The sequence below is a fragment of the Colletes gigas genome, unplaced genomic scaffold (genome assembly GCF_013123115.1).
Source record: "Colletes gigas isolate AHSC1104 unplaced genomic scaffold, ASM1312311v1 Colletes_gigas_Sc00002, whole genome shotgun sequence".
NCBI lineage: Eukaryota > Metazoa > Arthropoda > Insecta > Hymenoptera > Colletidae > Colletes > Colletes gigas.
The window spans coordinates 5661753-5724026 of record NW_025106631.1 but is presented as its reverse complement, the minus strand read 5'-3'; the positions used below and the strand labels follow the sequence as shown (position 1 = coordinate 5724026).

At 33.0% G+C, this 62274-nt stretch overlaps 5 protein-coding genes across 7 annotated transcripts; 3 read left to right on the top strand and 2 right to left on the bottom strand.

Moving 5' to 3' along the window:
• The first annotated feature begins 8928 nt into the window (after positions 1–8928).
• On the top strand, positions 8929–13718 carry LOC122401954 (SCY1-like protein 2). Its single transcript, XM_043404423.1, has 4 exons — positions 8929–8946; positions 9059–11043; positions 11295–11676; positions 11983–13718. The coding sequence occupies exons 2-4, from the start codon at positions 9354–9356 to the stop codon at positions 12410–12412; spliced, it is 2502 nt and encodes an 833-aa protein (XP_043260358.1). The 5' UTR covers positions 8929–8946; positions 9059–9353; the 3' UTR covers positions 12413–13718.
• A 942-nt stretch (positions 13719–14660) lies between these two features.
• LOC122401932 (tubulin-specific chaperone D) lies at positions 14661–26514 on the top strand. The gene is made up of 9 exons (XM_043404375.1): positions 14661–15322; positions 15400–17080; positions 17280–17483; positions 17806–17970; positions 18152–18276; positions 18352–18705; positions 18777–19079; positions 19147–19455; positions 26391–26514. The coding sequence occupies exons 1-8, from the start codon at positions 14981–14983 to the stop codon at positions 19426–19428; spliced, it is 3456 nt and encodes a 1151-aa protein (XP_043260310.1). The 5' UTR covers positions 14661–14980; the 3' UTR covers positions 19429–19455; positions 26391–26514.
• On the bottom strand, positions 19762–22889 carry LOC122402024 (alpha-(1,3)-fucosyltransferase 10). Its single transcript, XM_043404528.1, has 7 exons — positions 22173–22889; positions 21735–21774; positions 21510–21631; positions 21117–21336; positions 20818–21007; positions 20558–20735; positions 19762–20363 (listed from the first exon to the last, which is right to left on the bottom strand). The coding sequence occupies exons 1-7, from the start codon at positions 22269–22271 to the stop codon at positions 19884–19886; spliced, it is 1329 nt and encodes a 442-aa protein (XP_043260463.1). The 5' UTR covers positions 22272–22889; the 3' UTR covers positions 19762–19883.
• Positions 26515–26993: 479 nt separating the features above from the next.
• Positions 26994–38321, top strand: LOC122402018 (protein singed). Its single transcript, XM_043404514.1, has 8 exons — positions 26994–27095; positions 28863–28985; positions 29266–29509; positions 32599–32732; positions 33045–33334; positions 34440–34600; positions 34897–35367; positions 36698–38321. Exons 2-8 carry the CDS (start codon positions 28923–28925, stop codon positions 36901–36903), a joined length of 1569 nt encoding a protein of 522 aa, XP_043260449.1. The 5' UTR covers positions 26994–27095; positions 28863–28922; the 3' UTR covers positions 36904–38321.
• A 325-nt stretch (positions 38322–38646) lies between these two features.
• LOC122401962 (ribonuclease Z, mitochondrial) lies at positions 38647–42702 on the bottom strand. Of its 3 annotated transcripts, none has more exons than XM_043404439.1 (7): positions 42594–42702; positions 42023–42234; positions 41188–41905; positions 40035–40348; positions 39553–39948; positions 39133–39476; positions 38647–39033 (listed from the first exon to the last, which is right to left on the bottom strand). In XM_043404439.1, exons 2-7 carry the CDS (start codon positions 42194–42196, stop codon positions 38655–38657), a joined length of 2325 nt encoding a protein of 774 aa, XP_043260374.1. In that variant the 5' UTR covers positions 42197–42234; positions 42594–42702; the 3' UTR covers positions 38647–38654. The 3 variants fall into 3 exon arrangements, with proteins under 3 accessions (XP_043260374.1, XP_043260367.1, XP_043260381.1); XM_043404432.1 differs by lacking the exon at positions 42594–42702 and adding an exon at positions 42318–42581; XM_043404446.1 differs by lacking the exon at positions 42594–42702 and adding an exon at positions 42364–42381.
• Between the last annotated feature and the right edge of the window lie 19572 nt (positions 42703–62274).

Below are 62274 nucleotides of genomic sequence, written 5' to 3'. Positions count from 1 at the left end.
AAACTAACTCGGCAAAATCGTATTTGCGACTCGAAATCAGTGTTATTAGACCGCACACCAGGACGAACAAGGTATGTGGAACTATAAGAAGAACGCAGCCATTAGCTCATATTATTTGCTATGTAATTAATAATTCTATTAATTACATAGTAAATAATAATCCCCAGGTCTCACCTCGTGGAGGTTGCTGCGACTGGAGACCCACCCTAGCCTCGCCCCAACCACCCTTCCTTTGGCGAGGAATTCGAATACCTATCTAAGGGAGAAGCTATCGAAAAGTTAGAAACGAGCTAGAAAAGGGGAGTTCTTAAAAGAACTGCCCAATCAAGAGACGAAGAACCTAACAAAATGTCAATACATGTGAGATGATACACATGTTTTCTAAAAACGAAATTGAAATGTGCAACTGCACGCACGAACTCTGACCAATGAAGAGATCAAAAACCTAACAAAATGATACATGTGAGATAAACCAGCACATGTTTTCTACAAACGAAATTGGAATGTGCAACTGCACGTATGAATCCTGATTACTAAAGTATCAATGTGTACTTTATTCCTAATTGTTCCTTCTTAAATAAATACTTGCATTATGACAGTGCCTAACAAGACACTCATACAAAACGAAGAAAGGATCCTGAAGATCCAACCAGAAATGTGCAACTGCACGTATGGACCTTGCATATTCGAATACTAATATGTATCTTAATTTTAATCATTCCCACTTAAATTTACGCACACGTTTCGGTAATATTTAATAAACGGCAGGAGAACGCTTTTTTATCTTATAATCTATATACATTTGAACTTATATTCTAACGCAATCTGTAGAAACATGAGGAAATATGAGGAAATATTTTCTTCTTGGTGTCTTCGTCATTCCCACGATGTTTTCCTGAAACAAAAGCTCATATCCAATAAAATATATAACTCGTATAAAACAAATAAATATGAAAAAATATTCCTTCTTGGTGTCTTGATTAATCCCACGATGTTTCCCTGAAACATAAATCAGACGATAAATAAAATTGTATGAAATATTTCTCTAAGAGCGATCAAGATGGAATCCGTGTACCATTTCCAATTCCATTCTTAGATGATTTTATATTCTGTAACAAGAACTTGTTCAAAGGATTAAAAGCTGAAACGAAAGTGTATTAATGAACACAGAAAAAAATAATTATATACCGTCAAGATAGACTAATGGTAATCGATCATACCAAAAGTGATATTATGAAATTAATATTTGAACTTCCACGATTAAAAATTGATAGTAAAAAGTTTAAAAACATAAATATTACGTGAAATTGAATGAAAATTCGCCTCGGTGTTAAGATAAATACGAAATAGATTGAAAATTTTATTCATTCGTTACCCGTAGATTTTATTTTTCGTTTCCTTTATGAAATAAACAATTTTTCAAGGCGTATACATTGCAATAATTATATTTTACTGTATTCAAAACTAAATTAGGTTCATACAGAAAAAGCAATAGCTAACGAAAATGTCGATTCTACGCGGCAATTAACTCTCAAATCGAATTGCAATTTGCATACCCTTTTGATGCAAGCATTCTATTTTCCATCGATTAAAACAATGATCGCGAACAAACTTTGATTTATGCAAAGAATACAGAATATTTATAAAAAATTCGCTATTTATAAATAACAATTGGATTGCAAACGTTATTATATCCCGTAAAAATTACCAACTCTAAGAATGAATAATCAGTGATATAGATATCTATATAGCAATCGTAAATTCAATCTACAATCAAATTAATCATAATATAGAATTTTTAAATGCATCACAAATCTGTGATGAAAATACATTCCCATATATTACAGATTTTAACACGTTATGAAGAATAAAACAATTGGTCTATTCGCAACAGTACTTTCAAGCAGTATTTCTTTTGAGAATAAACTCATAATTGGAATAAACGTCCACTCGTCTTAAATTCAAACAACGCGTGAGTGGACCATTCTTTCTTTCGCAACGATTTTATCTAATTTATAAAATAAAAAACTATACGCGAATGGTGCTTGTTATTCGTAAAATGAACCATACAGGGTTCCTTTATTAATTAAATCGCGTGCACCTATATTCAATCATGCGCAACACTAATTTTAATAATAACGTTGAGCCATTCGAGGCTTTGTAGAATCCCAGCTTGCTTCTCGATGATCCTGGTGCAGTGAGCAGCGTTTTGACCAGCTTTTGGGCATTGGATCGCAACTCTAATTAATAAAAAACGCGAGAAGATCGCAACGCTAGTTTATAATAGAAAAATTCCAAACGCGATTTATAAGAATAAAAGCAACCGCGAATGGTGATTATTCGCAACGCTACCCTGAAAAGTAAACGCGAAAAATAGTAATTCGCAACGCTAAGAACAAACCGATCAGTACGTTCGCAACGCTATTCTTAAATAACGATAAAAGCAATCGCGTATGGAATTCGCAACGCTACCCTGAAAAAGAAACGCGAAAAATAGGAATTCGCAACTCTACAAGCAAACGCGATTATTGTATATACGCGACTCTATCTTTAATGGAAATACATGTATGTTTCGCAACGCTAATGCAAATCGCGTTGCCCAAAAACGCTGGATCAGGTGCTGGCGTCTTCGGTTGTAGCTAGAAACATACATGCACAAAATAATCTAACTACATCAAGCTACTTCAAACTACAATAGAGTGGCACATATGGGGATGAAGTTAGACGTTTTAAATATCGCAACACTACGGGGCAACAACGCGATAAATCAACAATCGCAACGCTAATTTATAATAGATAAATTCCAAACGCGATTTATAAGAATAAAAGCAACCGCGAATGGTAATTATTCGCAACACTACCCTGAAAAGCAAACGCGAAAAATAGTGATTCGCAACTCTAATAGCAATCGCGTTTACTAAAAATTCGCAACGCTATTTTTAAAGTAAACGCCCGGTTCCTAGGTTTGCATAAAGACAATCGCGAATCGTATTTATTCGCAGCACTGATATATCAACGCGATAAATATTTGTTCGCAACTCTACGAGCAAACGCGAACATTGTATATTATTCGCAACTCTAACTTTAATCAGGGGCTATTGGTACATGTGCATAGACATGTACTGGCCATAAAATAAACTGACTACTACTAGTACTACAATCGGGGTAGAATTTGGGCATTGAAAATATCGCAACGCTAAATAAAAAATCGCACGATTAATCAAGATCGCAACGCTAATTTATAACATGAAAATTACAAACGCGGTTGACATCCATTATATGTATATATAAAAGAGTAAAAAAGCAACGCGAATCGTGATTGTTCGCGACACTACCCTGAAAAGCAAACGCGAAAAATAGTATGTATTTCGCAACTCTACGAGCAATCGCGTTTATTAATAATTCGCAACGCTATTTTTAAGCAAACATTCAGTACCTAAGTTTGCAAAAAACCAATCGCGTATCGTGTCAAGGCGCAACACTACCCTGAAAAGGAAACGCGAAAAACAGTGATTCGCAACTCTACAAGCAAACGCGATTATTGCATATTCGCAACTCTATGTATATCATAACCGCGAGTTATGGGGAGGGATGGCTGGCATGTATGGTGCAATCATGTACCATCAGGTACATGCATACGTGAGCCAGTCAGAAAAATAAACAAACTACAACTACAGACGAGTTAAGTGACAAAGTAGTAACAGGAATGACTTTCCATTCTCATCCGAGGATGAAGATGAAAAGCCATTTGTTGTAGCCCACTCTTGAGACAGTTTGTCAGGGCCTCTTCGGCTCATCGAGAGCCTTTTCTTTCTTCGGCGGTCCTGCCGATGCCTGAAACTTACGAAAGACCGGGCTCGAGATTTCGTGCAATACGTAGTCTTCCAACAATATACGAATTGTTGCAAGAGCATACGTGGTCATCTCGAGGGGGACGAGCGTTTCGAAAGGGGCCTGATCACGACCGCGAGCGCGAGAGAGCGACTTTAAGAGTCGCGCGATTCGAGGAGTCGAAAATAAAGCCGAAACAAACAGCACAAGTACACCGTTTGAATCAGCAAGATTTCTACTCTCGAAATCGTAACTACAGGAACAGAACTGCCACGCGAAAACGCGCCTACCCGATGTATAACTAATGTGGACAGTCCTGCCCTGACCCTGCCTACTTAGATTAAACACACACACACCAGAGAGAAAGTTACCTACCTACCTAACCCTATATTTAAAAAATTGAAAAACTCAATCTCTCAAACAAACACTCCACGGTTCTCATTCTGAATGTCCGGGCGCGACCTAAACTAGAGAGGACTCCCCGGGGTTCCTCCGACACCCGGACACAACCTCATTCATACTCTAAATGTACGTACCATTTCTAGAATCGACTGACAAAGCTAGTGCCCATTGCGTACTTTTATTATTTATGTAAAACGTTTTAATATATCTGATATTGTCTTTATTAAAATATACTCTATAATATACTCTATATAAGATTGAAAAGCTAATTCATTATGTATTTTGCAATATTATTGACTAATATGCAATACGAACAATTGCCAAGTAAATAATAACTATAAGTTTAATATTATTATTGTGATTGTTATGAATCTAATGTCAAAAAATTCTGTATCTGAATTGTAATAAACTTTTGAAACGATGCACTTCCACAACCTAACCACAAACACACATATGTGGACAGTACATCGTGCACGAGACACTAGCATTGTCAGTCGCACGGATAAATTATTATTATAAATGTTACAAACTAAGTCATCGTGCCCCGTTGCCTTCGCTCGTGCAAATAACACTTGGGCATGTGCATGAACTTAGGCAACGAACACGGAAAAGTATCCTGAAAATCCTGACTAGAAAAACTGATTATTAGTAATTAACTAAACGGTATCTATTCTCAATTAAAATGACTCGACTTGTTATATGTAATATATCAACAACAGAGTACGTTAATATTGAAAAATATTATTATTCAAGACAAATTTGTAACTGAAATGTAATTGTTCAAAATGGAAGACTTTAATAAAGATATCATAATAAAATAATTTACTTTGCAAATTGAAATAAGTTTGTTAAATTATTATTCAAAATATTCAATTATCCCTGGTCGATTCTGTCGTCAAAGTAAATTTTTTAAAAGATGAAACTAACATGCATGTTCCTTTGAGTTGAGAAACGACCAGTCGCGAAACGCCTTCTTGCACGTGAAATACATCATATGATGTATTAATCGATAAAACGAATATTTAATAATTATGTTAATGTTGTAAGATATTCTACTGGATCATATGATCGATATAATGCTTTTGCATTATATTAATTCGTATTCTACTCAATTATATAATTCATATGAAGTTGTGTAACATTTATTGGTAACATTAAAAAACGCGAGTGCAAGAAGACCCTAGCCTGCACTAAAAAAATATAACAATTGATGTTGCTACTCACGGGTATTTCTCATACCCGCGGTCACTTAACTCGTCAAAAATACTAAGTATACAACTGGTCACCCGTGTTGATTCGGATCTTTCATCCTACAACATGGTTGGGGACCAGAGGAACACAAATAGCATGCGACTCACGAGTGATGAACTTGTGCCTCTGGGATGACTGCATAATGATGCTGCTGCTGCCCAGTGGAAGTCATCAGAGGCCCCTGCATGGTCCTGCTATAAAGAATAAGAAAGCAATTATAATCTGTTGTTAAAATTATAGAGATTTTTAATTAACAAATTTCAAAGTATAAATTTATACTTACGTTGTTCGCTCGTGGTCCACCGCCCGATACCCCCCGGGTGCTGCTGCTGGTTCCCAGGATCATGTTCAGAAACTGTAAGAAAACTGTAAGAAAACATTTAGAATCTATTGTCAAAACTGTAGAGATTTTTAATTAAAAATTTCAAAGTATAAATTTATACTTACATTGTTTGCTCGTGGAGCATCGGCAAATAGTCCTCTTCGGTGACGCACTGACTCTAATTCCGGTAACGAGGAGTTTAAATTTCAAATTGAAAAAATAATTAATTTGATCGGAAAGTATTAAATTAGATTACCGCGGCCGAAGATTGAAATCGGCGAACAAATGATTCTATTATCGCGATTCAGAAAACAGAAAGAGCCACGACGCTCTGTAAATAATTTAATACCGCGTAAGAAACACTGCTTCTATTCTCGCGTTTGCCTAACACCGTGAACGATAACGTACTCGGGGTCACATTGCCCCGAGAAACAAACTTGTTATTACGCACGATCACTGAATCTACCGGCCGCATTGCGCGCGGCCAACAAATTTCCTGGAAAGAAAAGAGCTGAAAAGAAAGGGACAGGAGACAAGAAACACAACAAGCACATCTGTGCTTAGCCTACTGGTTTTCTTTTTTCATCTTCTTATAAGAGTTCGTCAACAGAAATACTGCTTTACTTAATACTACTGCATAATACATAATTTGCCACGTAAAAATTCAATGCCACGAAGGCGAAATATTCTCGATCAATGAGAATTTCAACGATAAAATATTATCTACGAAAATAATTACGTACAAGTAATTATTCAATTTATAAATATTATATCACTAAAATTCATAGTTAGAGTTGTAAGCATGATTATGTTTACTTCATCGAATGTGAGAATATCCGATAATTTTTATAAATATTCCGAAATTTGCAAAAATTAAAGTTCGTTAATTATTTATGCTTTAATAGCATATTCCAACTACGTGGTTTCTACGTTTTCTTAAACTTGCATCGAAATATATATGCAAATTGCAATTACAACAATTCATAAAGAAATATAAACGATCAATTAAATAAATAACACTCGGATATATTCAATCGCGATCAGAATACAGTTAAATATAAACTATTTCAATTTATCGTTAGTATCTACCGACGCCATTTTGTATATACTTCGATATAATATCGAAGTGGATAAAAAGTTTGTTAACGATTTTCATATTTTATCTTAACAATGGCCGATTAGAAAATTATGATCATGCTTGCAACGAACGTAATAAAGAGATAAGAATATATAAATATTAATATGGATGTTAATTTTCGTTGTAATTGTTTAAATGTTACCAATATTCCCTCCACAATTTGTCGACTTGTCTGCCATCTGTTATGGGGTCCTTTACGCGCCAATAAAACATTCCATGGCGTCGAATTTCAATCAGAGACTGCAACAGAAATAAAATACAAATTAAATCATAATTAAACAATGATTGATTATAATGAGGAGATAGCAAAAGGTTAGAAATACGTACTTCGTTGGTCGCGAAACGCAGACACGTCTCGACAGGTTTCAACAAGTCTTATTATTCCTTGATTTCGAATTCCAATAAGAGACTGTAATAGAAACGAAATAACGATGCATTAAAGTACACAAACGATTGTTATAGTTAAGCAATGATTGAATCGAAACCGTATTGCAAGAGATAGTAATTAAAACGCGAGTAGTAAGAGTGGAAAGATCAACAGGTTAGAAATACGCACCTCGGTCGCGGAACACCGATACGTCTCGACGTCAAAGTACGAATGATGGCCGCTCGCCGTGCTCGGCAACGCTCGGGAGTTAGGCGGCGGGGTGGGGGAAGCTCCGATGTCTCACGAAGCTTGCATTACGAATCCGAGCGCTGCCACAGGTAGAAGCCGCGGATAGACTGATTTTAGCAAATTATTTACAACTTTAACTAGTCAAGGAATCGCGAATAATTCGTACTTTTCAACTCGTATGCATTTACACGCAACTAGCTGTTGCATATCGCACTAATTCAGTGAGTTTCTCAACCATGAGAAGAGGCCGCTAAAATCAGCTCCGAATTTTCAGGTCGGTATAGCAGTCAGATTCGGCCGCGAAAGTCCATAAGGTGAAAAATCTACTCGTATATCTCGTCTGTGGTTTCAACATCATCCGATACCAGCTAGGTGACAGATAGTTTTTGACCAAAGCAAAAAATATTTTTTGTATCCTTTCGGATGACTCACCCTGTGTGTTACTCTAATATGAGAACGGTCGAAAGATTTGTCGCAAAGATTTCCTTGCAGGTGGCTTATACACACTGGATCGCGTGTCTGGTATTACCATGTCTGTCTTAAGTATCTTGTGTTATGTATTACCCGACCACTACAGAGGCCAAGGTCACCGGTGATGATTTTTTACTTATCTCAAGGGATTATACAATTCTTCCTACCGATTTAATATTACAAAAATTTTGTTCTTATTCGAAGACGTTATACAATTTTCTATGTAACAATTGTTTCCACCCAAGATTCATACTCGTTTGAATTTTTTGAAATTTTTATTAGTGCACTTTGTTCTCCTCACAGTGTTCATTAACTTTTATTTTAAACATTTTTTGTGACCGCTAAGATGGACACCCTGTATTACAATAAAATATCACGATGACATTCATAAAACCAAACAAAATAACTTTGAGTTATTTGTTATTCGTATTTGTACGAGTTTCTTTCGTCCTTTTTTCGTTCTCACATTTACTGTGCAATAAATTGTTACTAGATAAAAAACTTATTAAGTTTTTGAACTTTGACGCCCATTTACAGCCAATCAAAATCACAAATTTTAATAAACATAATATATTTAGAAAAGTTTCTTTCATTTATTCAAATTAAATAAAATTTTTTAGAATTTTCAGTGCTTTAGTAAAACTTCACTTTTGCAAACAATCGTGTATTAAAAAAAAACGTTTTTCAAAGCTGAAAATGATAAGAGCGATCCTACTTCCGGATTCGTGTTTGGAACAAGACACTATAGTGACCATCCAATGGATATTGCAAATGTGAGAAAAGATTTTAATGCAGTGGATAGTGTTATTATCGTTATTAGTTATTATTAGCTAGTGATTAAACTGTTTTTTAATATTAATACGTGTATAGTTATTCACCGTATCAATAACATCGCAGCACACCAACTTCTTTGACGTAAGTCCTTCTTATATTCTATTGCGTTTGTGGCTGAATGTTATGTGTGGAAGTTTTCATATTTCGTTCGATTTAAAAATATTGCTATTAATGATTATTATTCATTGTACAGTGAAATTACCACATGGTATCATTAAATGTGCGTAAAATTGTCTTTTTGCACGATAACGTATAGTGCATGTCGATATATAATATTTGTCTAAATGTCGAGAAAAAATCGAAAATTAATAAATCGTTAACCACAATAAAAGTTTCTGTAATTAAATTGAATTGTTGTGGCAAAATTTATAAAAATATGATATATTAAATGTGTAATTATTAAAGATAACCATATTATCAGTGAACTTGTTAACTGTATTAATAATATCGATAACTGAATGAACAGCGAAAATAAATCATAAACCATAATGGATGTGTTAACAAAATTACGAAATACTGTTAGCAATACTATTTCCAACACCGTTCAAAACACTGCTTACGGTTTATCTCAATTGTCAAACGTTCTTCCGGGTAATCCAGTTACCAGAGAATTTGAAGTAACTGCACACATAGCAAGTGCAGGACCATCGTTGCTTTGGAAAATTTACAGCGGTTACAAGAAATCTACGAAACAAGAGGCAGCAATATTTGTGTTTGAGAAACGTGTCCTTGACAAATGTTCAAAGAATGAAAAAGAAGTCATTTTAGAAACTCTGAAAAGAGGTGTTGCACAATTAACCAAATTACGTCATCCGCAAATTTTAACAGTACAACATTCTTTAGAGGAATCAAGAGATAGTTTGGCATTTGCGACCGAACCTGTGTTAGCTAGTCTAGCTAATATTTTAGGAAACCATGATAATTTACCACAACCTTTGCCATCAGATTTAAAAGAATACAAACTGCACGAGGTTGAAATTAAATATGGGCTATGGCAACTTGGAGAAGGCTTTGCATTTCTGCATGGAGATGTTAAATTAATCCATAGAAATTTATGTCCGGAATCTATCGTTGTTAATAGTCACGGAGCATGGAAAATTTTTGGATTTGATTTTTGTGCTTTGAACCAAAGTATGGAAGGCAACCAACCTGTATGGTCGTACGTAGAATACGATATGTCGAATTCATCTGCTGTACATCCAAACTTGAATTACCAAGCGCCAGAATGTATTCTACAAAATAGTATTAGCACAGCCAGTGATATTTTCTCTTTTGGAATGCTGGTATATGTTTTATATTCTCCAACAAATGAACCTCTTCACGAGTCTAACAACGACTTTTGGAAATGCAAAAATTTTCTAGAGAACTTCACCGGTTCGATAGTAGTTTCTAAACTTCTTCCAATTCCAGAAACTCTTAAAAATACTGTGAAATTAATGTTGAATCATGATCCTAAATTAAGGCCGGATGCTCATCAATTTGTTAAGATCGAATATTTCACGGATATTGGAGTGAAAACTTTAAATTATTTAGATAAGATTTTTCAATGGGACAATTTACAAAAATCGCAATTTTACAAAGGGCTACCGCAGCTTTTAAAGCAACTACCACACAGAGTTACACTGCATAGGGTCCTTCCATGTTTATACAAGGAATTGATTAATCCGCCAATGATCCCTTTCATTTTACCGAGTATACTATATGCAATGGAGACCAGTTCTGTAGAAGAATTCAGACAATACATATTACCAAATATTAAAACCGTTTTGACGTTAGACGATCCACCGCAAATTAATCTCGTATTAATGCAACACGTCGATTTACTATTAAAATTATGTACCACAGAGGTAATAAAGACAGACATAGTTCCAATGTTATTACGCGCTTTAGAATCCGAATGGGAACAGTTACAAGAGTTGTGTTTGTCTGCATTGCCTAATATCATAACAATGATCGATGGGCCGGTGATTAAAAATGCAATTTTGCCTAGAATGAAAAAGATTTGTTTACATGGAAAAGGAAGTAACAGTAAAAGTCTTGGAGTCAGGGTCAATTGTTTATTGTGTCTGGCAAGATTGTTACCTAATTTTGATCGATGGTTGGTCCTTGATCAAGTATTACCTTTTCTACAAGAAATTCCGCACTCCGGTGAACCTGCAATTCTTATAGCCATTATAGGTATTATAATATAGTAAACTATTCATACAGAGTGCGGCCGAATAATATGCACAAACGGGCGGGAGATGATTCCTTATGAAAAAATAAAAAGAGAGTCTTATTTACATTTTTTGCGGAATCTAGTAATTTATAAACATTGCATAAATGTTGTTTACTTGCACGCGTTATTCGGCCGCGTCCTGTATAACATCAAAGAATTAGAAATAAAAATAATGAATTTACAGTAGCGATGTTATCTATTTTTTTCTTAGGTATTTATCGAATATTACTAAGTCACAGTAAATTAGGAGCAAGTAAAGAAATATTAGCAACAAAGATTTTACCATTTCTATTACCGTTGTGCGTCGAACAAAATTTTAGTCTATCGCAATACGAAATTCTTTCAAATCTTGTGATCGAAATGATAACTAGTGTAACAACAGAGCACAAAGAAGCTTTGAAGCAATTAGATGCAATGCGTCGTGAAACTCAACAGCTCGACGAAGAACTTTCGCAAACTTCTAATATTTATAAAAAGATGAACTTAACTACCGATAATGCCAATGTAATTCCCACAATTCCTGCGCCAAATACAAACACAAATGTAAAGCCTGTACAGATTGAAAATGGATTGACAATGGAAGATAAGTTTCGGTTAGTAAAAATTGTTGCTGTTTAATGTTTAGTGATATATTTTAAGCATTGTAAAGCAGAGTCTGAATACTTGTGTACTTAGAGGTATCGTATTATTCTTTCATTTTATGATTCGATCTTACCGCTCAATTTAACACTGAGATTCAGGTTTAAATTTAATTCATGGTTCTTTCTTCTTTCCCATAGAATATTTACCGGTATTTTATCGATACTTGTAATATCGATTCAATCTCTGCTATAAAGTACAATTTAAACATAATCTTCGAACTGAATTTGTCAAGGGTCTTTAAATTGTATAATTTACAGATTAATTCAACAACAAGAGGTATATCAAAGACTGCAAACTCAACAACCATTAATGCCAACAGCTATTCAACAACGTGCAAAACCTCAAATAAAAGATTTAACTGATACTTTATTACAATCAAATTTAGATCAATTAAATCTTTCAATATCAAGTTCGAAATCCAATCATTCCTGGATACCTTCGAATTCAAATCCTCAACAATATTGCAATCCACAAGGAATGAATGCAAATCCAACTTGGAACACTAGTACTTGGATTCCTAATCAATCAACGTTAAATACGACTATACCTCAAAATAATATCAATTATCCTATGAATCAAGGAAACTTTTCAACTAATCAATTGGAGTTTAATTCCAATTTAAATTCTAATGCGAATCAGAAGGTTGAAAACTTACCTTCACAAGATATACTCGATTTGCTTAGTTAATGATTTTAAGAGCACAAGCTCATTTGATATTCTTTATTGTGTATTAATAACTAATATTTCTTATAGTAGAATAAAATTTCTCCTTTTAGCCTTTTCTAATTACAGTAAAACCTTCATATTCGTGGTTTCCGTAACCGCAATTTGTTTAAAAAAAAAAAAAAGCAGTGTGGGTATTAAAAAAATTTTACGAAATATTCCAAATTACACAATTTTTAAAGAATAAAAGTATCGAATACGATGTTTTTATGAAACGAAGTATTAAAACTACATAAATAATTAAAGAGACCATTCTTAGAGACATTCTTCAGTCTTTGTAGACTTTTCGAAGAGATTCACATTCAAATACTATTATACATACATGAACATCACATGTATTATTCGTGTAATTGTTATATGTTATTATTGATTATTATCATTATTAGTTGTCTTATTGTATTTTATAAGTAGAACCTCATTATAGGTATATAATATACATATATGTATATACAGTTACTTCGAACCTAACACCGGCGGATACGGAAGTTTCACTGTATGTATTTGTTACATATTTAATGAAATTTGAAATACTATGGAAAATTATGAAATGTAACAACCTTAAATTATTCATGTGATTATCTTATTTCTAAAATTGTGTAAAAAAAAAATTCACAAATTGTTTATTTATCTCGATATACAGTTCAAGACCGAACTCGTGGAACATCGTTCGATGTTAGTTTAATGATATAAAATAATTAAATAGAGCACGTATTTGTATAAACATTTTTATTATTTCATTTTTATATAAAACTTGTGTATTGAAATCGATTCAATGTTTGAAGTGCAATGTTGTAAATATCTTGTAAATATATAAAAAAAAAGTATTAAAAAATATCAAATTTTGTACATTATCTTTTCTCTGTTTCATATTATGTAATAATTGTTGAAATCAGAAATGGCACATGATTTTAGAAACAAGGTAATAATATTCAATGAATGCAAAAACCTACCAATTGATGTATGCACATATCTACTAATGAATTGATCACACATGTTATTTTTAATAATATGTATATCTTCGAAAATATTTAAAATAAGAAAAATTACTGAAATTGAATACAAAATCTTGCATTTACTACAAATTCTGAAGCACAGTGTAGGGTGTGTGTGTGTGCGTGTGTGAAAGTGCGTGCATGTATGTGTGCGTTAATTGGAAAAATTGAAAAATACATTTAAACCAAGATATACATAAATAAGGGAGGTAAACATTTGTGTTTATTAGTATTGGTAATGTTTATTAGTAAATGTGTATGAAAAATCAAAAAATTATATGTGGTCATTGTTGTACTTAATTGTAATATGTACTTTGTATTCATTAAATACGTTTTATATGATGTAGCTAGATAGTTGCAAAACATGAATTCACAATTATACTATTCAAAATAATTTCCAAAAATAATTTATGTTAAAAACTTAAATAATTATTTAATACCTTCGATATATTATTGATCAAATTATAATGTATAATATATCAACATTATAGAATGTAAATCTAAAAAAGTAGTAGTGTAAAATTATGTAATTATACAGGGTATTACCGAAAATATGAGACCTTTTTTTCAGGATCACTACCTAATGTTAATATAAATCAACGAGTCCTTTGCTATTTTGCAATCTGCTAACGGAAATCGTAGTATTGTCTCCCTAATTTTTTGAGATGTTTGGGAGATAATATTTAATAAAATTACTAAGATGTTTAGTGCACCTCCTTACGACGACGAATGTAAAAGAAATATGGTTCATTCTAAACTATTTAAATTTGCCCTACGACATTTTTCTTTATTACGAGCGTTTCAAAGATATACAGTGAGCCATTTTTAAGAAAATGAATTTTGTTTGTACTAGAATATGTAAATTCCGAACCTATATAAGAGCTGATGCAAAAACTTTAATTCAAATCGATATTGATCAAAATTTAAGTTCTTTATAACAGTTGTTCGGAATAAAAATTCTTCATAAGTGTTTGAAAAACCTAAACCTATATTATAACAGTTCTCAAGCTTTACTTCTACGGCAGTAAATTTCTTTTGCATTGAGCGCATAATTACATGGGTTTGAATATTATTGATTTTGTAATAAAACAATATTGCAACTACGTGAAATGTTCTCCGATTTCGTTTTTCCTCTAGAATCAAGTATGAATCTGGTTGCGCCTTTTAATCTGGCTATGTTTATACAGAGTCAAGGTCGGGGATATGTAGATACCTAGTCGTAATATTTACTATAATAAAGACGAGAATCATAACAAGAGATTAGTGGGATAAAGGCGTTATAATTTCCCCAGTTTCGTTATTTTCACAAATTCTAGTGCTACGTGAAAACAAGTCTTTAATGAAATGTACGGACTATAATCGAAAAATTTGTTGCGTCGATACGCACGCGCTATTATTTGTCATCGTTTTATCGCGAACTATCAAAAAATTTGTTCTTAATGTTTTCGTGTTTTTGTAGGTAAACTTAGTTACTTATAAATGTATTTTAATTAAAGACATCAGTTTTTGTGAATAACGGTGAAAGGTTAAGAGGAAGAAAATGGTGTTGAATGATTGTCCGGATCCAGAAGTAATTGGTTGTGGATTCAGTGCTTTTAAGGAAATTGATGAAGTGACTTCTCTGATTGCGGAACTGAAAAAAGTTGATCTTTCGTCGAGCCTTATTGAAAAAAATCGGGATCGATTTAATTTCATTCTGTCACAATATCAAGATCAAAGACAATTGTTGGATCCTTATTTGGATGATATTCTGCAGCCATTGATTTGTATCATTAAAGATGAAAATTCTACAGAAAGTATGCAACATAATGCTTTCAAATACATTTTCATCGTTATGTCTGTCAAAACGTACAAGAACATCGTTACGTATTTACCACACGAGGTATATGAGTGCATTAAATATTTTCATACTCTATCGAACGTTTCAATTTTCAAGTACATATTTATAATTTGATGTAGGTAGCAGATCTCCTTCCTGTTTTGCGAATGTTGGAAAAACAAGATCCGAATGACGTGGAGACATGGGAGACTAGATACGTACTTTTAATTTGGCTTTCTATAATATCGAAAATACCATTTCCACTGTCGCGTTTAGAAATTACAGATGTTAATTCAGAACAGTCAATAGTAGTCAGAATTTTAAAAATATGCAAATTATTTTGTTTATCAAAAGATGCTTGCGCTGTAGCTGCGGTATTTTTAATTGCCAATTTCTTAACAAGATCGGATGTTAAAAAATTATATTTGAAAGAAATGATAATGTGGTGTTTGCAATGTGTGGAGAACGATCCTTTGAGGCACGGTCCTCTAGCGGTTATAGCTGCAATATTAAAACATACTGCGAGGGAAGATGTTAAACCACACACTCAAGTGATTTTGGATAAAGTTTTACAGTTCCATTTAAATAATAATCCTGCTGATCTTATCAGGAAATTTGGGATAAAAATTGTACAAAGAATCGGATTAGTGTTATTAGGAACGAAACTGGCATCGTGGAGATATCAAAGAATGAATAGATCTATATGTTTATTGCTTAACGATAAGCAGATTAATGCTGTAAAAAATTTGGAAAAGTCTAAAGAGGTTTCGACTAATAACGATGATCAGGATATTCCATTAGCGATAGAGGATATTATCGAGCAACTTATACAAGGTCTTAGGGATAAAGCAATTACGATACGGTGGTCTGCCGCGAAAGGGTTGGGAAGAATAACAGCAAGGCTACCAATGGAACTAGCAGATGATGTAGTAGGATTTGTGCTGAATCTTTTTTCTGGTCGGGAATCAGATTCTGCTTGGCACGGTGGTTGTTTGGCGTTAGCAGAATTAGGTAGACGCGGGCTCTTGTTGCCTCATCGTTTACCCGACGTAATACCAGTAGTTCTTCAGGCTTTAGTATTCGATGAACCAAGAGCGTACGGGTCGATTGGTTATTTAATCAGAGATGCTGCGTGTTATATTTGTTGGTCATTTCCAAGAGCGTACGATCCCGATATCTTTCAACCGTATGTAAAAGAAATTGCAGCTATGTTGTTGGTTGTTGCTTGCTTCGATAGAGAGATTAATTGTAGAAGAGCTGCTTCGGCGGCGTTCCAAGAGAACGTCGGTAGGCAAGGAAACTTTCCACACGGAATAGAGATATTAACTATTGCCGATTATTTTGAAGTTGGCGTTAGAAATCATTCGTACTTAAAAATCAGCGCACAAATTGCTCAGTATGACGAGTACAGGAAACCTCTTATCGACCATGTGGTTGCACGAAAAGTTACGCATTGGGATACAGCGATCAGAGAACTATCGGCCAAAACGCTCTTTAATCTAACATCGGCTGCTCCAAATTATATTAAGGATACAGTTTTACCACAGTTATTAGATATGTTGAATTCTATGGATTTGAACATTAGACACGGCGCGGTAGTAGCAATCGCAGAAATTCTAGAAGCATTACACAACAGTTATAACGAAAAAATTGAAAATATACTCCAACCAACAGCCATGGAAAGTATAAGAAATATAGTGAATACTTTTCGGAAAAGGGGGCAGTTCAAAGGTCTAGGAGGAGAATTAATGAAGCAAGCTTGCGCAGTATTAATAAAAAAATGCTCCATTGTTCATTTTCCAGTCTCCATAGAAATTATATGTAAGTTAATATTCGTTAGTTTGTGGTATGACCTTTAACCATTTTACTTATTTTTCTTGGAAAGAATTTTGTAACGAATGAGATACATAAAAATCAGAGGGAAGTATGCTGGATAGAGCAAAACGTCCCTGTAAAATTACAATAATTTTCGCCGTGTAAGTAAAGTTAAAACAAAAGCAAGTAAATGTAACTTTTCCAGATGACTGGCAAAATCTCTTAGAAGAATGTTTGGCACACGAAGTGTCTGTAGTAAGAACAAAAGCAGCAGAGGCACACACAGAATTTTTTTTAAAATACTATGCCAACATAGATAGCGATTATCATAGGATTGTTATTAATCGTTATCTCGATAATTTGCAATCGAGTAATCAACTCGTTCGAATAGGTTTTGCACAAGCCATAGGTAAAATAAAAATGTTTTTATGTGTTGTAAACCCCCCTATTTTAGCTTTTGAAAGTTACATAGCATTTTGTTGCATTAATTGCATTGGGTCGTTTGTTAACTTCTGCAGATATTTTTATTTTGTTAGATCACATTTACAAATATTAATATAATTTTTTCGGTGCTTTAAAATGACGATAGTTATTCAATAAAAAATATTTTAAATTTCCAAGTTGTGGATCATTCCTTGCTGCTGCTTCGAGCCGCGAAACTTTTAGAATATTAGATTCTTGTTCAAATTTAATAATTGTAATTATATACTAATTATCAATTATTTCTGTAGGATACTTTCCTTTATTTATAATTTGTGAAAGAGAAACAGATGTGATAAAGGCTCTCATTAAATGTACTGAAATATCAGAAAATACTCTGAAATGGGCAGAGAGTAGGAAAGAAGCTATCCATGCATTAATAATGGTATGTGAAACTTTGGGAGTGAAAGAAGCAGGTGTGTTTTTATTTAAAACATTCAAACTTATATTCTAACACAACATTGTAATCCTTCTAACTTGACAGTAATATTTATACATAATCGTTTAAAGTTAGTAATTATGTGGAGTACAATACGCTTTAATAGTGGATATATGGCATAAAAGTAATGAAAAAAAAACTTTCTTTTTAATTTTTAGATAAATGGCAAGTATTTGTGCACGATTTGTATAATTGTTATTTACTGTCGTTGAAAGAATATACAGTAGATAGTCGTGGAGATATAGGAGCATGGGTGCGAGAAGCAGCAATGACTGGTTTACATGTAAACATGATTTCTTTATGATACAATCGTGTTCAGTAGTACACCATTTAAACGTGATCCTTAAAATAATTTTAGATGTTAACAAATTTAGTGTTTCAAGCGAAATTGACGTCCGTATTGAACGAAGAGTTAATGACAAATATAATAGGAGGAATTGCACAACAAGCTGTAGAAAGAATCGACGGGATCCGAGCGCAAGCAGGAACCGTCTTCAGCACTCTCATTCACAATGATCCCCCGCTACCAAACATTCCATATCTTGCTGAATTAAAAAGTATCTTCCCTTATGACGAGTGTAAAGAAAACATAGAATGGCGAATGGAATCCATTACTTTCCCACGGTTTATTAAAATGTTATCTTATCCTCCTTATACAATGAACCTTCTGCGGGGAATTGTATTCAGCGTCGGTGGTTTAAGCGAATCTCTGGTAAATATTACTAACAGGTGTAAGGATAATTAAATTTCTCGTTTGAATTTTTCGTTCGATCTTTGTTGTAGGTTAAACACTCTAGCGTCTCTTTATTTTCTTATTTACAAGAAATAGACGAACAAGGTCTTACAAATTTGTGTTACAAAATTTTGAATATTTTCGAGGAAAGTCACAAAAACGAAAGAATGATTACATCGATGTTAGCATTTTTGGATCGCTTGCTTAGCTCCGGATGTATTCAAATTGTTCTCGATGATTCGAAGAACGGGGTTTCGGAAAAAATTTTAATGTTACTTAAACACGAAATAAAAAATACAAGTAACACGAAGTTGTTAATCATCAGTATAAACGTCTTCTGTCAGCTCTTGCAGGTATTTTTATATTGTTACGTTTAGGATAAAATGGTGATAACGATTTTACGATAACGATTATTTTTAGGTACGGGGTCCAGTCGCAAAGCGAGCGTTTTGTCAATTGAGTATTTTTCTTTGCCATAAGTATAAGTGTATACGTAAAGTAGCAGCAACGAAAACGTACGAAGCTTTAACTCTTTACGGGGAAGAGATCGATCTTCCCGAACAAGACTTAGTTAAAATTTTAACGGAATTAAATGTCACTGATTGGGAACGATCGGTATCTGAACTTCGACCAATAAGAAATCGCCTTTGTGACTTGATGGGGGTATCTACTCCGATTTTACAAAACACGACCGTGAACTGAATTTCATCTTCTTTTCTGATAAATTGAGTAAGTGAAATTCTAAAATAAGACGCTTACATGGCTATAACTATTATTCCAATTTTATTAAGTAATTATATACAACACTTTTGTCCTATAACGTATAAAAATAAAGCGGTAAAACTGTCGAAGTAAAATATACAATTTTGTACAAATGCAGTAGAAGGTATATAATACGTATAAAATAAATTATTTTGTTGTACTCGTTTTTTTGTATAGTTTTTTTTTTATAACACAATAAATGTTTAATGAACGTTTAATTACGAAATATAAATTTAAGTAAAACTAAAAGTTTTAGAACCTTTCGAATGCTATCCAAAAGACTGATTAATATTATAAAAATATGTAATATATTAAGAAATTTGCTATCCTTTAATTCACACGTGGGACCAGAATAGTTTTATTTTTTACTAATTGCTTGAAAACGTTTTAGCAGTTTAATCCAAGTTTTGATTGTATAGTTTCGTTTTATCTATATCAACATTTTTTACATTCATTGTAAGATTATTTTTCGAGTAATAACTCAATATATTTGCATCAGATTTGTGTAGAGTCCATTGTTTTGTCCACCAATTATGATAATCGATCTTGGTTGTTATAGGGTTTCTGGGTAGTGGACAGTCGTAATGTGACGTATCGATTGTTTTTTTTCGGCTGTTAGCTTTCTGTATATCTTTACAAACGAAACATTCAAATTCCTCTAGATAGTTTCCAAATTCATTTTGAAACCATTTTCGATTTTCTAATGCTTTCCTTAATCTTTGGTTTTCTATTTCGTAATTGTCAAACAACTTGTGTGATAAATATTTATCATACTCAGTATCGTTTTTCGAAAGATCGTGTAAAAAAGTAGCTAGATTTTGCGGGTCTTTAAAATCAAGTACTGAAATGGCAGAAATATTATTTGGTAGCCAATCCTGAAAAAAATTCAAATTACTTAAATTCTACTAAAACGTATTTTATAAATACAAAAAAATGTAGAAATATATTTTGATTTAGAAGTCGGAAATTACTTATGATCGAATTTATTATAAACAGAACCGAGGCTATGAAAATATAATAATAAATTAGGTATTTATTAAAATAATATTTGTGATTAAATTTGTAATACTTTGAACGATGGTGATCCATAATACACAGGTACAGATCCAACAATAAGGGGTCTCCATAATTTTTCTGTAATATAATCCTGACAGACTGCGTTCTCAAACGCGATAGTAAACTTATAATTGGCAATGAAAGAGAGAAAATCGTCGCTGTTTAATATTTCGAGATAATTTTCCTTTAGTCTACATCATAATTATATTATTTACAAAGTTAATATATTGAATGCAATTGGACTGTTTTTCTTTTTAAATCTGTACAGTTTACCTTTTGTCAAACTGAGCATTATTTAAACATGTACCATATGAATCTACTCTTATGTACTTCATTAATTCTGCTACATAGATATCTCTGTTACTTGCAGTATCACAGTCAGATTGTATATAAAGCAGAGGTGCAAGATTTCGTGTATGCATTAGTTTAGTTTTTTCACTAGTTGGTACAAAATACTTTCTGCCTGAAAGATTGATAGAAAATATCAGTTTCCAAGCAATGAAATTATGATTTGAAAGAAAATGAAACATTGCAGAAGCATTATTGTTTTCGTAGGTAGTTAATTGTACTACCTAATAACTCTGTAACTCCAGGTAAATCGATCAAAGTAAGAGGTACATCACTAAATCTGCTAAATGTTGAGGAGTATGAAAAAAGATTGAGAGTTTCTTGTTGAACAAGAATAGGATTATTTCTAGGTGATTCTTCATGAATCAAGCCCCATGGAACTCTGTCCAATTTCCACTTTGGTAAATCATTAATTTGAAAATTAGTACCATAGAAAAGAAAACTCTAAAAAAAAGGAAAAAAAATACAATTATATTTTTCGTAATAATTCAACTGTTTTATTTCAGAAAGACACATAAACAATTTCTGGATAATAAAATTTACTAAAATAATTTACTTATTTAATGTTTTTCGCGAGTTTTTAAATTTAAATAATATGAAGAGATTTATAATATTACGCTTATCTTATGATGATATTGGAAAGTTCGATTGCTTGTAAAATAACATGAATAATTTTCACAATTTCTATGTAATCCATCACTTCCAAATGGCGTCCACCATAAAATTATAGGTATTTCACCTAAAAAGAATATCAACAAACAATTGTTAGTATTCTTTTTAGTTTTATGCATTTACATGATACAAACATTTACAAATTTGAAAGTTCAATATATATTACATACCCGAATAATGTTGTCCATTATTGAATTCAATTAAACTTATCTGTAAATTACTTTAGTCTTAAAAACTATCAGTAATAGTTCAAGTTTTTTAAATTTAATTTTGAGTATTGTAATCATATGAACAATATTTATATATTAAATGTTCATTATAATAGATATTTTTACAAAATTTAAAGATTATTCAGTAATAATTTCATTTTTTAAACAAAATAAAATTACCCAGACTAATGGTAATAATAATACTTGTTTAGTAATTTCTATATGTTTTAGCAGAATGAAATTAAATATTCCATTTTATATTCTACATTTAATCCATTCAATTAGCTAATTTATTAGCCATTATTTACAAATTATTCTTAAGTAATATTTTTTACTACAGTACAACTATTTATGTATATTATTATACAACTGTGATATATTTTATGTTATAACATATACCTGGTAAATTATTACACTTGCTGTGAAAACAATAATTGTCACAAATGCAAGATACACTTTCTGATGGAAGTATAACATTCTATAGCTTTTAATTATCATTTAATAAATTATTATACGAAAAAGCAATAAAAGTTTGTCTTTATGGTGGAAAATTCTTATTAAGCAAATTTCTTGATTAGTTTTTTATGAGTTTTATATAAAAATTATTGATAATAATGTAGAACCTCATCCTAAGTACTTCACTGAAGCAATAATAAAAAAATTCTTCGATGTTAACTACCTACATTATAGTCAGATTAAAGTTACCGACAAAACAGTTGCAAACAACGGTTTAAGAAACGAATTCACCGTAAATATCAATGATTATGATGACTAAGTAAGTGCCGTGTATAAAAAAAGTTATAATAATTCCTCAAAATAGAACTTTGTTCCATCATTTTAATGGTTAACGTTTTCACAAATTTAAAGCAAAGAAATAATGGAATGATCCATCAATGAAATTACCAATCCGAAATAAATTATTTCGATTAATTATTTATGATATGGTATATATCTACACACGTACAAACTATACTACATAGTGGAACCGGAAATTTATGTACTGCGTAAAGCAACGTGCAGTTACACTAGTTACCTCAAGTTTAGTAGGTAGCGCTAGTAGACATTGTATTTCTAGGGATTTGTTGAGCGTTGCGTGAATGCGCATGCATGAATATGTTCGCGCGAGAATTTGGTTAGAAGAATAAATGGAATTAAGTTTATACGAATCGTTGCATTTTATAACATTTTTTGTGAATGGTAGAATTGCAAATATTTATTAATTGTTATGGTTTTATTGGATTTTTATAATACACAATTTTATGTTTAACGTATCAGTGAACATCGATGGACTTTTGAAAGCTTATAATAACAGACTAATTAACAGAACACAAAGAGCAATGATATCTTGAATGTCTTCAACGATAAGTGAATGACCCGACAATAGGACATATAAAACTTTATGTTATTAATTACAATACAATGACTACAATGGAGATCCTCTTATGACGTACTAGCCTTTATTGTTTATAGATTTTGCAATCTGGATGAAATTTGAATCTCCTTTATATTATTTGCGGCCTTTGCACAAGCTGCTTGAAATCCTTTCGCGTTCCATTCTCGGCATATACAGGGTGTTCCCTGTAACGTGAACATTCAGAACATCTCCATTTTTTTTTTTGAAGATACGAAAATAAGTCAAAGAAAAAGATTGTTTCGAAGAGGGAAATAACTGTTAATAATGTCTCTATACGCAGCATTTAAGATAATTAGCAAATTTATTGCAAAATTATACTCGTAACTACTGTTATCTTAACTAAAAAACACCTTTCGTTTATAATAATAATAATAAAATATCTTTCAATTATATTATCGAGTAAAGCATTAGTTAAACGGTACTAAATGCCCAGATTGCTGAACGTAGGTACCTTCCTGCTCAATTACCGTTCAACTCGCAGTGTACCCATCCACAATAGTGGCTACATCTTATTTACTTCAATCTATGAATAAACTTTTCTGACCAATATTATTAAGACTACATAGTTAAAAAATTAGCAAACAATATAATTCTTTTTAATTTAACTATGTTTATATTTTATTTAAAGAATATCATAGAACGAATGTTAAATTATAGATCTACGACTATATTATTTTGCATTATTCTACATTTATAACTATTGCAGTTAGTGTTCACTATTTTTTTGCTATGTGTCTACAATTTTTCCTAAAAATCAGATTTAACGTAACAAGGATAGATATTATTTTGAAATAGATTAATTTAACTTTTTGCTGAAATAATATGTAGATTTTACGCTTTACACATACTATATAGCGGAATATATATTAATTACATATAATCCCAATATTATACGTGCGTAACACAATTTTCTAGGATGTTATGTAAACGCAAGTTAGTCATGGTTATGAGTTACGATCACGGTTACGATCCAGATCACGATCACAGGCACGGTACAGTCATGCTTCTGACTTTCCTTTGACGGCCAACGAACTCTCTCATTCCTTCTCTTTTTCTCGGGTTCGTTCTTCTTTACTCTCTATCAGTTACAATTTGCCTAACGACGGTGCTAAATGCATTTAGGTTACGGTGAAATAATTTTTTGTTCCCGATAAAGTCAAATAAATACATATAATATAGCGGTCGTTCCAAAATAATTGTTACCAATGTAGTAAATTATACATATTGCACATTGTTTATTAAACATTTGAAGTCATTTTGGTAACATGCTTGCAGTACTATTTTATAAATAACAGTAAATTTGTGTATTACATAAAATTTACATAGTGCATAGACATATTGTTGTAACTTTCGTTTGGAAGTATCAGCTAACATAAATCATTTTTTTTTCTACAGTCGACAGAAATGCCTATTATTTGTATAATCATAAAAATAAAATTATTAATAACATAAATATAGCATCTAATATTGTAGAATGATGCTTCCGCATGAATTAAATTACGTGACGAAATGTAAGTTTGAAATCATAATTGTGAGCGCAAAGAAACGAAAACGTTTCGTTACCATTGTAATTAGCTTTATTAGGGGGTCAGATGACACAGTGATACAGTATCATCAGCAAGAATCCGGGCCGCGAAGGCTTAAATAATTTCACAAAGATAGAAATTTGTAATTAAATGTTCTGCGTCCGCGATTTGCGAGAAAAAAGACAAATCAGTGCAAGCCTCTCGTTAGACACGCTCGGAAGTTCCAGACTTCCTGAATGAAATTGGATAAAATTCTGACCATCCCATTAAAACGAATAAATTTTTAATAGTTACGCGTCCTTGATTTGTTATTGTACATGTTACATCTTTTTTTCAATATGTTTTAATTAGATTGTGATATCAATATCGCGTACCAATCAAAGCTGTGTAATTAATTTTTCAATACAAATATACTGATCATCGACTGGTCAACGTTTGTTCTTTCAGAAATATAGAAATAAAGAAATAACGTATAACAATTTGTAAAGCTTGGACAAATTCTTATTACAAAATAAGATTTATTAAAATTTAGTTAAGAACTGAAATCTTTTTTTAAATCTTTCGTTTAAAAGCCAGTTTTTTTTTGGAAAATTGCGTTTTCTAGATATTTTTCATATTTGAAAAATATCAACGTTAAATAGGGGGTACGATATTATACAGAAAGTATCGAACAGAAATGTATCTTGTTCCGTAATGTAATATTTAACGATTAAAATATACTGAAATGACAATTCGATTCGGGTTAGAGGATGTACCGTTTACTATTTGAAATTAGAAAATTTTCCTATTTCCTCTGAAAAAAAAGTTAATTATCATCCCAGAAACTCTATTGTAACATAAGTAGGACAAAATAACTGTACACCGTTTAACTGTAAACTGTGTCTATGACAACAAGATTAAATTGCTAACTATGTAGATATACACGAGTTTTATTAAAGAATATAATAAAACTTTTTGTTTTACAGTTAACTGACCGATAAAAATTTCATAAAAGAAAATAGACAATTATTCATAAGTTTATTTAAGAAGTATTCTCAGTTACGGACTTAAATTTTCAAAGAAATACATAACAGTATTATTAATAAATGTATAACAGGAAACAATAAATATAAACGGTAAATATTTTTATTTTTTCGCTGGTAAAACATAAAGGAAATGTGGAATTTGTAACACTTATAAAAATAGCAACTTCCGTCTTTCTTTCTTGAAATTCGGTATAAAAACTATTATTAATTCATAAATCTTATCCATATTTATTTTTTCTGACATCTTACATTAAAAATTAATTTTTTAGCTTCTTAGTGGACAGTTCTGTCCCCCATATGTAGATGATGTGGCAATCGTATTAATAAACTTAGGTACTGCATACCTGTGCTTAAACCTTAGATAATGATTTATAGTATTATACATTTATTTAAAGCAATGCTTACAAATTTATACGAAAATATCACAATATTGATTTTATCGAATAATTACTATTTATTAGGAGTTCTGTTGCATTCAGTATTTTACATTTAACGGATATCTAAATATGCATATCACGCGTGTAATAAATATGCCAGTGATTATGAAAGTGGCTCGAGTTAATTATTTTTAATATGTTTCTTATTTTACATTAGTACAATGTAAATCGGTGTGGAACAAAATAACTAACAAATACAATTTTATTTGGCTCAGACTACTTTCAGAATTGTCAGCACAAATATGCCAGACATTTAAAAATCCCCACGAAATGTGTATAGTGAATATTTAAAAACAAAAAGCAAATAAGAGCAAAAATGACGAGAATTGAAAAAGATGCAACACAGTGCTATTGGGAAAACAGCAATTACAAAGTGGGGTCGTCGATCCACAGTTCACGGCCCTCCAGAAAGTCGACAGTTCGATGTATGCTTGTTCCCCACCGTTCTCTTTTTCTGTTTCCCCTATCTTTCACGTTTCCCTTATTACAACGGCGCACGCGCGATATCCTGATAGAATTGCACAGGGCCGTACACCTTCAAGGAATAGTGCTAGATTTGTTTCGTTCGTAGCAGTAAATAACATTGTCTACCAAACGATATTCGATGGTATTACGTCGCGTTTGGAGTAATTAAAATTATCATACATTAAAACGGTTCAACAGTGGCGCAATTAACGGAATTAACAATTCTAATAAACGTACTCCTATAACATTCTGTTCTATGCACAGTCCTGATTCTATGGTGAGTTCAGATGTTGCGCATGCGTTGGAAGTCCTGTGAGATCCTTACACAATCGCGAGAAAACCAACGAGTCAAGTCAGTTGCCGGGTATCTTTGTTGTGACGAACGTATTTTAGTGACCGTGATTCGTACTTTTCTTGCTTCCTTCTCTCCTTTTTTCAGTGTTCTTCCACAACAAGTACGTAATTCTAACTTCTTTTCTATCTCTCTATCAGGTAAGTTTATAGATCTGCTTGGCAACAGTAGCTTAACTTTCCTCGACGATTTCCGTCATTTCGTTTCGAATAGACGTATTTATTCGTCAAATTTATGCACCGAAGTACAATTACGCGAATACATGTTACTATTATTGATTTATCGATTACTTTTACCTGCTTGATGAAAATCTTTGTAACTTTGTACAAAAAGTATTATTTTTTATTTTAGTCATTGTTAAATTGCATCTTTATTTTAAATTATCGTGTGTAACTTTGATATCCTTGTAATTGTTAAATACATTAATTTCTTGTAATTATTTCGTATAATCACCTATTTCAGATTCATCATTTGTGTTATAATATTATAATCATTTTGCATTTCATGTTTATAATTTGAATCTTCGATGGCATCGATCGGGTTACACTCGTTCGTTTAAAACGACTCGAAGTTAGTTGTTTTCGAATTGGACAAATAAAGTTTCAGTCATTCCCCTGGCTTTCCTATTGTATTATTGATTTTACATTGCGCTTTAGGAAATTGAATTTTGATATTGAATAATTTTTCAAATTCACATTCAATAGTTTCGTAGTTAAAATTTTCATTTTCATGTTAAATAACTTGTTTCGGTATAAATAAAATAACGAAGGGAAAAATATTTTTCCGCAAATACGTTTTTCTGTTCGTTTCATGTTTGATGAGTCTTGACGATTAGACATTATATGGCGTGAAGTTTAATTAGATTGGTACGGTTTAAACGATGCTAGGTTTAAAGAGATCTTACCTGAACTTAGATTTAAGTTTAGACCATTCTGACAAAAGTATTTCGTGAAAAAAATACAAAATATTCTTTTCAAAATAATAAAAAAGGTAAATTTATCATAGAAATAAAGTTAATCCATTTTTATACGAGCAGTCGAAATTTCGCACAGGACAAAACATTTTTTATTGTCTTTCCATTAGACGAGTTGGCCCCACCCAGACGGAAGTCACGTAGAAATGAGTCACTGAATTCAGAGTTTAAAATAAATTATCTCTTCGGAAAAAAAATTTTGGGACAAAAATACCAATATACAAAATATCGGAACGTGTTGATTAAATTATTTTTCAAGGTTGGGCAGGCTCGTATCTTCATAGGAATATAAACTTTATCCCGGGATGTTATAATATTTTATTATTATATTATATAATCATTTAGTGTACGACAGTCGTAAATATTTAATGAACGTAAAAATTTCGATGTTAATTACTGCAAAAATAATTCAGATTAGTCGTGAATGAATATTCAAGATGCATCTTTTCTCCGCACGAATATTTCCCGAACTGTATACGAAAATAATTATTTTAAATTTGCATTCATTCACTATTACATATAAAATAATCCAATATTACTTTTAATTATTTTACATGAAAATGAAAATGTTAATACAATTAATAATGAATATTTTTGTTCTTCGTAAGAGCATATTATATTGAAATATTTTATTGAAATCGTTTACATCTTATTTTTAATTCAAGATAGTTACTAAAATTTTATTAATTTCTATTGTTTTTTAATTTAAAGATTCAAAGTAATTTATTTTTGTTACGCATTTATAAGCTTAACTGAATTACGAGTCTTTATATTTTCTATATTTGATCGACTATTTTGATCGAGTAAAAGATTAAAATATAAAGACTATAGTTGTAAAATATTTTATAGGTTTTATATTAAATTTAATACCTGATTTGCTCTTGATTGCAATTGCAGAAGCAATTTATAGGATTTTTACCACACGCGCGCCTAAACGTCAATTGATTAAACTAAACGATGCAGACCAACGGTTCTGAAAATGTCGGTTCCGAAAATGCAAACGAGAAAACGGGATGGACGGTAATCTTTAACTTTTTAAAAACCATATTTCTTATCAGTTTTCGTGTGTAGATTATATCTATCAGAATTATGTAGTTTAAGACAGTTAATTAAAATTAATAACTAAAGTGGTTCATTTGATAAAAATTAATGTTTGAATCAAATCAGTTCAATCGATGATTACAAATAAGTTACATTTCTTTAGGATCGAATCATTACTTTCATTTAATTAAATTCAATATTGAATCTATTTTTCTAAACATTTATTGTATTAATGAACGTAATATATTTATATTTTTAGGTCGGATTAATAAATGGAAAATTTAAGTACCTTACAGCAGAAACTTTTGGATATAAAATTAATGCAAACGGCTCTAGTTTAAAGAAGAAGCAACTATGGACTTTAGAAGGCAGCGAACAACAAGTTTACCTTCGGTCTCATTTAGATCGTTATTTGGCAGTGGACCAGTTTGGGAATGTTACTTGCGAGGCAGAGGATCCTAACAATCTTGGTTGTGCATTTCAAATTCAACTGGCTACTGATGGTATTTGCGAATATTTCTTCTTAACATTATTTTAATTTATTTTTATCATTAAAGGCAAAATTAAAAATCTTAAGTATTTCAATTGTTGTGTAACCACAATTTTTTGAGCTGTATAGGTAAGATGTACTGGGTCAGTTTTGATCTTTAATAAGATGCCCTTCGTAGACTTTCCAGAAGAAATTTTCTTCATATTAGGTTTTAATACTTTTCTACCTCTATACTTTCTATTCATAAAGCGGTAGTTAATGATTGTCAAAAAATATTAAATACAAATACACATTACAAATATAATTGTTGCTCAGTTTATAGAATAATAATACAGTAAAACAGTTTTTCGTATTTGAAGTACCTACATGGGGAAGTAAAAGTAATCTCAAAAGGTAAGCTTGGTTTTTTATTAGGGCATTATTACTTCATGTAGATATTAAGCCTGACACATAAAAGTCGAATTTAATGACTTCATAAAATACTTTTGAAACTAGTCAAGGTTAGACAATCACAAGTCAGTCGATCAAGTGACTTCCATTAGAAATGTTTGCTACAACAATGATTTGTTATCATTTTTCTTCCTCAGCAATTACTGTATTTTTAATTTATGGACAAGGTTTTATTCTGGAACTTTCTGTTTCATATATTATTAGATACATAATAGTCATATTCGTATATTCTGTAATTCCTACTGTGTGCAAAATCGTATTCTGATAACAGTATAATTGTAAATGCTCAAATTAGAGAAAATACCAAGTAAAACGTATACATGAGAAGATGAGTCCCAAAGGGTCATAGAGGAAAGCATAACTGTTTCCTGGCGCCGTTTATGGACGCACACTCGGACGTTTATATGCTCTAGCTCGGGGGTTCTTAACCTGGGGTTCATGGACCCTAAGGAGGTCGTAATTAAATTTAAAGGGGCCCGCGAACTTCCACATGAAAATATTCAATATTTATTTTCGTTACGATTTCATCCTCTCAATGTTTCGACATTACCATAGCGACGGAAGTAAAATAAATACTTTATCGAAAGAAACAAGTTCGAGTTAATTTCTTCCATAATTAACGAAGATACAGATCGTTACTTTGTTTGAATGTAGAGTATAATGAAGTGTACGTCGAAGCGATTGCTTTTCCTGTGAAAATTCACACTGAAGAGGTGAAATCAACCCTTAATGTTTTTTTCCTTTTTTTAATGTAACTGTACAACCAAAAATATTGATTGTTTATGGTTCACCGCACTATTATAAACAAATTGATCTTTTGTTATTTACGTTAGAGATAAAAGCAGTCACCCTATACAAAGAGTTGATCATTTTAGGCGATTTATCGAAATGTAAGAAAATACAATTTTTTATGTCTGATTTTACAAAAACAATTTTCTACATTTATATCCATATTTCCACGTTTACGCGTGATAACGTATTTAATTCGCACCGAATAATTTTAATTCGATTTATTTCTGTTACATAAAGGGAAAGCATAGTTTTTAGACGTTTCCGTTTTTTGTAATCTTGTGCAGTAGCACAAACGTAATTCTGATAGTGTTGACATCACTACAATAGCATTTCCTTTGATATCGTGCGCGATAGCGGTGAAAGTCGCGGAATATCTACATTCCCGAAATAAGTTTGCTTATTTTTGACGCCGCCAGTGTCCTATCTAAATCACAGTGACCTTGAAATATGTTATTTTTGCGACAAGTATAGGATAAGAATATCTGCTGTTTATGCATGCATTCCTCTTGCTTTTACGCATCCAGTGCAGTGTGTAAACCGCAGTGTTTGACTGAAAATTTACACGCGAGTCGAGTGTCAAAGTCTGAATCTTAGCTGACAGTGCTCTACAGTGGACGAAATTTCTATAAGAATATTACTATTTTATTATATTATATTAATTTTATAATATTAAAGAAATTCTAAGAATTAATTAAGGAACAATAAGAAACAGAAAATCAATGTATGTTATAAGTAGACTGCGGATTTTTATGCAAATTCATATATTTATTAATAAAATTAATAAAATAAGAGCTTCGTAGAGGGTTCTTTCAACCCCTAAATACAATAATTCTTATCTTACTTGAGTTTTTGTTATATTTTTGCATATTAAATGCATTCTATAGTTTTTTGACAATCTAAATTTCCCATAAATGCATAAATATCCGCAGTCTAGTTATAAGCAAAACATTACAATTTAATGCTGTAAAGACTGTTGAAACTGGTCCAGCAAATTTCAATGACATACAGAACAATTTTAATGGGTGATTTTAGAGGCCAAAATAAGACGAAAATCAAGAATACCAATTTGTTGATGGAGGCTTCGTTAAAAAGTTATTAACGTTTAAAATTCCGTCCGTACTGAATTTTTTTCTCGAAAATGCGCAAGATTTCGGGGGTATGTCTATTCACCAAAAATGATTGTAACTGACCCCCGCAACCGAAAATAATTTTTCCAAAACGATTTGAAATTTTTTTTGTCCGTCGAAAAATTTCACACTTCGAATTTTTTTCTCGAAAGTGCGTAGGAATTCGGAAATTAGCGAGAGATTTACTTTATACAGGGTGTCTCACCTATACCAGGCCATCTAAATATCTCCTCTAATTGTGGCGCCTCAAAAAATATTTTGTGTATAATTTAAATTTTATTAAAACCGGTTCTACGAAAACTACAAAAATAATACAACCATCCGATGTACAGTTACGCTTCGATAAAACGTGAAATTCTGTTTCGGTAAAATATAGGTCGTTGTTTACAACACGGTGAGTTTAAAACTCGGTTGGTTGAACTTTAAAGCTTGTCGCGGTTATTGGGTTATAGCCATTAGCACACATCAGACACTTTTAGCTTGAGATAAAAAAGACCGATTATAGGAACCAAATTTGCATTATTGTTCCGTTAAAATGTAACGAGCGGTCCCCGACTTCTAAGTTTTATCGAAGTACTATTGCATATGGATTTAGGACATGGAAAGGATGTATAAGATTTTATACTCATTTCAGATATAGTTAATTTACACGTTACAAAAAAGAATATCCATCTGTTTTCATAAAAAAATAATCACTGGTACATAATTTAATATTGTTTAATTTACAAATTAGGAAGCGGAAGATGGGCTTTGAAGAATATTCAGAGAGGATATTTCCTAGGCTCGAGTCAAGATGAACTTAAATGTGTGGCCAAAGCTCCAGGAGAAGCTGAGTATTGGCTTGTGCATCTTGCAGCTAGACCTCAAGTAAGTTATATTTTAGATATCAACAAATGAAAATTCCATAGTTTTTTATCTTCTTATGTAGGTATTAAGTCTTCAGTAGTCTGGCTAGAAATGATAATACATGTACCTTGAAGAGTCTGTTTGATCCCTAAAATAATTTAAGAAAATATAATTTATATATGATATCCTCATAAATTTGATGACAAAATGTATGTAGTAGACTCAGAATTGCTATAGTATTACTATACTATTTTAGTGTTATTTAATTATAAACAAGGAAAATAAAAAAACAGATCTTAAAATGCAGCTCAAAAAGGAAACTATGTTCTCTAGGTAAATTTAAAATCTGCTGGAAGGAAACGTTTTGCTCATTTGAGTGCGACGCAAGATGAAATTCATGTGGATGCACCAGTACCTTGGGGAGAGGATACCCTCTTTACCTTAGAGTTTCGTCCTATCTCTATAGAAGATAATGGTCAAGAACATGTGAAATCTGAGGGTGGACACTATGCTCTCCATACTTGCAATAATAAATATCTGGCACGCGATGGAAAACTTTTGGATTCCTGTACACGAGACTGTCTCTATGCAGCCGAGTTTCACGCTGGATTACTTGCGCTCAGGTCAGTCTTATTAATATTCATTTCATTGTTTTATTATAACAGCATTATATTACTAAAGGACTATATTATAATAATAGTAAGGCATCTTACTCTTTCACGACGGTTGGATAAATGCGCTACGACGTCTCCATTGTTCGGAATTGTGAGCCGCCATTTTGCTGCGCAAATTATTGTCTTCGTCATATTTGTAGCACTTAAATCAGGAAAGATAACACTCCTTATACGCGGAATCTAATTCTCCATTTGTAATTTATTATCCAGCAGCAGCAGAGATTCTTATTCTCATCATTCACGTTTTTTTAAACGGAATTACATATTTTTATCGCTGTGACGTTGTAACTGATATCAAGTTAAATGCAATGATACATAACATGACATTTAATACGAAAAATAGTCAAGGTCATTTTAAGGTTATATTATAGCTACGTATTCATTAATAATACTAGGATGATTTTCTATTAGATTGTAACGGTCATAGTGTTTTCGTTGTCGCATGTTCTGTTTTGTTACATCAACCCACGATGGTTTATGCGCTTCGGGAAGCTAGCTAAAATTATTTTCCAACTGTTGTTGCTATTAATTCATGTACATCATTTATTACTTTGCCACACGGTAATGGAATTAGTATTATTTTAAAACGAAATGTATCGTAATTGAAATGTATGTAATGAATCCTCTAATTTGCATAATTAACTGAACAGTTTTCATGAGTCAAAATGGACCCGGAGTCCGCTGGGCGAGGGTTAATATGATAGTCATCTTAACAGTAATGCATAAACTTCGTATTTGCAATCAAATGCTATATATTTATATATATTTTCTCCACAAAGTCTGTAAGAATTAACAGGAACGTCGATGACCTTGAAATTTCAGCAACTGAAATGGAACAAAATTCATTTCTCGAAAGCTTTGTCTCTTTACTTTTTTCTAACGCATTTCCGGTCGCAATAAGTGGACCGTCTTGTGTAATTAGATATTTTTGAAGCATCAGATACTCAATGAATGGTGTCTATGGATAAGACGATCCTTAAATTGTTTAGGGAAACGTAATAATCAATCTTTAAAATGATTCCGATGCATAACAATGAGTTTTCATTAATTAAAGAGATTTGTATGGAGCATATTTGGCGCCTATTGGAAGCAAGGCTGTCTTAAAATCACGATCAACGACAGTAACACGAGACGAATTATTCTCTTTGGAGGAATCGCTACCGCAAGCATCATTCGTAGCTGCTCTAAATCAACGATACGTTTCCGTGAAACAAGGTATTTTAGATACTTTCGTGTATGAGTGTAAATGCAAAATGTACGCAGTCGAATTGCAAGCCCGGTTTTCTCGAAAACTAAACCTCGAAGGGGACATTCTATTTACTTTTTCATCATCACATTAAAAATCACTCTATGTTATTCTACTTCATTCGAAGCTCTCTTCTCAATCAAAAAGTAAAATTATATCAGTTCTTAACATTCGATCAGAAGTTTCAGTTTTTTAGATCTTTAAACAATGTACAAGGTGCTCTTGAATAGCCATGTAGGTAGCAATAAATCCATTGCTGTTCTAGGAGTTGATGTAACAGCTAATCAAGATGAAATCTCTGGACACGAAACTTTTCAATTAGAATTTGATCGTGTAACTAAAAGGTGGTACGTGCGTACCATGCAAGATCGTTATTGGAGCCTTGAGGCTGGAGGAGGGATTCAGGCATCGGAGCATAAACGTTCGTCCAATGCTTTGTTCGATTTGATTTGGCAATCGGAGGATGGTACAGTGGCTTTGCGCGCAAACAATGGAAAATTTTTGGCAACTAAACGCTCCGGGCATCTCTATGCAAATGCAGATTCCGTAAACGGGTCGGATTCGGATACTAGCAAATATTACTTTTATTTGATGAACAGACCCGTTTTGGTTTTGCGTTGTGAACAAGGATTCGTGGGACCTAAAAGCTCATCTAGTTCGAAACTAGAATGCAATAAAGCTATCTATGAGACCATCAGAGTGGAGAGATGCGAGCGCGGGATCGTTAGATTTAAAGGTAAAAGATTATCTGAAGGATTTTTAAAATGAAATGCTTTGCATGTTTATAGTATAAGGTTGTACAGTCTTGAGTCTCAATGTACAAAGTGAAAAAGTACGTCTAAATATGAAGACTATTGGGGTGAAAACAGGGACGCCAGAATGAATTGTGGTGGTCATCTATTGCTAAATGAAAAGTACTATTCGCGGTATATCAGTTTGGCTAATTTTTTCAATTCGACTCCTACAGTAGCTGGAATTTTCTAAGAAGTCTCTGCAGCTAAAGTATTTGAAGCACATTTTTGCTGGTTGTATCTTTCCCGGTGATATTTTATTGTTTAAACCCGAGCCTGTTATTTTTGCAACTGCACTTCAGACGTGGTCAATCTTACTGTTAGGGGGCAGCTATAATGTACGCTGTCATTTTCACGATAGCTGTGTCAAGATGGCGAACTATCGCCGCACATCTTATTGCACATTCTCTTATTGCAATACGAACCATAATTTTGGTTTCTCCTGCCAAAAAAGAAATAGTTTGATCTGTTTGAATCTCTGCTTTGCACTTGCTTGGCTTAAGTTACGCCGTACCATTGTTGTAGGACTTTTCTTTTCTTCCAAAAAGTTGCTGGGTATCAGCACCGATTGTGGAATTTACTTTCTTTCATTTTTAAACGTTCAGGAAATCTAACACTTTTTAACGTAACAATAACAGTTTATAAAGGCAAGTCAGGCTGCACAGTAGTAGAATTTCCAGAACTACAAATTAACTTAACAAAATACAAAAAATATGGGGTTCTAATGGCGAAAATTAGTAGTTTTAGTGAAGTATCAATAGAAAGACCAATCATAATTGTGTGAAGAAGAAAAAATGAAATTAGTTCCATCAATGTGATTAAGTGTGAATGAGAAAGAAGGTAGGTGTCAAAATGCCTGAATTGGTTTCTCGTATTAAATTTGAAATAAATGTGACATTTTTCTAGCAGTTGCCAATTTGTTCCCAACAAGATCATGTCTATCTTGAGCTAAGTAGAATTTCATATAACTATTCTTTACAGATACTGAATCAAAATTTGTATACATTCATTTCTTTATTATGTACATGTGCCAAAATCTATCAATATATGAAGTTACAGTTAAATTGGTTATACGAAGAAATTTGGACCGAGATTATGGACATTCTCCGCATTCCTCCGATAGTCTTCATATAATTTATACGAAACAAACTTTCAATTTTACTCAAAGATTTGTTATAATAGTTTGCACTGCAAGTTATGTATACAGAGCGTAGTATTGTATTTGAGATATTTTTTAAATTAAAAATATGTGTTCTTAATAATTTTGTACCATAGGTCAAAATGGAAAGTATTGGCATGCAGATAGCGAAGGAGTAAACGTGGATTCCGATATACCATCCGATGGTTTTTATTTGGAATTACGAGAACCTTCTCGTATTTGTATTAAACACGCCGACGGACGATATCTTACAGCAGGAAAGAATGGAGCGCTGCGTTTGGGAGAAACAGATTACGAAACTGCTACAAAATGGGAATTCTAATCAACAATGACCATGTAAAAGCTGTGTTCTTTTCAAACACGTTTCGAATTCATTCTGTTTTTATACATTTAAAGAAAAAAAAATAATATTTAAATTTAGCAACGAAAAGGCAAATAACACGATTTAAGTAATTTTATAAACGACGATCTAATGAAAGATTTTATAAGGTATGAAACTATTAGGAATGAAAGACATTACTTAAAATGAACGTTAGAACGAAAGTATTCGATCGGTGTTTTAAAAGAATATGGTTAAAATCCACTGCCCCTTTTTATAGCTTTGAATGTAATCTAATATCATATTTATAAGTACAGGAAGAGCTCCTATCAAGTACTTAATTAGGAGTACATTGTCGAATTGACTTTCCTACGATTTTTTTTATATTACTTTTAACTAATAACTTTCTTTACTCACGAAATATTGTATAAGACTGATGATTGCAGAGTAATTAGTGGTTATTACACTGTTCCTTAAGTAAAAAAAGATTTTAAGATCGCTTTATTATTTCTTCGTGATTAAGTAATTGAATTGTTTTCTTAGTCGTGTAAATTGGAATTATTTTCCACGAATCTCATTTTTTTTTTATTTGGGTCACTTCATTTTCTCAATACATAACGCTCAACTTATTGGCTGTTTATCCATTAACGGCAACAATCTATTTATCAATTTTTAATAATATTTTATAATGCTCAAACATACGAAATTTTTCAAATACACTATATTTTTAATCGAGGTATAAATAGTAGTGGAAGTAACGTAGTAAAACGAAAAATATTAATAATCTGGCCGATCGTTTGTGTTAAAAAAAAATTCAGTTTTCTAGTCTTTACATTAATTATTATTGCTACTCCTATTCTATTCCTTGAATACCTATGAAAAATGTTCATGCACTACACAACATACTTCCGAGGTATGTCAATAAGCAGAATAGTATTTCAATTAAGAAAACTAATCATTCCATAAAATGAACATATTTACTTTTTATTAATCAATCATATACTATTAACGTAAACGCACAAATTCATCGTTAGTGTAAACTTGCTATCTAGTGTACATACCTTTACAAAATCAATGTAATAATCGAATTAATATGTGTATTTTGAGACCATGCTATTTCTACATTACAAATACACATTCCGCGAACTACGTAATGGATGAAACTTTTTTAGAACTATTTTTGGATGAAATTAAATTTCATATGATTTAGTACAGATTTGATGAACGTGCGACTTATTGATTAATCGATCAATATACAAAGCTTTCCCTTTTTCGTTATTTTAATATTTTCGAAATGAACCGACATTTTGCTTTCGCAAAAAAGGAGAAATTATTTTTCCATTTACTTTTTTTTTTATCTTCTATATCATAGTTGACCTTCTTCTCTATTTTTCTTTTTTTTTTTTTATATACATATATAAGCGAGGTTAATATTACACAATCGTAATTTTAATGAAACAATTTGTAATTTACATTATTTATCACATTGAGGAAAGCGGGATATACTAAATGCATTTATGTAAGCAATAAATTCTGCTATCAAAAATTTGTTTTATATACATTATTAATGTCTTCATCCTTTCATTTTAACATTACATAGCATTTACTTATCGTTAATAATGGAATCGGTTATGTAATTGTATCAAGAAAGTAAACAATTTCAAATTATAAAAGGTATAATTTTTTTTTAATTTAAATAAATTAAAATTTATTAATGATTAACAAAGTAATATTGTTCAGATCATAAATAATTTTTAGACTGCTACCATCATCCTTTTCTTCCTTCGATTATCTGCTATTTTGTAATATTCCTTAAACATAAGTTTTATGCACGGATAAAATAAAGACAACAATGGCAGTTGCCATAATTTAATATCCATATTATCATAAGCTAGGCCGACATTTACTTCCTCTCCTGAAAGCAAAGGAATCTTAGAATAACGCTGACTAAAATGAGTCAATAAGATGAACTTTGCATTCATTGATTTTCCAGCATTTATCGCTTGGGAAGTTGTCGAGTGTGATTTCGTTCTTGCCAAATGTTGTAGTCCATCTTCCATTGTTGCTTCGTGAATTAATAGATCACAGTCTTCACCTAAGGTTAGAAGATTGTCACAAGGCATGGCATCACCACTGAAATCAAAATATAATGAAAATTAATTATTTGTTTGTGTTCTTTTAAAATATTATTAACTACGCTTAAAGAATTGCACATATTTTCATTTGACTTGCCTGTAAACGATTTTTCTTCCATCTTTCAGAGTAACAGCGACACCGTATGAAAATTTACAATGTTTAACATGAATGGTATTTATTTCTTTAATATTCAATGCATTATATATCGACTCCTCATAGACTAGAGGCAACTTATGCGAGCCTAAATACAAATCACAATTGTCCACTAATTTATAAAACTGCGAAACAGGTTCAAATTGATTGTGATATAAATTTAACCATCGCAAAATGAGACCAGGTGCTATCAAATAGACCTTATCGTCCGTATATTTCCCTCTTTCTTGCAGTAAACCAACAAGACCTATCTGATGATCCGCGTGCAAATGTGAAATATAAACAGCCTAAAAACAGAATTAATCATGAATCCTTAAATCAACCAATGGATTATCGACGAAATGAATTTTAAAAAATATGTACCTTAATAGTACGTAAAATGTCACCAACATTCGAAGTCCCATAAAGTCTAATGATTTGACTAAAAGTACCTTCTCCGCAATCCATCAATATGCTCGTATTTTCGTCAACTCTTAAAAGAATAGCACTTGTATTTCTGACTTTATTTGGTATACTAGAACCAGTACCTAACATAACAATTCGTGGGTACTCAGGCGTGTCTAATAATTCAAGTTCTGCTGTCTTTATTTTAATATTTTTTTTCAATTTTGTTAACTCGTCTTCAAATTCGGGAGTACTAAAAATTTCGTTGATGTATTTATCAGGGTTTGAAAAAACGATACATTTCATTCTTTTGAAGTATGGAAGCACATCTAACGTTTGCATTGTCCTTCCACGATGGATATTACTTTTCTCGGTCTGAAGAACATATTTACTCTTTAAATTTACAAAATTCCTAAGTAATTATTTTCATTTGAACTATATTTTACCTATAAATTCCTTACGTTCTTATCTTTTTTGAAGCAATCTTCTTTCAATAATGGAAATATTTCAGGATGCAACAAATTAAGTATATGCTGGTTCTTATAAACAGCTTCACTACCCATACAATAATTTTCATCATTTAGCAAAATATGTTGTGTACTCTGTGGAAACGTATTTATCCAATCTTGGTATTTTTCATTATTGACAACTGCTTCAGGGGTGCAATGAAATATACAGACAATGCCACCATCTTCCAGATTTGGTACTGAGTATTTTGAAAAAGCAGGATGATTCACAAGAGAATCCAAGTATTCTTCCATAGGACATTCTACAACTGAAAGTTAGGTCAATAAACTGTGAAAAACATGTTCGTTCAAAACCCCAAATTAAACATATTAATCAGTTAATTGCACTGTTATTAAAAAGAAATTATCATTATTTCTAATTATATTAAATCTGAAAAAATACAAAAAGGCAAATACTCTAAATAAATAATTTCTAAACCAGTAGCACAGAATGTTTTTGCACTGGATTAAATAAAATAAAATAATATTTCCTGCTGGCCAAACATCAGATCAGAGTACGAATGAAATAATATCACTTCTTACTTATTTCATGCAGTTGGAGATGAATTTGAATGTCAACATTGGATCTTAGGCTGAGACTACACAGGCGTTTTTTACGACGTTTTGTAGGCGACGTACAAAACGCCTGTGTAGTCTCAGCCTTAGACGTAAGTTCTTTATTCTCCAAAATAAACGGCTATCAAGGTTTTGTTGTGAGTTCGTAGCATTGAGCCGCGCGAGTTAGTAAACATACCGAGCGTTTACCCGTACTTGAAGTCTACATTCGTTATTTAAATTCCAAACGTTAGGAAAACGTCTAATTGTTAAATTGACTATTGTGTAAAACCTTTCGACCAGTTTCCCGATTTTTATCGGTGGCTAGCTTGAAGATGGCATCTAACAAACCGCAAGTTATCAGTGCGAATCTACCGTTCAATTCTCCTTCATCTGATTGGCAAATTGATGCTACAAAACAAAAACCAGGTACAACTGCCAAGAAAAGGAAGCTGAATTTCGCAGATGCCAATGGAACTTTTGGTATCGAAAAATCAACACAGGCTGTCCCGATGACTAACCTATTGTAAGTTTAAATAAACATTCTATATACCTGCGAAGACGAATTTTGGACCATCCGGTGTGCAAACATCTTTACTCAAAATAACTGTACCATCTTCCCTCGTAAAATCTTTTCCTTCTTTTAGTAACCGTAAGTGTGGACCAGCTTCTACACCTAATTGTATGCATTTGTTGATTGACAATTTCCCTCGTTTTGGTTTAATTTCACAAATGTAACATATTACATTCGGCGTGATCTTTAACTTCTTCTCTATTTGGCTACAATTTTCTTCTGTTTCTTCGGCGTTCATAACTCTTTTACCACTTATATTCAAATGATTCTGACTTTCAGTACTCAATTCTATAGGGTCATCGATGATGCTTCCCACAGCCTTTGATATAGGAACGTACCAGACTGTCATTACATTGTCTTCGTACGGTTTTGATTCATCGATAGGAGCATGAACAATTCTCATACTTGACAGACGAACAAATTGTTTAAGCGAGTCCAACAAATCATTCATTCCCTCCGAACAATGAATATTCATCGTAGGTACACCAATCTCTTGTATTGTCAAAAGTATACCTGGGATTCCTCCAATGTTTTTCCAAGTAGGTCTTGTCACAAATATATGATCCAATTTAGATAGTTTACAGTGATATTCATGGGCTAATCGTTGTGTTCCTTCTCCGCAATTAAACATATAATTAACATGGTCAGCCGTAACAAATATAGAACATGGGGCTCCGATAGCTCCGCTTCCAAGTACCTATTTTGACAGTTCTCAATTTTAAAAATATTTAACGATTCAGTTACGAAGTAAATATCATTATGGATAGTAATGGACCATTAAATAAAAATGTTTTAATATAAATGTTTCAATTACTTGTAACGTTAGATTGGAATTATCATGGGTCAACATTTTTATCTTCTTCTTTTGACGCATTGATATTATATTATAGTCAACTATGTTCTTAGACATCATGGAATTGAAACGAACTGATTTGTAAGAACGGCTTGTAAAATTAATGCGCAAATTTATCTTTAGTAGTTGAAGCATCCCTAAATGAATCGGAGTTGTGTATTATTGTACCAATTCTGTAAAGAAAATTAAAAAGTCATTGTCTAATTGCTTGAAAATTAAGAAAATATATTATAAATGTAACAACGTTTTTAGTTACTTAGAAATTCTGTTAGAGACAAAATTGATCTTCATTTTAACCTTACTGTCTTTAATTTACATATCTGTAGAATAATGTGCAAACTGCAGTGTTAATTGCACAATTTTATTTATTTGTAAATAATTATTACGATATTAAGTTATACAAAGTCAACACAGAAATGTGGATATATGAAAGCACGTGTTACTATACGCAATGCATGCACACAATTACGAGAACATGAATCAGCGTAGACGTATTCGTTCAGTTTGTATTAACAAAAATAACAATTGTAACCTGTTTTTTAATTTGTTCTATAAACCGTGGATATCATTATTAGTGTACCGACAAATTTTGCATATATGAAAATATAAACATAATATGGATTACGTAGATAATATATAAATAATTATCAGGTAGACGGGTAACCCCAGAACTTTTAGCGAGCCATTGTACAACGCTGATAGTGTCGTGTTTTAAGAACTAAACAGGATGGAGGGAATCTGAATTTTATTTCAATATCATTTCTATGTTTCCACGTATACCTTGGTACTACTTGCATTATGGTATTATTTATACTTGGTATTACTTAGTAATTGGATCAATTCTATCGATACCAGTTTGTAAATTTCGATCCAGTATCGATACGTATCAAAGATACGAATATCAGAAAGAATCGATACTCAAAAAATATCGATACTCGTTCGATATCTTTAGCATCGATATCTCAAGAATATATCGATACCTATTTGATACTTAATCGACTATTCTACTGTAAACCTTCTAGATATCAATTTTTTTTCTAATATGTTTGAAATATGTATGTGCAAAATCTTGCGCCCCAATTCCTTGTTTATTTCATAATTTTTTCAATTTACGAAAATAATTAAAAACTTTTAATGCATTTTTTTTTTTTTAATTTTTTGTTTTAACCGGTTTCCATGATATCTTAAACTCTATTTTTGATACGACTGGTACAAAATTTGGTGTTTGCAAAATGTAACACGGTCAATACTTAAGTTGTCGAACGGCAGAAAACGGAACAATAATTTCACAATACAAATGCATAGACAGTTCGTGCAATTTATCCGCTTCGGTTGATCGTTAAGAGAACAATACTTCGGTGAATCGTTCTCGCGGCGAAGTCGCGACAGGAGACAAAAGATTGCAATCTGCCTTGATTCGTGGCAAAGCAATAAAGATTTCTGTTTCGAATGACGTGACAGCGGGTAATGTTGGCCATCGAAGAATACGGGGAAAGGTTTAAACGGAGACGAAACGTAATTGCATTACGAACGTTTCGATATGTCCCCGGGATAAGAGGCGCGCTTTGATCGAGGACTCTTTATCTCTGACGCGTAAATCACGCTGAGCCGTCAAATCGTACCGCTGTTCGCACACCGAACGCGGTACGCTTCTTTGGCAATTACAACAAATTAACCGTGAAATGGCTCGTTAACCCTCGCTCGACCGCCCGCGCGATCGCAACTAAAACGACTCGGTTCTGACTGGGCTAGGGTTAATAAGAACGTTATTCTATTATTATATTACGTTATATTATTATATAAGACCAGTCTAAGCTGTGATTCTCAGATTCACAGAACGCAATTATCTATTCAACAGTCGCTATTTACATGTATTTTTCGACGATGCAGAGTAACTTTTGGTCGACATAAATCTTAAAAAAGGGTAACAACAATTGTAGCATTTATGTTTTGTATTGCAGACATATACTCATGTACAATGTAAATTTGGTATATTATTGTTTTAATTCGCAGTGACTGATGACTGATGTACAATGACTTTGCATGAATCGAGCTCTGTGAATCCTGGGTTACTGTATATAATTCTGAAAAATAGAAGATTTCTGTACATAACAATCGTACGTTTGGATAAAATATCTTATAAACGAAACTAGGAGAAGACATTCTGTTTATTAGTGTTAGTTAGAAGGCCATGAGAGCCACAAAGTCAGTGGGCCAAGGAAAGCTATAGACGCGTGTACTTCCGATTTTCTTCAACTATTTATATTATTTAGAACGTTAGAAAAATGAGATGTTGCATTGGAAACTTGACGCAATTATTTTCAATTGTTCGTGCAATTGTGAGCATGATTCCGTCCCCTATTTCTTATTTTCGTCTAATCCATTTTCACTAACTATAAATCTAATGACAAATTAATGTTTAAATTGAAAGCTTTGAATAAGTTTTCTGTTTATTACTGTTAGTCTAGAAGGCCATGAAAGTCACAAAGTCATCGTGGACCAAGGAATACACGCGTGTACTTCCGATTGTAGAAACGCAACGGAAATGACGAAATAATGCGAGGACTCGCGGAGGTCTCGTGCCAAATAGCCAGTGGAAATAAACGCGACGATGATAACCGTGCGACGGTCGAGCGAATGGATATGTGGTCCAAATTCGCAGTAATTTAGTTTCACGTTACAGAGTGATTATACGGCGTAACGCAATACGGATTTGGGCGGTTCATTAATCCGAAACAAAGCGCCGGTGTCGATGGGTAGAAGCGGGTGTGGGGCGGAGACCTCACACATCGTTCTACTTTTATCCTCCGGTTCGGGAGCGCGAAACGAAACCTCCTAGACGGAGGACCCTTTCGAGAAACTGGACGCTACGGTATAATTACGCGCAGACGTTTACGCGACCACTTCTTCTCCACCTTGGATCGGAAATCGATTACTCTTCGAACTCACGTTTTTCACTGAACCGACCAGCCTTCCTGGAATCGACGCCGTAACAGGAACATCGCGATGCAACTCGTCATTTCCTTTCTTCTAGATTGCCACCGCCGTACGGTTGGAATTTTCGGGCCTATTTTGTTATTCTTTTTAAAAAGGGTAGACCGTTTCCTATTGGGATTTTGCACATACAGGGTGTTCGGTCACCCCTGGGAAAAATTTTAATGGGAGATTCTAGAGGCCAAAATAAGACGAAAATCAAGAATATAAATTTCTTGACTGAGGCTTCATTAAAAAGTTATTAACAAATTAAATTAAAAAATTTCAAATCATACTAAAAAAATTATATTTATTTTCAGGGATCAATTACAAGCATTTTTGGTGAAGAGACATACCTTCGAAATCCAACCCACTTTCGAGAAAAAAATTCGAGAAGGTGTGAAATTTTTAGACGATATTAAAAAATTTCAAATCATACTAAAAAAATTATATTTAGTTTCAGGGGTCAATTACAAGCATTTTTGGTGAATAGACGTACCCTCGAATTCCTACCCATTTTCGAGAAAAAAATTCGAGAAGGTGTGAAATTTTTAGACGATATTAAAAAATTTCAAATCATACTAAAAAAATTATATTTAGTTTCAGGGGTCAATTACAAGCATTTTTGGTGAATAGACGTACCCTCGAAATCCTACCCACTTTCTAGAAAAAAATTCGGTACGAGCGGAACTTTAAACGTTAATAACTTTTTAACGAAACCTCCATCAACAAATTAGTATTCTTGATTTTCGTCTTATTTTGGCCTCTAGAATCTCCCATTTGTTGATGTTTCGTGTATATACAGTATTTTTTGTATGTAAAAATAATGAAAATTATGGGAGCTACAGATCATCGAAGAATCTCCCTTTAATCAGTTATATTAACATTTTTATATCTTAAATATTCAGTAAACTTTTCGACGTCTTTAATTTCAAGAAAATAATGAATCCTTTGTTCCATTAAAAAAAGTAGCTCTTCAAAAACCTGAAAATTATATTGCATTGTATTTATCCAAAAAATTATGCAAATTACGTCAATGAAATTTTATGGTATGTAGAAACAAAGTTTTTGGAGTTCATTCGATCAAATTGTATTATATTGGATAAAGAATTCCATAATCTTTCGTAGGATTGAGACGACGTCATTATATTTTAATTATCTGTAGGTGTAAAGTTCTTCTGAATTTCCTCGAAAATGGACCGTGACTGCTGTGTAAACACGCTGCAGAAAACTTGTGGTAGCAACAGTTCGTAATTGCAAGTACGAGGATCGTCCATTCTTTTGTGATGCATGTATACGCCACGGTACGATTTACAGTTCTAAGTTCAAGTGGCCAAGCAATGTTTTACCCGTGGCATCCAGTCGTGAATCTGCTCGTGAATATTACACACAGCACACGCGTGTCTAATAGTATGTTCAAATACAACGGTAAATTAGCGCCGCCTCGAATTAGCTCCGACTTGAAACGCAGGTTTTCATCGTAATTAGTATCACAAACACTGTATTGTATTCGGAATTGCTTAATTCCGATAAAAGATACGGCTTTGCAAAGCATATCTAATGAATCCTTTTTATATTAAACGATACAAGGAGACTAACTCAGAGAAGCTAAAAAAATGGGGCAATGTTTTTTATTCATTTCCTTGGAAAATATAACAAAGAATAACATTGCAGACAAAACATTAAATCATTATCGAACTTAAACAAAAGCGTACATTTCGTAAATAAAATCGAAACAAGTTAAAATAATTCTTTAACTATTTACAATAAAGAAAAATGGTCGAAGTACATATTATTCGCTCTAGTAAGAGCTATTTGAGTAATTAAAAATTTGTATAACGTTCCATTTGACATAGTTTGGGGGGCATTCTTTTTTCTGTCTATCGGTTGACCCCCAAGAATTTGTACCACAGACGAGGTATAAATTTCGAATTTCGTGGCTCAAAGTAACTGCCATACCGACTTAAAAATTGAGAGGTGATTTCAGCGCTCTCTACTCATGGATGGCGGTCAATCGAGAAACTATTCACTGAATTAGTGTTGATGGGCAAACGGCCCGTAGCGCTTGTGCTTTCAATCGCGATTTATCAGTTCGTATTTCAGTTCGTCTGTGATAATGTAATAAATAACATACGCGATGAACTAGACAATTCAATGGAAGGTTTGTCTTTGATGAACTAAAATACCAGCTTTGTAAGTATACTTTCATAGCGTCATATCGAGAAACAATGCTTGCAACGGTGAAAATACCATGCTAAAATCTTTGACATGCATATTTTATTAGAGTTATTTTCACAGTCGTTGGAAACGTTTCTGTTTCGTGACACTGGCCTCGTACTTTCGGTAATAGGAGACGAGTGACGGTCGTAGTTCCGGGAAAACAGTTCAACAGAAAATAAACAAACGATAGGAAAGCTTGTCGAAGCCGGTCACGCTGCGTCGTAGGACGAGAGGTTCGAATCAGCACCGATTTAGTTTCGCCTTGTTTTCATCGGAATAACCTCGTCAATTTGTAGATAATACTCTTAAACTTACATTATAACCTACATTATAAAGTATTTCGATCGATAGAATTATTCATGACTCGCACGATAGATATCGAGATATCGAGAAACGGATATTTCACATAGTGACAGGGAAAAATGTGACAATAATAAATTATTTGGTAATTAAATTTTAATCTAAAATCTTTTACGGTCGTAATTTCTACCTGAGGCATTCCCGAGTTCAAGTATTCACGATATCATTCGAAATTCGGAAAAACATCGAATATCGAAGACATTGGACCTTACCCCACCTACCGCCTAATTTGCGATGTCGCTGCTAATGGTATGGAATCGTCATTCGTAACGTGGAAATTGGCGCGATCAGACGTGTTGGCGTTTCCCGAATAAGGTACGATGTTGTAACGATTTTACCTATCGACATTTAATCGCTTTTCTTCTAATTATTACTTCTCCCTGCATTCTCTAATGGTGTCTTCGTTTAATATTAATTCATTTTGATTATGAATTGAATCGAAATCGCGAAGAAAGTTGAACCGGTTTCGCGCATTTTTTCCGACACCTAACCTGCTTTGTTCGTCATTATACTTCTATAAATATAATCGTATACGATCTTGTACGACGTATTTCAAGTTCAGTCGTCGTTTAATTGTAATATAGGTAAATTGTATTCAAAATTTGTATTTTATTTCTGTTACAGTTTCTGATTTTGAGGACGCCACCGGCCATGGACGCCATGATACCGAACAATCGAATCGATCGAATCATTTGAAATGGATTGGTAAAATTGTTGGTCTAATTTCTTATAGTAAATAATGCATTTATACTAGTTTATATATTATTGATCTTTTAATTGAACTTTTACTTTTCGTAAGTACGACATGTAATCGCGTTCAGTGTTTGTAACGATCATTTCATTTGAGCGGGAGTTAAAATGGCGTCGTTACGAATGGTGTTAAGAAATGTCGCGATTGCATTTTCGTATAATTTTATATGGAAGTTTGATAAAACATAAAATCTACGCAAATATATTATAATACTTAGGTACGACTAATTGAAGAAGTTTAATTTTGCAAAATTCAGAATATTTATAAAAATCTGAATATATTTTAAAATTTGGTTCACTCAATAAGCTTACAATTCTAATAATAAAATGCTGTAATATAATAATTTTTAATTCAGTAATTACTTTTGAGGTTTAAAGAAATAGTATTACCTATGATATCATTAAATTTAGAAACAAAAAAGGAAAATAGGAGAAAAGGACACGATGCTTGTTTAACATTTCTTATTTCTTTTCCCAGTTTGCAGTTTCTCTTTCAGAAATTTTGACGACCGCGTGCAATGCGGCCAATAGAATCAGTGTTTGTTGCGTAGATTAGTTTATTGTTTTTCATTCTATTTTTTAATGACTTTGCTTTTTAAATCGATTTTAAATAAATTGAATTAATTAAAATAATTGAATAAATTAAATTTTAAATTGATTTTTGCTCGCGTTAGTTTACTAGTTTCTTTAATATTTTTTTCAATTATTCCTTTATAAAGTAGAATCACTTGTAACCGGTATTAGAATCAGTGCATCACTGAAGCGGACTTTTGGACGATGTTCCACGAGAGAACAATGTAAGTATAAATTTATATTTATGAAAATATTTATAAGAATCTTTATAATTTCAACAATAGATTATAATTGTTTTCTTGCAGTCTTCTTACAGTCTCTCTACCTGCATCTCTCTACATCCTGGACACCAGTAGGACCATGCTGATTGATGGATGACTCTTTTGATGACCTCCACTGGGCAGCAGCATCATCATCATGCAGTCATCCCAGAGATACAAGTTCATCATTGGTGAGTCGCATGCTATTTGTGTTCCTCTGGTCCCCAACCATGTTGTAGGATGAAAGATCCGAATCAACACGGGTGACCAGTTGTATACTTAGTATTTTTGACGAGTTAAGTGACCGCGGGTATGAAAAATATCCGTGAGTAGTAACATCAATTGTTATATTTTTTTAGTGCAGGCTAGGGTCTTCTTGCACTCGCGTTTTTTACTGTTACAAATAAATGCTTCACAATGTAATAAATTATTTTTATAAAATATATAAAATGTTTTCATTAACTTTACATATATTATATGATTGAATAGAATATAAATTGATATAGTGTGAAAACATTATATTAATCACATGGTCTATAACATTATACAACATTATATAAAATTATACAATAATTTTTATAGCATTAATATAATTATGACATATTGATCGTTTACTCAATTAATGATGTATTTTACGTGCAAGAAGACATTTCGCGACTGGTCGATTTTCAATTTCTAGTTTGATCTTCTCAAAAATTTACTTTGACAACAAAATCAACCAAAAATAATTAAATATTTGAAATAATAATTTAATATTTCAATAATGTATTTCAATTTTAAAAGTAAATTATTTTATCAAATTTTATCATCTTATCACTTTTTAATTAAAATCTTTTGTTACAAGAATTAAATTTCAATCAGAACAATTCCCTTGAACAATAATATTTTTCAATATTAACATATTTTTAAAAACGTATTTAAAAATTGAATAAGAAATACCGTTTACTTAATTAATCACTCTTTCTAGTCAGGATTTTCAGGACAATTTTTCCGTCCTCGTTGCCTGAGCTCATGCACATGCTCAGGTGCTATTTGCATGAGTGAATGCAACGGGGCACGATGACTTAGTTTGTAAAATTTCTAATAAACCATACATGCGTCTAAGACTGTGCTAGTGTATCGTGCACGATGTAATTTCCACATGTGTGTTTGTGCTTAGGTCGTGGAATTGCGTCGTTTAAACAATTCATTATAATTTACTATGTTTCTATAAATTGCAATATTAAATTTTTATTTACGAATTTATCTAATTATCGATATTATCGTTTACATATTCATTTTAATACACGATCATGATCGTAGTTCATACTACAATAAAGAAACAAATACAATATAGTCCATCAAAGACTTTATACTATATTAAATAATTCAAAGATTTCATATTATATTCAAATATTATAATATAAATACGCAATGGTCACTAGCCTGTGTTAGACGATTCCAGGCTTTGGTACGTACCTTTAGAGTGTGAATGTTGTGTGCAATGTCCGGGTGTCGGAGGAACCCCGGGGAATCCTCTCTAGTTTAGGTCGCGCCCGGACATTATGCGTGAGAATCGTGGAGTGTTTGTTTGAGAGACTGAGTTTTGCAATTTTTTAAATACAGGGTTAGGTAGGTAGGTAACTTATTCTCTGGTGTGTGTGTTTAGACCTAAGTAGGTAGGGTCAGGGCAGGACTGTCCACATTAGTAATTCGGGCAGGCGCGTTTTCGCGTGGCAGTTCTGTTCCTGTAGATACAATTTCGAGGGTAGAAATCTTGCAGATTCGAACAGTCCACGCTGTTTGTTTCTGCTTTGGTTTCGACTCCTCGAATCGTGTGACTCTTAAAGTCGCTTTCTCGCGCTCGCGGTCGTGATTAGGTCCTTTTCGAAACGTTCGTCCCGCTCGAGATTCACCACGTATGCTCTTTCAACAATTCGTGTATTGTTGGAAGACTACGTATTGCACAGAATCTCGAGCCAAGTCTTAAGTAAGTTTCAGGCATCGACAGGACCGTCGAAGAAAGAAAAGGCTATGAGCTGAAGAGGCCCTGACAAACTGTTTCAAGAGTGGGCTACATCAAATGGCTTTTCATCTTCATCCTCGGATGAGAATGGAAAGTCATTCCTGTTACTACTTTGTCACTTAACTCGTCCGTAGTTGTAGTTAGTTTATTTTTCTGGCTGGCTCACGTACATATGCATGTACCTGATGGTACATGATTGCACCATACATGCCAGCCATCCCTCCCCATAACTCGCGGTTATGATATACATAGAGTTGCGAATATGCAATAATCGCGTTTGCTTGTAGAATTGCGAATCACTGTTTTTCGCGTTTCCTTTTCAGGGTAGTGTTGCGCCTTGACACGATACGCGATTGGTTTTTTGCAAACTTAGGTACCGAATGTTTGCTTAAAAATAGCGTTGCGAATTATTGATAAACGCGATTGCTCGTAGAGTTGCGAAATACTATTTTTCGCGTTTGCTTTTCAAGGTAGTGTCGCGAACAATCACGATTCGCGTTGCTTTTTTACTCTTTTATATATATAATGGATGTCAACCGCGTTTGTAATTTTCATGTTATAAATTAGCGTTGCGATCTTGATTAATCGTGCGATTTTTTATTTAGCGTTGCGATATTTTCAATGCCCAAATTCTACCCCGATTGTAGTACTAGTAGTAGTTAGTTTATTTTGTGGCCAGTACATGTCTATGTACATGTACCAATAGCCCCTGATTAAAGTTAGAGTTGCGAATAATATACAATGTTCGCGTTTGCTCGTAGAGTTGCGAACAAATATTTATCGCGTTGATATATCAGTGCTGCGAATAAATACGATTCGCGATTGTCTTTACGCAAACCTAGGAACCGGGCGTTTGCTTTAAAAATAGCGTTGCGAATTTTTAGTAAACGCGATTGCGAATTAGAGTTGCGAATCACTATTTTTCGCGTTTGCTTTTCAGGGTAGTGTTGCGAATAATTACCATTCGCGGTTGCTTTTATTCTTATAAATCGCGTTTGGAATTTATCTATTATAAATTAGCGTTGCGATTGTTGATTTATCGCGTTGTTGCCCCGTAGTGTTGCGATATTTAAAACGTCTAACTTCATCCCCATATGTGCCACTCTATTGTAGTTTGAAGTAGCTTGATGTAGTTAGATTATTTTGTGCATGTATGTTTCTATCTACAACCGAAGACGCCAGCACCTGATCCAGCGTTTTTGGGCAACGCGATTTGCATTAGCGTTGCGAAACATAAATGTATTTCCATTAAAGATAGAGTCGCGTATATACAATAATCGCGTTTGCTTGTAGAGTTGCGAATTCCTATTTTTCGCGTTTCTTTTTCAGGGTAGCGTTGCGAATTTCATACGCGATTGCTTTTATTGTTATTTAAGAATAGTGTTGCGAATGCACTGATCGGTTTGCTCTTAGCGTTGCGAATTACTATTTTTCGCGTTTGCTTTTTCAGGGTAGTGTTGCGAATAATTACTATTCGCGATTGCTTTTATCATAAGTCGCGTTTGGAATTTTTATATTATAAATTAGCGTTGCGATCTTGATTTATCGCGTTGTTTGCCGCTTACTTTTTTATCACTTACTAATCCATTAAACAAGTTTCTGTTGCAGAGTATACATCCATATTGCAATTGGAGTTAAAGGTACACAGAAATACTACATAATACAATGTGATGGAATAAAAGAATGGAACGTGAAGATATTGAAAGTGGAATGTGATGTAAATTGGAAAAACAGAAAAATAAATTTTATTGTATTGTGTTTCAGGAAATCTTCGTAGAAGCTTTGGCAGAAACAACAAGGAGCAATATTTTTGTTATGTGTTTGTTTAGCTATGTTTATAGATAGGATATATACGATTTACACTCAAATTTATATTTATAATTAGGCAGTTTATAAGAAACAGTTTTTCTTTTAAGTTGGAATTGTGAATTCCATTGTCGATTGACTTTCATGTCATCTTGGTGGCCTTTCACAGGTACATTTTTCTGAAAACTCTCTTGTTTGTTGCTTCTTCGAACGATCGATCGTTTCTCCTGATAGTTGTTTATAAATGGAGGGTGGTTGGGATTCAGTTAGGGGCAGGTCTCCATTCCCAGCAACCCCCAAGCGACGAAATCTGGGAATCATTATTATTCACTATTTAATTAATTCTATCGCTCGTAACTATATAATATAATTATTTAATAATTAATTACATAGCAAATAATATGAGCTAACGCTGCTCGTGTAGTTTAGTATAAATATAGCTTCTTCATCAGATCCAAGGGGATCAATATCTTCGATCGTTTATCAAAATTGTAACTCTCTTCTGTATCTCGTGTCTGGTTGTACATTGAAACGTCAGCTCCCCCGAACCATGTAATTTCGTCAGAAAATGTAGTCGATGTCTTTATTAGTTTGTACGAGAACAGCTTGTATCACTTTACACGTCACCCTGTATAGGCTGAGGGTACAGTACGGCGCGTGGGAAGATGGCATCGCAGGTAGATCGGCTTCGGTATGTATCGATAGGGCGAGATTCGAGACAAGATCGTGGCGTCGATACGCACGGATGTACCGTTCGCAGGGCCCATTAATACGGTGCGATACCGTCTCGTAAATATGGCGGCTGATACGAAAAATTACCAGCGGCTAACGCGTATATGCGTGCCGGTAAATCAATCCTCTTTTTAGCCTCCGTTCGTTCTGGCTGCACGGTACAGATAAACGCCATTTGTCAGGCTTTGCGGAGAAAGAAACGCTCGGTCTTTGTTGCTACCGTGGAAAACCAATCGCGAGCAACCGATGTTCTTAATTTCGTTGTTCAATCTTTATTCCTCGAGTATACAGGATGTTCGGGAAAAAATTTTAATGGGAGATTCCGGAGGCCAAAATAAGACGAAAATCAAGGATACTAATTTGTTGATAGAGGCCTCGTTAAAAAGTTATAAAAACATTTCCGGCCACACGGTATATTTTCGGTTAAGAATTTTTTTCTCGAAAATGGGTAGGAATTCGGGGGTATGTCTATTCATCAAAAATTATTGTAATTGACCCCCGCGATTAAAAATAATTTTTCCAGGACGATTTGAAATTTTTTAATTTTGTCGAAAAATTTGGCCACCTTCCTGAATTTTTTTCTCGAAAGTGCGAAGAATTTCGGGGGTATGTGTATTCACCAAGAATGGTTGTATTTGATCACAGAATCTAGAAATAATTTTTTTAGGAGGATTCGAAATTTTTTTTTTTCGCCAAAAAATTTCAGCAGATACCCGAATTTTTTTCTCGAAAGTGGGTAGGAATTCGGAGGTGTGTCTATTCACCAAAAATAATTGTAATTGACCCCCGCAACCAAAAATAATTTTTTCAGGACGATTTGAAATTTTTTAATTTTGTCGAAAAATTGTCCACCTTCCTGAATTTTTTTCTCGAAAGTGCGAAGGATTTCGTGGGTATGTGTATTCACAAAAATTGGTTGTATTTGACCCTAGAACCTAGAAATAATTTTTTTAGAACGATTTGAAATTTTTAAATTTTGACTATGAACAGATACTGATTTGGTAAAAAAACCAGTAATATTTGAGCGACCTTTTCATTCAAAGTTTAAAGCCTTCGTCCTGCGTGTTCCTTTAGAGCTGCTCCCGGGATTTAATTTTGATTGCTTACGAAATAATTAAATTCTCCCAATGTTTAGTCTTAATTCCAAACACTAGGAGTGCTCGATTCGAGTTTCAGTGTGAACCGATAACGTTGAAAGTGACACGAAAATGGTAATGAGGCTCGCGAGCCCCTAAAATAAATTTTAGAAAAAAACGGAACAAAGAATAGCTTTTTTCATTTTAAGAAATAAATAATCCAGTAAAGAGGAAGTGATTTACTAACTGAAAGTTACTTCACATTGACCACAATTTTGCAATTAAAATAAAGTTTGAATATTTGTAACAAGGGAACTACTCAATTGCATTTAGCGATCGTCACCTATTTAAAAAATAATTACAACTGCAGTCGAATCATCAAATAATACAATGCAAGTGTAATGAAAGAAATTATTTTTACGTTTACTTTACCAACACTGGTGACAGAATCGAATAGTTATTCTTTAAATTACCGCTTTAACTTGTAGAGGGCATCACAAAACCCTTGCTTTTTTACACCATCGGTATTTTAGTTCGTGACATGGGGTCCCGTAAGATGGTAAATCTATTCTGCACTTTGTCTGTGGTCTAAGCCAGAGCCCGCCAGGTAACCTTACCGACGAGTTCTCTGACGAACCTCGAAAAGGACACAGGGTAGATTTCCCCATTTCTGTCCCTTTGAGCCAACTTTAGTCATTATTTCATTTATTCGAGACAAATATTCAGTTTTCAGGCATTCTTGTTTCTAAAAATATTTTATTTCTTCATAAAAATGTGCTCAATGATGTTTTTAATGAAATAAAAAAGGCTGTTGTCCTTAATTTTGCGCCCTTTCAGAGACTAAGCACATAATTTTGTGCCCCATATTTCCATTCACCCTATTTTAATAAATCTTGCAGAGGGGTTTCGTGGTTTAGATCTTTCTCCAAGAAGGGGGACACAAAAATGATTTTCTAACATATGTATAGTTGTTTTCACTAAAAATTTAGTGCATTTATTATTTGAAGTTTCACCAATTTGATGTTGAAAGTGTAAACTGTTACACTTTGATACCTTATTTTTTACTATTGTAATCTGATTTATGGATCCTAGACGCGAGTATAGAGTTTCTTTTTTATTTAAATAATCAAAAAATACAAGGACAAGTCATGTTTGTAAATTCGAAGCACATATATTTTGGTAACAGAGTCTTCAAAGAAACGGTAAAAAATTGTTCGATTCATAATTGACCCTAGAAACAGATCCCATACTTTTGATATCACCTTATATACGATTAAGTGAAAAGTTCTTGCGAGAAAATCGAGAATCTTCACGTCCGCGGATGTAACACTATACATACGTTCATTCAGGACCGGATCTGGGCGATCCGCCACCTGCATGCTAGAAATATTTGGTCGCCCCTATCAATACAGTTTTTGTGACAGTTCCAAGTAATAAATAAGAGTAAAAAACCCGTACAAATTTTTGATACATTCATTTTCCTGTTAGTCGAACAGAAAAGGTGTCGTGTATTAAATATTCCACCGTAACAACACGAATTTTTAGGTCTTTGATTAAATTACAAAATTACATGATTTCTTTACAAGAGTTTTAAATCATTAAACCTTTCTTGAATCACAGACGTTCTTAACACTATTTCTGTCAAAAAATGTCTTTTGATACCTTTGCATTTGGATGTAAATAACTGTGGAAACAATTGTTAAAAAAAAAGTAATTAAACTTGGAAAATATTTTCAAGTTAAAATTTAAAAAATGTCTTTTGATACCTTTGATAGAAATGTTAATTTTATACGAGTAGTTTTCGAAAAACTCCTTTCATCAATGATATCGAGTTACTTGTAGCGTAGAACAGGTTTTGTAATGGGTCTGTAATCCTACTGCTCAAAGTTTTTTATCTTATCTGCTCATTAAAGAGTTCAGAATCACCGATATCCTTGATTATCGTGTTTTCTTTATTAATTCGAAGGGAAACGTCTAACTCAAAGTAGGACTAAATCAAAAAATTTATATTCGTTCCAAACCTTTTTCAAATAGAATTTATCTCAAAATTTTCAAATTTCACATTAATATTTACAAACTCCAAAGTTGTATGCTTTTAGTTACGCGGTTTGAAAGATATAATCGTAGAAAAGTCTCGTCAAATGTTTCTTATTATGAATGTTGAGTAGTTTTCTCAATTTTGCAGTGACACTTGCCCCGTTATTTTTTGTTTGCCTCTCATTGTGAATTTGGAAAGTACAAATTAATTTTAACCTTTAAAATGTATTGCACACCTGTTCAAACCGGCCCTGCATACATTGTTTGATGTCTGGAAAAGATAGAGCTATTATTAGAATTATATTGATAATATTCCTCTATCCGTCGATAAAATGTTTCCAATCCGTGCTGTTGAACGAACAATGAAATAACAATAATTACAAATTTACTTATTTCCGAATAGAATTTCAAGCCAAAGAATGCTACACTTTGAAAGCAATATTAATACATTCTTTGGAGTTTTTCAATATTTAACATTTACAATTTTATAGTACTTTCTATTTAAAATTCCATATTTTCAGATCGCCTTTTTTGTATTTATTTTACATTATTTTATTTAGAATCTTTTATTGTGATTACGAATACTCTTTCGAAAATAAAAGTCTCATACTTTTGCCCATAAATTACATTTGTGATTCTAAGTAGTAGAGAATGAACCTTTTTAAACAAAATCTGTCCACTAGCAACAAGGAAACTTCGATAATTTTTTAAAACAGACAACAATTTGTTTCTTTATGCTAGAAATAGTTTAAAAAAAAATAGCTTTCATTCTAGTTTTCCATGTATTTTTAAAACTATAGTATCTGCACAAAAATTAAATGATTTTCTACTATTTTGTTCAGCAGTATTTCTACCAAAGTTGTCAAAATACACCTTATAAAATTTTAACTTAAACACAGTTAACTTTCTCATTGTTTTTACAATGATTGTTGAATTAATTTAGTGGTCTTTTTTCAGCAATTATTTGCATTCAAATAAAACACTTTTTGATCGAAATAAGCGTGAATAAAATCGTGCTAGAAATGGTATTAAACGAAAATCACTGGCCAACATTATTTTAAATCATTAATCTGTGTGTCGTTGCGAAAGCATACAAAACTTATCGGATAATGCGATGTTTGCACCGTTGCACTTCGAACGGTGCATTATCAATTATCCAACAAATTTTTTTTATTTCGTACATTTCCATCGAACGACGTGAAATGACAATTACGTGAAAACCGAGTGCAAACAATCGCCTTATCAGCGACGCATTTGCTTTCATACAGCGCACAATATCTATACAAATATAACAATGTTTCAGAATTTTATGTCATACAGTACTATTGCCACGAACTTTCAAAGGATTCTCACTCGTTTTTACAATCTACCACACTTTGTGTGCAGACAATTTCAGAAACTTTGACAAACTCAATTTTCAACCGTATCGTGCAATTGTAAGACATCTATCGAATACAGAATAAAAAAATTATTAAGGTACTAGAGAATAACACGATCAAACGTTGCACGTTTCAAAAGATTCGAGAAGACCTTCGTGCTACGATAAAAACAATGATAAAAATAAAAAAGTAATTGCATCGTATGTTCCTCTCGAAACCAAACAACTTTATAAAATTAAAATTTGTTTCCTAACGCTACAGAGGAGCATGATGTGGCAAATAAAATTGCTTTTCGTCCTTTTGGATTATTTTTAAGGCAGTATTGGGACAATTTCTTTTTGTTAAACTGCTCCTGGCTCCGTGATAAACGCAACAGTTACACGCGTATCGTTTCTTCGCGATAGTCGATACTTTTAGACAATGCAGCTTACTAGTTTTCAAACGCGATTATCCATTTCTTCCCAGCAGCGACGACCCTTCCTGCATAACATGCATATCTTACCACTCCGAGGTTTATTACCCTGCGGAACGTTACCGCCAGGATTGCATGCTCACGCCACGTGCGACGAAACAGCGTCTTTATTAAGCGCATCACCGTGCAAATTCACCATACTTACGCCGATGGTTTTATTAAATACCGCGACTGCGATACATCGGTGTATCGAACTTAATTTTGTCCAGTTCTCAGCAAAGAATGCGATCTACGACTTATATTTGTTCCCTAAACTTGCTAATTCTATTTCTTTGATCAACGATATTCTTTATCGAATATATCAGGACCGAATCGTCTCTAAAATCGTCGAGGATAGAATTTTTTTACGTTAATAAACATTTAGAAACGTTTCGAAGATAATCGTTAGGCGATCGTAATCGTGAAACGTGCAATTTCATTCTCGCTATTTGATAAATTTGTCGACAAGTTTATTTGCTATTCTTTTAGCCGCGAAAAAGAAGCAGAAATTTATGTCCATCAAAATTAGAAAGTCAAATCTGTACGATAATTTGCTTACGTCGTGTTGCGTTGCGTGGAAAAAATCATTTTTACACGCAGTGTGCACGACGAGATTATTGTTTTATTAGTCACATTCTTCAAAAAATTCTTCAAAGTTTTAGAATAAGTGCCGATTAAATGAAAATATTTCCTGAAAATATCTGGGAACATTTTACTGAAATTAATCGATTCAATAGGAAAGTATGGTGCAAAAATTATTGTTTGAAAGCAAGTAGAAATTATGCGTTTCTTTCTGCATACTGAGGATATGATATTTGTTTATAAGTATTAAAGAAAAAACGAAATTAGGTGTTTTTTCGATTTACAGTTCATGGAAGTACATTTCAATCGCGAAGGATTCTTTTCTTAATTTGATCTATAATAACGGAATTTCCTTGTTAATATTTTTAGTATTGAAATATAGGAGATTTTCATCTCCTTCGATTCTCTTAGATTGGCGCAGTTAATCATTTCTTCCATTGTACAATGCTTTACGCAGAAAGTTTAATACTTAAACATGCTCGAATCTATAATAATGCAATTTCCTTGACAATATCTTCAGTATCGAATTCCCTCAGCCACGCGATTGCAAAATTTTTTGACGAATATTGTAAAAAAAATTCAACCATCAAACTTTCATGCGACAATATACAATTACACGTTGACTATCAAGGAATGATTTTAATTTTAATCAAATATTTTATTTGATAATTTTTTAATACGTCGTTAATGTCGACGCGCGTAATAACGAAATATAATTCATAAGCTCGTGCGGAGAAATATGGAGCGAAACGAAAGCACGAGTATAGATCGCCTCGGCCGGACCGATGGATCGGAAAGATTGACTGGCCAGTTTTAGTTCCTTCGGTGATTTGTAGTTACTTGTAATTACTACCACTAATATGATACACTTCGGTGACTGCCGTACGAACGAGTCGGCTGATTACACCCGAGACAAAGGCCCGTAACCATTGTTGAACGACGCGGAGGGCTCTGTCCCGCGCGAATAGGGCCCCATCACGAATCCCCCGAGCTTTACGATCCTCCACGGGCGCCCGTAGGTTAATCATTCCGAGTCTCTCCGTTTTGGTCCTCGCGGACTTCAATAACCTCCCTCGCTTACTTTCTCAACGCTTCCGTTCGAAGAGAGATGCTTCTGTTTCGTACTGGATTCCGGCTCCTGCTGATAGCTACTGTCTCCGATGATTCAAGAGCCGAGACGCAAAGATCGATGGATCCGTGCGGCCTCCGCCTTTTGCCGGCCAGATACCGGCCCGAAATTCCAGGAGCCCCAGGACCAGCTGCATCCTCTTGAATCACCACCTACACTCTCCGCGTCGTTTTCTTAAATCACGTCCCTTGAAAGAAGCAATTATCACTCGTCACGGAACGAGTCCACCGTTCGCCACTCGAAACGCGGAGGCAATCGATGCTTGAATTACGACGTACGCGTAATTTTATCGGTTTCCTTAAATGTTTATAACTCTGGCGGTCCGTCGATGATCCTATCGTTCCACGGTGACATCGAAAAATATAATACCAGGGGGGGAGAAAAAAGAAATCGTGCTTGGAAGCTGAATCCAATCGTCCGAAAACAAAGTTTTGAAGAGTTTGGCAATCGTTAAGCTATTTTGTACATCCTGTCGAGCGAAATGAAAAGATTCAACGATGATGTTGGAGAAATAATATTGGGATAGAAGGAACGATACGCGTGTACCGGTATCTAGAATGTTGAAAAGGTTTTCCAAGTCTTATCGTTTTGTCCCACATCGTGTCGGTCCTGTTCATCCGGTGACGGGCGATGACAGGACAGTCAGCATGGTTTCGTCTCGTAGTCGTCGATTTCAATCTTGCGAGGAAATGACGTGACGAGGACTCGGTGTGGTTGGAGGGGACGTGCAAATTGATTTGCGGTTCGTCGTGTGCCGATATACGGTTCTGGCGCCACAACGGCATTCCGGCATTTCCGGAATGGCATAGTTACCTTCTCCTCCCTATTCGACTTGACATTAACGCGAGCCTGTTAACGAGAGAAGAGAATCGGGTACAGAGGCACCGCGTTTAGTTTCGTGTCCATTTCTTTTTTCTTTTTTCTTCTTCTTTTTTTACTACTTCGAACGATAAAACAATCGCGACGCGAAGGTAAATGCCAATGAAGTCGAAGGAAACCTAAAAAGAGAACCCGAGAACGCCATTTTATCATCTGGTTAAGATAAAATTGTGGAATAGATCAGAGTGGAGTTTTGAATTCAGTGAATCATACATTATCGTAAAGAACAGTAGAGAATTTGCATTTTATGCAAATATTCTATTAAATGTTATATTAATTATTTGATTAGACCATAATACTTGTTCTTAATTGATTTTAATAGTCAAGTTAATATTCATTTGATATTTCGAACACTGTCGAAAATCTTGAATTTTTTACAAAAAATTTTAAACTGATTTAACATTTCGCAGGATGTTCCTCTTTACGAATAATTTCTCTTAAGTGTCAAGGCATGTTTCCAATTATTTTCTTTAAATAATCTACATATATGTTGTATAATTTGTTATATTAATATAATATATGAATACATCAAAATAAAGTAAAAATTCTATAGTATCCGAATATTCATTCGACTCACTCCAACTAAAAACAATGGGTCTACTGAAGAACTCTAGATGATATTGAAATTGCGTTATTGTTATTCAACAGTAGGTAAATTAGTTGCTGAGATAGATAAATATATATTTTATTAAGGCGTATGAGAATTATTTTCTCAATTACTGCGAATTTCTAAGTTAGAATTCATTCAAAGATCACCATGTAATAGGTCGTTGAATTCGTTTTTTCATCAGCATAACGCTATAACAAAATTTTCGAAATTCTTATTAGTACACTTTATTCTACTCAAAGTTCTCATTAACTTTCATTCCAAACATTTTTTTATCAGATCAGTGTAGATGTCTAAAAAATTGCTCAAAATGCTTCATTTTCAATTCAGTGATTTCCTTTAAAAATGATTTCGATGTTTTGTATGTTTCTCACTCGATTGTTCAGGTAGATCT

Excerpts from the sequence above, each read along its gene's own strand:
- LOC122401954 (XM_043404423.1), top strand. The coding sequence starts at position 9,354 with ATGGATGTGTTAACAAAATTACGAAATACTGTTAGCAATACTATTTCC. Across the intron at positions 11,044-11,294 it reads AATTCTTATAGCCATTATAG|GTATTTATCGAATATTACTA; the intron begins GTATTATAATAT and ends TTTTTTTCTTAG. Across the intron at positions 11,677-11,982 it reads ACAATGGAAGATAAGTTTCG|ATTAATTCAACAACAAGAGG; the intron begins GTTAGTAAAAAT and ends TATAATTTACAG.
- LOC122401932 (XM_043404375.1), top strand. The coding sequence starts at position 14,981 with ATGGTGTTGAATGATTGTCCGGATCCAGAAGTAATTGGTTGTGGATTC. Across the intron at positions 18,277-18,351 it reads CAGCAATGACTGGTTTACAT|ATGTTAACAAATTTAGTGTT; the intron begins GTAAACATGATT and ends AAATAATTTTAG. Across the intron at positions 19,080-19,146 it reads TCTTCTGTCAGCTCTTGCAG|GTACGGGGTCCAGTCGCAAA; the intron begins GTATTTTTATAT and ends GATTATTTTTAG.
- LOC122402024 (XM_043404528.1), bottom strand. The coding sequence starts at position 22,271 with ATGATAATTAAAAGCTATAGAATGTTATACTTCCATCAGAAAGTGTAT. Across the intron at positions 21,337-21,509 it reads AATATCATCATAAGATAAGC|AGTTTTCTTTTCTATGGTAC; the intron begins GTAATATTATAA and ends CCTTTTTTTTAG. Across the intron at positions 20,364-20,557 it reads ATGGATCACCATCGTTCAAA|GATTGGCTACCAAATAATAT; the intron begins GTATTACAAATT and ends AATTTTTTTCAG.
- LOC122402018 (XM_043404514.1), top strand. The coding sequence starts at position 28,923 with ATGCAGACCAACGGTTCTGAAAATGTCGGTTCCGAAAATGCAAACGAG. Across the intron at positions 29,510-32,598 it reads AATTCAACTGGCTACTGATG|GAAGCGGAAGATGGGCTTTG; the intron begins GTATTTGCGAAT and ends TTTACAAATTAG. Across the intron at positions 32,733-33,044 it reads ATCTTGCAGCTAGACCTCAA|GTAAATTTAAAATCTGCTGG; the intron begins GTAAGTTATATT and ends TATGTTCTCTAG.
- LOC122401962 (XM_043404439.1), bottom strand. The coding sequence starts at position 42,196 with ATGCTTCAACTACTAAAGATAAATTTGCGCATTAATTTTACAAGCCGT. Across the intron at positions 40,349-41,187 it reads TCCAAAATTCGTCTTCGCAG|TTGTAGAATGTCCTATGGAA; the intron begins GTATATAGAATG and ends CCTAACTTTCAG. Across the intron at positions 39,949-40,034 it reads GCTTCAAAAAAGATAAGAAC|ACCGAGAAAAGTAATATCCA; the intron begins GTAAGGAATTTA and ends TATGTTCTTCAG.